The 67,926-nt window shown below is 48.6% G+C and overlaps 5 protein-coding genes and 1 non-coding gene across 9 annotated transcripts; 4 read left to right on the top strand and 2 right to left on the bottom strand.

Annotated features, from left to right (window-relative positions):
- Positions 1-747: 747 nt before the first annotated feature.
- Vpreb3 (V-set pre-B cell surrogate light chain 3) lies at positions 748-2,311 on the bottom strand. Its single transcript, XM_048343596.1, has 2 exons — positions 2,211-2,311; positions 748-1,167 (listed from the first exon to the last, which is right to left on the bottom strand). The coding sequence occupies exons 1-2, from the start codon at positions 2,260-2,262 to the stop codon at positions 845-847; spliced, it is 375 nt and encodes a 124-aa protein (XP_048199553.1). The 5' UTR covers positions 2,263-2,311; the 3' UTR covers positions 748-844.
- A 7,035-nt stretch (positions 2,312-9,346) lies between these two features.
- C3H22orf15 (chromosome 3 C22orf15 homolog) lies at positions 9,347-11,288 on the top strand. 2 transcript variants are annotated; one of them, XM_048343589.1, is made up of 6 exons: positions 9,347-9,400; positions 10,039-10,125; positions 10,198-10,350; positions 10,542-10,616; positions 10,711-10,871; positions 11,152-11,288. In XM_048343589.1, the coding sequence occupies exons 1-5, from the start codon at positions 9,376-9,378 to the stop codon at positions 10,848-10,850; spliced, it is 480 nt and encodes a 159-aa protein (XP_048199546.1). In that variant the 5' UTR covers positions 9,347-9,375; the 3' UTR covers positions 10,851-10,871; positions 11,152-11,288. The 2 variants fall into 2 exon arrangements, with proteins under 2 accessions (XP_048199546.1, XP_048199547.1); XM_048343590.1 differs by having other exon boundaries at positions 10,219-10,350; positions 10,711-11,255.
- A 535-nt stretch (positions 11,289-11,823) lies between these two features.
- On the bottom strand, positions 11,824-13,986 carry Chchd10 (coiled-coil-helix-coiled-coil-helix domain containing 10). The gene is made up of 4 exons (XM_048343592.1): positions 13,838-13,986; positions 13,352-13,571; positions 12,117-12,264; positions 11,824-12,004 (listed from the first exon to the last, which is right to left on the bottom strand). The coding sequence occupies exons 1-4, from the start codon at positions 13,876-13,878 to the stop codon at positions 11,985-11,987; spliced, it is 429 nt and encodes a 142-aa protein (XP_048199549.1). The 5' UTR covers positions 13,879-13,986; the 3' UTR covers positions 11,824-11,984.
- Positions 13,987-17,180: 3,194 nt separating this feature from the next.
- Mmp11 (matrix metallopeptidase 11) lies at positions 17,181-27,275 on the top strand. Of its 2 annotated transcripts, XM_048343570.1 has the most exons (8): positions 17,181-17,301; positions 22,626-22,840; positions 23,541-23,684; positions 23,766-23,899; positions 24,041-24,282; positions 24,371-24,587; positions 25,329-25,586; positions 26,402-27,275. In XM_048343570.1, exons 1-8 carry the CDS (start codon positions 17,191-17,193, stop codon positions 26,533-26,535), a joined length of 1,455 nt encoding a protein of 484 aa, XP_048199527.1. In that variant the 5' UTR covers positions 17,181-17,190; the 3' UTR covers positions 26,536-27,275. The 2 variants fall into 2 exon arrangements, with proteins under 2 accessions (XP_048199527.1, XP_048199528.1); XM_048343571.1 differs by lacking the exon at positions 23,541-23,684.
- Positions 27,276-28,336: 1,061 nt separating this feature from the next.
- Smarcb1 (SWI/SNF related, matrix associated, actin dependent regulator of chromatin, subfamily b, member 1) lies at positions 28,337-66,192 on the top strand. 2 transcript variants are annotated; one of them, XM_048343578.1, is made up of 9 exons: positions 28,337-28,620; positions 33,588-33,699; positions 35,595-35,724; positions 41,234-41,371; positions 44,572-44,699; positions 52,021-52,187; positions 58,112-58,302; positions 65,348-65,479; positions 65,820-66,192. In XM_048343578.1, the coding sequence occupies exons 1-9, from the start codon at positions 28,528-28,530 to the stop codon at positions 65,857-65,859; spliced, it is 1,131 nt and encodes a 376-aa protein (XP_048199535.1). In that variant the 5' UTR covers positions 28,337-28,527; the 3' UTR covers positions 65,860-66,192. The 2 variants fall into 2 exon arrangements, with proteins under 2 accessions (XP_048199535.1, XP_048199534.1); XM_048343577.1 differs by having other exon boundaries at positions 33,588-33,726.
- Positions 45,942-46,080, top strand: LOC125349773. Its single transcript, XR_007210585.1, has one exon. It is a non-coding gene; the product is annotated as a small nucleolar RNA SNORA70 (small nucleolar RNA).
- Positions 66,193-67,926: the final 1,734 nt, after the last annotated feature.

Here is a 67,926-nt window from a genome sequence, read left to right as displayed (position 1 = left end):
CCGCGGCCCGGGCCTTGTCCTACCCACCGACACAGCAGAGGTTAGGAGGCAGCCTCGAGCTGCGATTACACAGAGTTTATAAAGGCAAAACACAAAGTTACAGCAATCAGGTGTTCAAGTAAGCAAGATTATGGATACAAATCTGATTGACTCAGGGCTCGAGGCATTCTAGGGGTGGTTAGAGTTAAGCATTCCCAGTCATTAGAGTTCTTGACCGGCTGGGCCCTAATAAGCTTGTCCTGGGTTTGCTCACAGGGCCTGTTTATCTCAGGTTTACGAGGTAAAGTGGGGTTCGCGTGGTAAAGTGGGGCCTGACTTCAAAGTCTGGCTCTTCATTTTCCCCCTTCACCACCACCCACACACAACTGCCTCTCTTCCCCATTAAGGATCTTGTACAAAGATTCCAGAGGAGAAGCAAGGGCTGCCCCTCACCAAGCCAGCAACCTGGGCTCCTTAGGGACCAGCCACCCAGACCCATGGGCATTAAACCACAATCAGATCTGTGAGCTGAAGGTGGCTAGAGCTGCTTTCTTTTCCTACCAGTGCTTCAGGTCAGTGGAAAGACAAGCCACCAGGCTGAGCCCTTGGGGGATAGGGGCAAGGCAGGACTATTTCCCTTGGGGGTCTCAGGTGCTTCCTGTTGAACAACAAACCCCACAATTCACCCCCCTCCCACTCACAGACCAACCAATGACTTCTCAGCCAGGATTACATGGCCCCCATAATGACTGCTGCTGACATGTTGAATGTGATTAACCGATTTTACAAAGGAAGAAAGCAAGACTGAGAAAAGAGAGGGGCCCAAAGTCAAGGGCAGAGAAGAGATTCATCCCATATCCCATCCCTAGAGATCAAGACCGTAATGAACACAGCAGAAGTAATCTGCATCATCCTCAGGCTGCACAGGGCTGATGGTCAAGACACAGGCATTGTGGACTATATCCTTGGCAGCCCAGAATCGATTGGCAATGTCAGCAGGCCGATGGTGGTCCTCCTCCGAATGGTAGTAGAGAAGAAGGCGGGGGGCACTGCCTGGCCGCTGCTGGTACCAGGACACACCATAGTCCAAAATGGTGGTATGGTGGGGGCTGAGTCTGCAGGAGAGTTGGGCCACTTGGCCTGGGAAGACCATTAGTGCATCCGGCTGGGCTAGGACTGGCTGTGAGACTGAGAGAAATAGATCCACTTAGGCCTGGCCTGGTCCCCTTTTCTCCTGCCCTTGCCTAGGAATGCTTGTGATATAGCAGCCTCCCCATCCCTGTACCCCTAAATGCCTGGAGCACAGCCCAGCAGACTTCCTGCCTACCTCTCTGCTCCAACCACAAGGAGACTACCACTTCCAAAGACCACTGCCATGGATTGGCCCTGTATTGGGCATGGGAGATCTGGTAACTTGGAGTGCCCTCTCTAATGCCTTCATTTCCCTCTATGAATGAGGGCTTTGGACTTAGTAACCCCCTAAGTCACTGTTAGTTCCATGTTTTTAGAAATCCACATTCGAAGCTGGGGGCAAGTTGCTCATAATTCTAGCTACTAGGGAGCTGAGCTCTGAGGATTTGGGTTCAAAGCCAGCCCAGACAGGAACGTTTCTGAGATTCTTATCTCCAATTAACCACAAAAAAGCTGAAGTGGACCTATGGCTCAAGTGGTAGCATGCTAGCCTTCAACAAAAAAGCTCAGAAACAGCACCCAGGTCCCAAGTTCAAGCCCCAGTACTAGCACCAAAAATAAAAAATAAAAATAAATCCACATTCAGTTAGGAAATTAAGACTCAAGACTGGAATCCTTTGGGTTCCTTGGCTACCCACTCCACTCATTCTGAAAGCTATTTCAAACCCTGGCTACTGGCTAACCACCCAGCCTCAGGCCACTGGCTGCTGGGGATTTGCTGAAGATTAGGTTGCCTTGAAGGCCCTTTGGGGGCAAGGAGCTGCCCATGCCAGCTTCCCCTGTGAAAGATGATCGGTCTAGTCTCCTCAGGGGGCCCAGAGGGAATCCCAAAGGGAAAATAGTGATCTGATCATCTACCAGTGGAGAAACCAAGGTTCACACAGGAAAATGACGTCCCAGATCAGGGGCAAAGCTGCCTAAAGTTAAATCTCCTCTCTATCTCAGTGCCTCTGTTAAACACTCCCCACTGTCCCTATTGAAATTCTTCCTTGCCAGAGCCAACCACCACAACCTACCCCCAAGGCCAAGAGAGGGCTCACCTGTCAGGAAGGCTCCCATCAAAAGGAGGCACAAGTTCTGGGGGTGGGCCATGGCCAGAGCAGAGAAACAGGCAGGGAGTTTATTGAGCTGTGCTCCAGGATCTGAAGGACACTGGGCTGGAGAGGCTGCTGGGGCACAATAGAGCATGCAAATCAGCCCAGTGACTGAGTAGGGAAGTGTGTGACTGGAGCCAGGCCAGGCCCTGTCTCCCCAAATGTCAGGGTCCTGACACATGGTCCTCGGGAAATCAGAAGCCTGAAAGTCTACATGTGCAGTTTTAGCAGGAGGTTGGAATCTTCCTCTTCCTCCTCTCCCTCCTCCTTTTCTTCTGCTTCTGCTTTTTACACTGGGCATCAATTCACAGCCCCAAATAGGCTAGGCAAATGCTGACATCTCCAGCCTTAAAATCTGCTTTTATTTTGAGGTATAACTGGCATACAAGAAAGTACACAAACATTAATTATATTTCATAATATATATCATTCATATACTATATTATGTGTATGACACCCCAAAATATCACTCCTACAGCCTCTATTCAACCAAATTTTAGAACATTTTAATTTCTGAAGAGGTCATCCCTCATACGGCTGGCTGTGCAGTCATCAACACCACACCCTTCACTCCTCCAGACCTCAAGTTAAAGGATTGGTCCTCAGCTTGGCATTATGGGGAGGTGGGGTTTACTGGAAGGTGTTCAGGCCAATGGGAGTATTCCCCTGAAGGAGACAGTGGGAACCCAGCTCCTTTTCTCTTTTGTTTCTCGGCCCATTACAAAGTGGCTTTGCTCAACTTCACACATACCCAGTAGCAACAGGAACAGCCAATCAAGAAATGAAACCTCCCACACAGTGAAATGAAACACTCTTTTCTCTTTATGAATTGAGTGCCTTGCCTAGTGCTGATGTCTCACACCTGTAATCCTAGCTACTCAGGAGGCTCAGATCTGAGGATTGCAGTTCAAAGCCAGCCCAGGAAGGAAAGTTTGGGAGACCCTTGTCTCCAATTAACTACCAGAAAACCAGAAGCGGAGCTGTGGCTCCAAGTGGTAAAGTGCTAGCTAGCCTTGAGTGGAAAAAGCTCAGGGACAAGGCCCAGGTCCCATGGCTGAAGAAAAAAAAAAAAGTTAAGTGCCTTAGGTATTTGTTAGGTGGTAACAGAAAACTAACAACCTCTAAGAGAAGTTATCATTGGAACTTTGTCACTTCCCCCACTTGATCCAGGCTTCAAGACCAGCTTCTTGCTGGTTATTTTGGAAATTGAGCCTTGTACATTTTTCTTGCCTACGCTGGCTTTGAACTGTGGTCCTCCAGATCTCAACTTCTTGAGTAGCTAGGATTATAAGTGTGAACCACTGACACCACCTATCAAGTTAATTTTGCCTGCTTTAGAAACTCTACTCTAAATGCAATGGCAGTATATGTTTTGTCTGTGTGTGTGTATGTGTGTGTGCATGTGAACATGCCTACCTCCATGTTTTATCCAACAATATGAGTCATTCATGTGAGTGTGTCTGCATGGTATTCATTCTCATAACTGTATGTAACTTCTTATGTGAACACATCACAATTGGTTTAGCCATTGTCCTGCTATTAGACACTAGAGGATTTCTGGTCATTGGCCACACCCAATAAAAGTGCTACAGCCATTTCTGCCAATCAAAAGAGATACCTATTCTCTCTTCCTCCCTACCTCCCTCCCTCCCTCCCTCCCTTCCTCCCTTCCTCCCTCCCTCTCCTTTCTTCTTTCTCTGTCTCTCTTTCTGGAGAGACATCCAAGACTGGTAGTGTAAGGCCTAGACAAAATATTAATACAATCTAAATAATTTAGGTAGCCAGAAGTCAGTGGAGTCATTATTCAAAATGCACTTATGGCCCTGCCTAAATAATTGAGCTTGAATAAAACTGCTGTTTACTTCCCCACACCTAAGGAGTTAAAATCAGTCCTTCTCAGCCATAGCCAACTATTAACAATGTTATTCCTTGTTAGCTATTCTAAGAAAATGCCAAGGATTTAGACTCTGGGAAACATGTCTCAAACCTCCTTTTGTGTGGTAACCTCCCCAGCTTCAGCCGCAGGTGGCGGATAAGGCCTCAAGGTCTAGCTACTCCTTCAGGCAAGATAACAGCTAGACAGCCGTGAAGGATGGCACGTATGTCATGGGGCCCAGACCATCAAGCTTAGGTCACCACCCCCATGAGCTGACCAACCACCTATTCCAGACCTGTACCCCCTACTGGTCGCACCAACAGCTTTTAGAATTGTTTTATTATTTTCCTGCGGCATGTTATAATTTGCTGCATGATACTAAGATGCATAAAATGCCCCTGACAACCCTATAAAAAACCCGGCTAGATAGAAGGGCGGGGCTCTCAATCCAGATCCACTGTGTCGGTGAAGGTTGTGAGTCCAGGCTCGAGCTTGCAATAAAGACTCTCGTGTACTTGCATCAGAATCGGCTCCTTGGTGGTCTTTGGGGGCCCCTGAACCCTGGTCATAACAGTGGGAAATGTGTACTTTTCACTTTAGCACTTTCAGGGTTCACTCTCACTAGCTTCACTTTCACCAGCTGGGTAAAAGTTCTAGAGGCTTCATATCCTCGGCATCCTTAACGTTGTTCACCTCTTTCACTTGCCACAAAGAGGACAGCTGTGGTGCTTTACAACCTTGGGATTTAAACCCAAGGTTTCAGACATGTTACTTGCTGCATGGTTTCAAACAAGTTATTTCTTCTCCATGTGCCTCTATTTTCCCATCTGGGAACACGTTGGAAGCTAGAAGGTAGTAGAGATAGTAGCTCTGTTGGCTCAGTGCTGAACACACTGACTGCATTTACTAAGTGCTCTAGCTTAGCTCTAGCATGTCCCTTTAAGACTGATATATTAACAGCTCTCTTTAACTGAAGCCTTCTGAGCTGAGCAATCTTGGTGGAGGTTACAAAGCCCTCTTGGGTATCTCACTCCATTCCTGACACCTCATGAAGGATTTCCATGACACTCAGAATTAAAGGTTCCTTTCTCTATGGTAGCACTGAAGATGAGCCCCTGACTTAGTAGTCACTAACAGAGCTGTAAAAGGCCTGGAATGACCTTTTCTTTGTGTGTCTGGCTCTGGACTCTGGCATTGAACTCTCCATCCTTAGTGCTTCCTGAGCTGTGATCTGCAAAATAAAGGCCTGTTTCCTCCGTGCTGTTTCATCACTACAACCTCTGGCACTATTGGGGTTTGAACATGCTAGGCAGGTACCTACTCTGCCACTTAAGAACCTCGAGTCCTAAAGATGATTTTTTTAACACTAGTATATTTCTGTTAGACATGACACTACTAATTCCAGCATTCAGAAGTCTGAAGCTAGAGAATCGTGAGTTTGAGGCCATACTGAGCTACACAGTGAAATATTGTCTCAACACAACAGTAACAACAAAAAAAGTGTTAGGACTTTTAACCCTTACAACAACCTTGCTAGATCATAGTGTGCAGTCCCTTTTACAGGTGAGAACAGAGGCCATTCAAGAAAAAGAAAAGTGCTGATTCAGTGAAAGAATGAACCAATGGTGAGTTGCCTGGAAGATCCACCCATCCTATCTTGCCATCCAGAAATCTTCCCAGAGGACAAGACAGTCAAATTACAGAGATAATCCTCTTAGCACTCAAGAAGGGTTTGGTAAGGGGGGGTGGGCAGGGCAGGACACAGAAGAAGATAGAGGGAAGGCAGTAGGGAAAAATGCAAAGAGAAAGAATGAAGAAGACAGAAATAGAAAAAAAAATCCAATTAAAGGAATAATACAGGAAGACCATAGAGCCAGAAACAAAGGAGATCCAGCTAGGTGCCAGGGTTCATGCCTATCATCCTACGCTATTTGAAAGGCTGAGAATGAGAAGATTGAGATTGGAGACCAACTCGGCCAGAAAAGCCCAAGAGATCCATCTCCACAGAAGGGAAGCAGAACAGAGTGCTAACACCTGTGATCTCAGAAACAATGCAGGAAGCTTAAAAGCAGGTGGCTCAAGCATGTACCAGGGTAGGAAGGAAGACCTTGTCCTAAAAATATAAAAGAGAAGGTTAGAGATGTGGCTAAGCGGAAGAGCTCCACCTTGAGTAAGTTTCACTTCAAATCCCAGTACAACCAAAAAGAGAAAGAGGAGGAGGGGAGGGGGAAGGAAAAGAAGGGAACAGAGAAAAGGAAGAGAGACAGAAAAATATAAGAAACCGGTTGGTGGCAAGAGCTAGGCTGGGGATGTAGCTGAGTGTGCCACCCTTCACCCAACTTTTCATGCCTCTGAGTATGGCCACACACACACTTACCTCCCTACTTAGTGCACATCATGTCCTGGGTTTGATACCCAGCAGATGACAAAAACAAAAAGAAGGAAGAAAATAGAGAAAAATAGAAGCAGAAGAGCTGTTAATCCACAAATGTTTGTGGATTCCTAGATTGTTGTGGGTCTGGAAAGCCCTGAGATAAGACAAAAGTAGAACAATGCAAAGTAGCTGGGCCTCACTGGAAAACACATTCGCTTTGTCTTCTGAAGTTAAACCCTACATTCAGCCGATGACCCAGCAGTCCCTCTGGTGGTATTTACTAGGCCATAGAAATGAAAATCTCTGTTTACCCAAGAACCTGCAGGAAAATGTTTATACTAGTTTTGTTCATAATTTCCCCAAACTAGAAATAAGCCAAAAAGACAATAAGTGAGTAGATCAACCAACTGTAGGACATCCAGACAATGGAACTGAGAGGAAGAAAGAAAGGATGACTTTGGCTGCATCACACTGAATGAAAGATGCAGCAGGTTCCAAACTGTGTCATTCCATTTACATGATATTATGGAAAAAGCAGGAACAAAAGAACAAATAACAGGGCTGGGAATATGGCCTAGTGGCAAGAGTGCTTGCCTCGCATACATGAAGCCCTGGGTTCAATTTCCCAGCACCACATATATACAAAATGGCCAGAAGTGGCGCTGTGGCTCAAGTGGCAGAGTGCTAGCCTTGAGCAAAAAGAAGCCAGGGACAGTGCTCAGGCCCTGAGTCCAAGCCCAGGACTGGCCAAAAAAAAAAAAAAAAAAAAAAAAAAAAAAACAAGCCCCAGGACTGGCAAAAAAAAAAAAAAAACAAATAACAAATAACAAGAACAAACAGAACAGTGGATGACAGGGGTAGGGGTGGACTAAATAACAATTACAGATGTCTAAAGATTAAGTTTACTTAGGAAGACAATTATATTGAAATAGGAATGTCTGTTCTATAATAAATTGTAAGTTATTCAAGAAGATTAAGGAAGATGGTGTTTTGTTTTTCAAAAACAAATGGTGTTTAGTCCTGGAATTTGAACTGAGAGCCTGGGCACTGTCCCTAAGCTTTTTTGCTCAAGGCTACTATTCTACCATTTGAGCCACTGTTCCACTTATAGCTTCTGTTGGTAGGTAATTGAAATAAGAATCTCATAGACTTTCTGCCCAAGCTGGCTTCGAACCTGGGGCTTTTACTCAAGGCCTGGGTGCTGCCCCTGAGCTGTTTTGCTCAAGGCTATGCTCTACCACCTTGAGCCACAGCTCCATTTCTGGCTTTTTGCTTATTGATTGGAGGTAAGTCTCACAGACTTTCCTTCCCAGGCTGGCTTCAAACCTCAGTCTTCAGATCTCAGCCTCCTGAGTAGCTAGGATTACAGATGTGAGCCACCAGTGCCCAGCATCGAAGAGAAAGTTTTTTGGTATTGATACTTGGTATTGAACTCAAGGTCTTATACTTGTTGTACCACTTAAGCCCCTTCCCTAGCTTTTTTTGCTTTAGTTACTTTTGGATAGGTCTTTTTTGCCCAGTCAGCTATGGAAGGCAGCCTTCCTACCTATGCCTCCCATGTAGCTGGAATTACAGACACAAACCACCATGCTAAACCAGATGTTGATTGAATTAGTCTCATTAACTTTCTGTCCAGCTGGCCTTAAATGGTGAGGCTATCTTTGATGCCCCCCCCCTCGCCCCTCCAAATAGTTGGGATTGTAGTCCTGTGCCACAGTACCTGGCCAAGAGGAAGTTTTTAAAGGTGAAATGAACTACATACAGTAGTTTGAAACAATAATCCTTGGCTACTGAGATCAGTAACAAGAGTGGCCTCTGTCTAAGATTAAACACACAGTTGTTGGGCAGACACCCTTGTAAAAGGATTTCTGTGTAAGGTTTCAGTGGCCTTTGTGCAATGTTGTGGTTCTGGCAGATCCTTTTGTGAATAACTGTTGTTATCAGATGTACAGGAGATTTCCTCCTCTCATTTCCCAGCTCTAGTTTAGTTATTAGAGGAAGGGGAAGAGGCTAAGGTGTAACAAAAGGGATTCCATTTTTATGCTGGCAACTTTTCCAACCTCAGAGTAGTACAAAGGAATCTGCTTTGGAGCTATAATGGTTTTATGAGATTGGCTAAAATTAGGAAACACTGACTATGGTGGTGCATTCCTGTCATCCAAGCTACTTGCTTGGTTTGGGAAACCAAGGCAGAAGGACCTTGACTTTGAAATTAATTTGGGCAGAGTTAGCACGACCCTATCTTGGAAACAAACAAAACAAAACAAAATTAGTCAGGTGCTGGTGGCTCACGCCTGTAATCCTAGCAGATTCATTCACCCGGGTTCCTCAGACAAGTACCCTCATCTCTGGAGGTTGAGATCTGAGGATCGCCGTTCAAAGCCATCCGGGGCAAGAAAGTCGGTGAGTCTTGGTTCCAGTTAATCATCAGAAAACCGGAGTGGTGCTGAGTTCAAGCCCCATGGCCAAAAAGAAAGAAACAAGGACAGAAGAAAAAAGCTAGAATTGCGGGAGACAGGAAAAAGACCCCTGAAGAGAGCTCCCCCTCCCCTGGAAGGCATCCCGCATCTCCCGGCGCCGGCTGGAGCGCCCGCCCCGTCGGGCCGTCTCCTGGATACTCGGGGTCAGGCGTTTCCCGTCTAGACTGGCGGCCTGCGCTGCCGTGGAGACCCGCTGGGGAGCGGACCCAGCAAGAGGCAGAAGGAAGACGGGGTCCAGAGGCGCTGGTCGGAGCAGGGGGTTGAGCCGGAGTCTGAGCCACCCTCTCAAGCACCCGTCTCCGCAGGGTCCCACCCGGGAGCCGAGCTCAAATCTGTGGCGGGATTCGGGGTTCGGGTCTGCCTACATCCCCGCTGTAGGCCATGTTCATCACCGTGAAGTATGGAGGTAAGTGGGGAGGGGAGCCATGGAAACCGGGAAGCACACCCAGAGGCCAGGCTCCGGGAGGTAGAGGAAGGAGCTGTACAGACGAGGGGAACAGAGGCTTGGGGAAGGGGGCCGCATTGAGGAGGCAAAGAGAACGCCTAAGCCTGTCCCATCCGGACGAGCCCGCCACAGTGCCGCCCAGCCTTGCGTGATCCGCTTCACTCCAGGCCGGGCTTCCGGAGCACAGACGGCCGCTGAAGTTTGAAGCAGTTCTTGCAATCCCGTCCCTCCTTCCATCCACCCTCCCCACCCCACCCCACCCTCCTGGAAGGGGGTGGGTTTGCAGTGCCCGGAGGAGGACCTGAGAAGCGTGGTTAGCGCCAGGGGGCTGTCCTAATGCAGGGATGGGGCCGGGGGTGGGGATGGGGGGGGGGTGGCGCTAACGGGGGCTTAGCCAATTCTAGGGATCCCGTCTGGTGGGTCCAATCCCATCTCTAGGCAGAAGTGGATAGGTCTCCAGAGCAGGTAGGCCGCAGTTGTCTGGGCTATTGTGCCCATTACCCAGACCTAGCTGCTAGTCTCACTTGCCGCACTGGAGAGGGGATAGAGAGGACAGCAGGGTATCCTGCCAGCTCACTTCTGCTCTCTCCTCCTCACAGCCGGCTGTTGGGAGCTGGTGAATCCCTGGTGCAGCCTAGTGACCCTCACTGCCCACCTGAAGCAGAGGGGGCAGATCCCCCCAGATGGTGAGGAGTCAGGAAAAGGTCTGGGGAAGAGTAGCTGTGGGACCCCCAGGCAGGAGTGCCAGCTCTGCTCAGCCCCTCTCCATGTCCTCCCAGTGACCATCGCCCTCTTGGCTGAGGATGGGCATCTAGTGAGCCTGGATAAGGGCCTGGAGACCTCCTCCACCCCTTCTATGGGTAGTTCCCTGCTGCAGGAGCGAAGGACCTATATCCTGGTGCGCATCATCAGTAAGTGGGACCAACACTCTCCTTAATAGCTATGGTGGAATGTAAGAGTCACAGCAGGTCACAGACCATTCAAGGCCCTGCCCCACCCCCCTACCTTAGTGGGGTCCCAATACCCTTCCCAGCCTCCCCAATCCCCCCAGCATTCAGTCAGAGTGACAGGGAGTCATTTGTCCTTTCTCAATACTCCACAGAGGGAGAGGATGGAGCCCCCAACTGCTATGAGTCCCTGTTGGAAAACCTGGATGACCAGAGTCCAGAGTTGGCAGGTGAGTGTTAGGGTTGAATTAGAAAAGGGTACATGCCAGCAGAACTTCCTGGGTCTTCCCAGCTCTCACCAGCAGGGCATCCTGGGTCTTCCAGAGGAGCTGCGCTGGCTGTCAGGTCTCCCTGCCATGGGCAACAGCCCAAGGAGACGCCTGGGCACTAGGAATGGCCTCCAGGAGCAAGACCCCCCTTCAAGGTCCCGAAGAGTAGGCTCCATACCATCCAAGACCCGCTAGCTGGAGCCAGGTACAGAGAAGGTATGAGCAAAAAGAAAGATACACTCCAAAATGGGATCACTTCCTGGGGCCAGACACAAGGCATGCTGAGAGGCAAACCCTCAATACCAAACCCACACAACATCTGTATCCAGATGTTCTACTGCTTGGCTGGACTAAGAGCAGGAGTGCTTTCAGTGCTTAGGAATAGAGTGTGAAATATAGAAAGTGCTCAGTGCACAACTGCTGAATGAACTCAGTGAGTGTATGTGATAGAACAGCCCGTACTGAGTATGAAGGGCTTATTCCTCTGTCCCAACAGGCCCTGTGACCTGACACACTATAGCCAAGTGGCCAAGCTGGACTTAGATCTAAGGGAACTGGCTGTAACCTCTGCCTCATGTGATCAGCTACAAACTGACAGCAGCCCAAGAGAACTCCTCTTTCAGAATCTGGAATTACTGAGAAGTTGCATCAGCTAGAGGGGCAAGGTCACAGACAGAATATGAGACTCTTGGGGAGACCCTTAAAATGTAGATACAGAGAAAGGGGCCCAGGCAGAAACAAGGGTGAAGGGGGCAGTGTCCGTGTGGGCAAAGACAACAATCTCCTGAGATTACAACCAGCCAGTCTGATGCCCTTGGGGATCATCTGCTAATGCCTCTGAGCTTTTTTGCTCAAGGCTAGCATTCTACCACTTTAAGACACAGTCCACTTCCAATTTTCTGGTTGTTAATTAGAGGTAAGCATCTCATTGACTTTCCTGCCCAGACTGGCTTCCAACTGTGATCTTCAGTAGCTAGGATTACAGGCATGAGCCACAAGGTCTGGCTAATCATCATTCTACTTTGGACTGCCCAAAGTATCATTGGCTAGAGTACAGATGAAAACAAGGCTCTTCTCTTGACTTCCAGCATACCTATATCTATTTCCATTGACCGCTGAACAGGCAGGGTATTCCAGGCAGACAGGCCAGCAAGAGGGCATATACCAGTTTGTGATTTAAAATAAACTTTTTAATTGCATGTCTTTGTTTTGTGTTATCCGTGGAGTGAGAAACTTCTTCCTTACTCCCAATGCCAGCTACAATCTATTGTCATGGTCCGGCTGTCGGTGAGGGGATGGGGTGAATGTAGGCCTATGTCCCAGGACTCTTCAAGGAAGTGAGCTCAGACCTGTGGGGGACAACAGGAAGAGGAGAGAACATACATTGGTGATCCCCCTGCATATGCAAGAAGAAGGTTCACCCCTCCCAACTCCTATCAGGATTGGGATCCAATTGCTCACCATGGTTGTACTTGCACTGCTTCAAGGCCTCACTGAAGCCCTCACACAGGGACAAGTCACTCTGAGTGGTCGAACAGTCCAGGAACTGTCTGATCTCATAGGAGCATGGCCCCATTTGTAGGGGCTGAGGGGCAGCACGAGCAGGAGCCTAGGATAGACAATACAGCAGGGTCAGCTCAGGATTGCTACCCAGAGGTGAGTTTCAAAGCAGGAGGCTTCCTGCCCCTCTCCATATCCCCAGCCCAGTTCCCCTAGGGTACCAGGCAGGTTGGGTGATGCAGTGTCAGCTTGTGCCACAGCTTCTATAGCCATGAAACATGATGAGCCCAGTAGCAACAGCCTTCTAAAATCTGCTGCTTCAAAACTATTTTTGTTGCTGGGTACTTAGTGGCCTGTGCCTGTAATCCTAGCTACTTAGGAGGCTGAGATATGAAGATCTAGGTTCAAAGCCTGTCCAGGCAGTCCATGAGACTCTTATCTCCAATTTACCACCAAAAAGCCAGAAATAGAGCTTAGGTTTAAGTGATAAGAGTGCTACACTATGTTTAACAAACTAAGGGACAGCACCCAGGCCTTAAATTCAAGCAAAAGAAAGAAAAGGAAGGAAGAGAAGAGAGGAAGACACTTGTGCAGAAGGAAAAGCCCTGTACCATGCTCTGAGTACAACCCCCACCCCCAGCATTCTAGGACTGTCCTGGCTCAGCCACATTGATCTTCATGACCCTTTACCCAGATGCTAAGCTGAATTTGGATTTGGCTCAAGACAAATAGAGCCTCAGTGGGAGATAGGTCATCAGGGAACAGGAGCTGTGTTATGAACTGGCCTTCAGCCTTGGGGTCCAGCAGTCACAATATTGGGTCTGGGTGAGGAAAATAAGCGCTTGGGAAATTCTGCATCCTGCTTCCACTAGGGTTAAGTGTCCTTGGGCAAGTTTTCAAGCCCATCTGAGCTGAACTGTACCCTATCTTTAAAGGGCTGGTTGGTGTTAAGTCACTGGGAGCCCAGAGAGCTTGCCTTTAAGGGAGGAACAAGGGCAGCCTGCCAGGGACAGAAGGACAAGGACACACACACACACACACACACACACACACACACACACACACACACACCAGCCTAAGAGCAGAGAGGAATAGGACCCTCCTTGGTCACAGCCCTGAACCTGGTGCTTCAGCAGTCCCCTGTGTGACCTTGAGTGAATTTTGTTTCTCCTGGGCTGGGCCCTGCTCCAGCTCACCTGCTGGGCGGCAGGCTGGGCAGGTTCTGAGCTTCCTCCACTGAAGGCTCCAGTCAGAGCGCTGCCCACGACGTGTCCCACCGCCGACCCCACGGCCACCCCAGCGGCTGTGGATGCCATCTGCGCCATGAGGCCCGGCTGCCCCGATGGAACCGGAGCGGGAGCGGCAGCCGAGGGTGGTGGGTGCGCGGGGGGATGGGCAGACGTTGCGGCCGGACGGCTGCAGGAGGAGGGAATGGCGAAGCAAGATTAATTCTGGCCAGATCCCAAGCCAGGGCCCTGAAGGGTCTGCGGGTCCTGGGAACAACCCCCCGCGACTCCCCGGGAAGGGGGAGAGCTCGGTCTTGAGCTCGTGGTGGCTGCGCTCGGCGCTCCTTCCCCCGCCAAGATGGCGAGGTAGCACCCAAGGTCACTCCGCGGATGCCCTTGTGGGATGCCCACGCTTCTCCCTCCCCCTTCCTCACGGGACTCGGGGGCCCCTCACACCTGGCTGGCCGAGCAGCCGCGCTGCGGCTTCCCCGAGGCATGGTGGTGGCGGTGGAGCCCAAGTCAGCCGCAGACAGCGAGGGTCGCCAGCGGCGCTTCGGTCACCGGGACTGGAAGCCCCCGCACGTGTCGCTTGGGGGCGGGGCCTGGGCGGGGCCTCTTGGGCACGCCCCCTACGCGAGCCGAGCGCACCCCGGCGCCCTCCCTGCTCGGGCTCGGGGTGGGACTGTCCTGGGGACACCGGCCAAAGTCACAAACCAGCAATGTCAGGTCTTCTCTTGGGACCATAGTGAGGCTGTGGGAGTGGCGTCAGTGGTTCGTGCGGATCCTCCAGTGAGGGGCGACCGGCTGAGGTCATCTGGGGAGGGGACGTCAGACTAGGTCTGTGCTCTGCTCGGTGTTCCGTCTCACCAGACCGAGGTTGACGGCGAGCATGCGCGTCCTCCGGGTCGAGAAAGGATTCCGCCAGGGAAGACACGCAGCGACCCAGAATGCCCACGAGGGGGCGTCTGAACCCCGCTTTGACTTTCTCCTCGCTGACTACCTCCAGCAGTGCCAACCAGCCCTGAGACCTCCTTACGCGTGACCTCGACTCCATTGTACTTCCCGAGCTGGTTCTGGCCCACTTCCCTTCGCCCCTGGTCCCACAGATGCAATACTGGACCCTGACAGTGTCTTGTTATGCGACATTCAAGCAATGCGTTCACTGCATCAGCTGTACCACCCGAGTGTCTAGAGCGGTTTGCTCGAACTAAATTCAAACCACACCATAGATGTAAATCCTAAGGACTGACGATTTCAGCACCTTCCAGATTAAGGTGAGGCCAGAGGAATGAATTTAGAATGCTTCCTGTCCCTTCAGGAAGGAACTCAGTTTATATGGTATTTGCTGGGTAACTGTGACATGATCACATTATTCATTTTTGTTATTGTTCTGGTACTGGGGCTTGAACTTGGGTCTAGGGAGCTGGCCCTTAGCTTTTTTTTTTTTTTTTTTTTTTGCCAGTCCTGGGCCTTGGACTCAGGACCTGAGCACTGTCCCTGGCTTCTTCCCGCTCAAGGCTAGCACTCTGCCACTTGAGCCACAGCGCCGCTTCTGGCCGTTTTCTGTATATGTGGTGCTGGGGAATCGAACCTAGGGCCTCGTGTATCCGAGGCAGGCACTCTTGCCACTAGGCTATATCCCCAGCCCGCCCTTAGCTTTTTTGATCAAGGCTAGCACTCTGTCTCTTGAGCCACCGCTCCACTTCCAGCTTTTTTGGTAGTTAATTGTAGATAAGAGTCTCACAGACTCTCCTGCCCAGCTGGCTTTGAATTGTGATCCTCATGTCTCAGCCTCCCGTGTAGCAAGGCTTACAGGTGTGAGCCACCAAAACCTGGCTTTGATGTGATCATATTATGACCCTTAGGTAAGAACTGGGAGGGATCTTGACTTGTTTCCCCTACCCTAGGAAGTTGGCTACGTAGCGACTGGAAAATCATCAAAGCAAGAGACTCCAAGACTGGGGCTTCGATCACAAAGTCGAAAACAGAAGTCAGTCCCTCTGTGAGTGAATAAGAGAAGGGGGGCAGGATGCCTGCCAGGACCCAATACACTGCACAGCTATTTTGTACTACTATACATGAAGGTCATGCCCACTCTTGTGCTCTTACATTTATTCTTTTCAGCTACTCTGCAGAATAAGCCATTCCCTCTTCCAAGATGTGCCCAGTTTACACCAGCCTTCTCATGCCCATGAAGTCCCTGATCACCTGGTTCCCATTGGCCAAATGCAACCACCCTACAAGGTTTACCCAGGTATTCCTCCTGTAAGAATCTGGCTGTGACCAGCCATCCTGCTAAGTGCACTGTTGGCCATTAGTGATGGGACCCTCTCCCTCTCCATACTGGAGGTGGTGACTTGTGGCTTGTAGGTTCCCCCCAAAGGATTTTTATGCACCCCTGGGTACACTCAAGACCATGTTAAGGTACTTATACAAATGCTTCCTTTTTTCTTAATGCTGTTTTCATCTGTATCAGAATTCATCTGTATGAATTTCTCACCAAACTCTTGTTTCAATATTGCTTAGAGGAGGCTGAGGCAGGCACTGCCTCATTTTATCTGAGCTACTCAGGAGGCTGAGATCTGATCATTGAGGTTCAAAGCCAGCTGGAGTAGGAAAGTTTGTGAGACTCTGATCTCCAAGTAAACACTAAAAGGCCGGAAGGAGCTGTGGCTCAAGTGATAGAACACCAACCTTCAGCGAAAAAGTTAAGGGACAAGCACCCTGAGTTGAAGCCCCAGTTTGGGAGGGAAGTGGGAGGGAAGACATTTTAAAGAAAAGAATTGATAGTTTAGGTATAAAACTCACTGCTGTCTTGCTCCTCCTCACCCTGCAGGGGTCTCTGTGGAGTCTTTTTGGAGAAGCTGAGAAGTACACACACACACACACACACACACACACACGTCTCAGCTTCTCTTTCTTTGCCCAGGCTGCTGGCAGCCTTACTTTGCAGCTGCTTGGAGCCCTATCTGCCAGGATGGGAGGAAGCCACCATCTAAATCTTCACTCTTGAGGGTACTGGAGAAGGGGCAGATTGTCCAGGAGATGAGAAGGGAGAATCTCTTCCATTATATGGACACCTCTCCCTCCCTTGATTCTCTCCACCTCTTGCCCCTGCCCGATGTAGCTGGCCCTGGAAGTCAGGAGGGGTCATTGTGCCCTGATCAGGGAACAGCCAGGACCTCCAGTCCCCTAGGGACACCCTTCTACGACCCCTCCCTGCGCCCTGCTGGACCAGCTTGGGGGGGGGGGGGGTCTTCTAACACTTCCTCCTGTGCGTTGGTAAGGAAAAGTCTAGCCCATCTCTGATCCTCAGTTTCTCCATCTATAAATTGTGTCAGGTCTGTTGCAAGGTGAGAGGCTGGTTAACCTGTCCCATGCCTCAGTTTCCCCCGGGACACACTTTCCCCACAGGAGCTATTATGGCATCTTCCATCCGGCTGGGCTAGGGGGGAGTCCAGAGAGAGGCCGGGGAACTTGTTCCTGGGTTTCAGAACCACCTGTCACTGGAGGTCGGAGGTCAGGCCCCCACGGAGACTCTGTGGGACAATGAGGCTTCCCAAGGTGGGGGGTCGGAATCGACCGGAGTGAAACCCGACTCCGCTCCCCCGATTCTCACCCAAACTCTGGGAGCCCAACCCCTCCCGGGCCACCTCCCCCACCCCGGCCGGGGCGCCGGCCGCCGGCGGGGAGAGCTTAGAACAAAAGGCGGCGGGGGGGCGGGCCCGGGGTGGGCCGGTGGGGCGGGGCAGAGGCTATAAGGGGCGGTGGCCCAGCGCGGCCCAGCAGGCCCAGCAGCCCCCGGGCGGATGGCTAGGGCCGCCGGGCTCCGCGGCGCGGCCCCGCGCGCCCTCCTCCTGCTGCTGCTGCTACTGCTGCTGCTCCCGCGGCCGCCGCTGCTGGCCCGAGCCCGGCCGCCGGTGAGTGCTCGCCGCCGGCTTTCCGCTCCTCCCCGAGGGGACGGCCGGGCACACAGGTTGGGGCCCGCTGGCCACACGGAACCCCCGGGGGCGCCCCCTGGTATCCGGGCGCAGCGGGGGATGCTGAAGGCCTCTTGGATCCCCGGCGGGTGTCCTAGTGAGCTTCCCGTCCCTGGCGGGGCGCAAGCAGAGCCTGCGCAGCCTCGGCCGCCTGGCCGGTGACTCGCACACCGGCTCCTCGCGCCGCAGCCCCAGGTGCTCGTGCTGGGGGAGGTAGCGGGAACAAAGCGGGGCCCTTCCTAGGCAAGTGTCAGCCTAGCCCCGCCAGGTGTGCCGTGAGACGGGGAGTGAGTTGGACGGGAGGGGTTAAGGGGATGTGAACCTGGAGGAGCTGCCGCCCCCGGGCACTCGAGGAAGGCAAACGTGGGAGAGCTGACCCCCGGGAGAACGAGAGTTAGATAGTGACATTGTGTGTGATCATCAGGTGGGGAGAGGGTATGGTGGGGGGGAGGCCTGGGGTACTGAAAGTGGGTGGCTGAGAACCCCCCCCCCCCCCAGGGCAAGGAGGTAGGGAGAGAGGAAGGAGAGAATGTAGACTTCGGAGGTGGTGAGAAAGTTCAGGTAAGAGAGAAGAACAGATTGAGGAGAGGAGGAACTGTAATAAGGGTGTGTGTGTGTGTGTGTGTGTGTGTGTGTGTGTCTGTGTGTGTGTGTCTGTGTGCCCTTTGTGTCCAGTACCTGCCCTGTCCCTCAAAGCTGGATTTAGAGGCACCAGTCATAGGATGGTTGGGGAGGGAGAGAGAGGCTGGACCACAACAGATCTGCAGGGACCCTCCAAGACCTGGTCCCGCCCCCCCCCCCCCCCCAGCCTCACAACCTAACGATCTAAACAATTCAGTGATTGGGGACAGAGAGTGTGACCAGTCCCAGGACGGGTCCCTCTGTCCAGGCACACTGGCTCTATGCAAGCCAGCTTTGTCCAGCAATGGGAATGTTGAAAGGGATGGGAAAGGTGGGGTAGAGTGGAAGAGGATGCCTCAACCCGTAGGATCAGGAATCCAAGAGAGCTGAGTCTGACACCAAGCTTTCCCCCTCCCCAGAACCTCACCCAGTTGCCACACATTGAGGGGATAGGATGGGCTGTGGCAACAGTGCCTACTCCTGGGCAGTGGAGGAATTAGATGAGGTGATCCTAGACACACTGGAGACAGGCATCACCCGTAGCTGCCTCTCTACCTAGAGCTAAATGCTCAGACTGGAGGCAGTCCAGAGTGGGTATGAGCTGTGCTGTCTGTCACTCTGCAGACACACAAGGAGCCATTTGGAGTTTCCTCCAATGTGTTTATCCCCTAAATTGCTGTCAGCAGGACCAGAAGAACTCTGTAAATATTTACCCATCCCAGTTCCCAGCTTTCAGGGGTTGATAAAAGCCCAATGGGACAAAGCTGGCTTCCCGCTCTCCTCCCCCCAGCCAGGGTGTGGAGAGGGAAAGATAGGACAGACCCTGTACCTACTGGTTGTGTGGCTTGGGCAGTAGATCTGCGCTCTCTGAGCCCCACAGGAGGACAATCTGGGTGTAGAATAGAGTAGTGATGCCCTGGTTTCTTACTCACAGCCTAACAAAGGATCTTGCTCTCAAGATGGCTCCCTACTGACAGCAGAAAGCATAATTGGGATTCATTATTTCCATTGCACCAAAAACAAATGGAAACCCAAGAATTGCACTCAACCAGCCTGGCCTTCCTCTGTGTTTTGCTAGCCTGGGTCCTCCCTTATTTTCGCTTTACCTGGTACATCTCATTATCTGAACTGGAAGATGATAGGCCTCTGAGCTGTGCCAGGAAACTGGGTTAGCCAAGACATTTTTTGAGTGGTCTGAGGCTGGGGACAGTGGCTGCTGGTCCAGAAGAGGGTGGGGTAGAGTGAGACAGGCCCCTCCCCTGGGTAGGCCAACAGAGGCTACTGGCCCAGGGGAGGGAATGCACTAGAAACAGAAATGCTTCTCAGGAATGTGAGTTTTGGAGACAATCCAAGAGCAGGAGGGTAGGCATGAAGGAGAGCTTTGGAGAGGGAGGCATGAGCCCCAAATCCAGGTCCAGCTCTTTGCCTGACTTGCTGTGTGACCCTGGGTAAAGTCTGTGACCTCTCTGAGTTGGTTCATCCTCTGAGATAGAGGGTGATGGTAAACCCCAAGCTCTTCAGGGCTATAGGTGAGGTTAGGGGTGCTCTGTGCCACCACTCCACCTCATTGGATCTTAATAGTCCTAAGAGGACCAAGAATTTGGGGAGAAGAGATTCCCAAGTGTGTGAGAGGAGGACCTACAGGAGGAGCGGAGGCAGGTAAGAGCCCTTCTTTGTGCCAGGTGCTATAGGAGCCATTGCAGAGCAATGACACTTAGCTCTTTGTTCTGACACAGTCCTCATTTGATAGGTGGAGAAAGTTAGGCTGTAAGAAGACAGTGGCTTACCCAGGCTCGCCATGACATAGAAATAGGCTTTCAGACCCTAAGCTTTTCAGCTCAGCTAGCCAGGCGCTGGTGGCACATGCCTGTAATCCTTCCTACTCAGGAGGCTGAGATCTGAGGATCACAGTTCAAAGCCAGCCCAGGCAGGTAACTCCAGGGGACTTATCTTCAATTAATCATCACACAAAAAATGAAAACCCAGGAAATGGAATTGTTGCTCAAATGCTAAGTGTGCCAGCTTTGAGTGAACAAGCTAAGGAACAGTGCCCAAGCCCCAAGTTCAAGCCTCAGTGCTAGCAAAAGAGAAAGGAAGGGGCTGGAAATGTGGCTCAGTGGTAGAGTGCTCACCTATCATGCATAAAGCCCCAGGTTCAATTCCTCAGCACCACATAAGCAGAAAAAGCCAGAAGTAGCGTTGTGGCTCAAGTGGTAGAGTGCTAGCCTTGAACAAAAAGAAGTCAGGGACAGTGCTCAGGCCCTGAGTTCAAGCCCCAGGACTGGCATAAAAAAAAAGGAAGTAGAAGGAAGGAAGGAGAGAGAAAAACCACATATTTTGGTTCTGATCCAGAGATCTAGCCATGGACTTGATGCCTCATGAAGGAAGGGGAAGAAGTGGGTCTAAGACATGTAGATCCATTATCTTCCCCTTATTTGTTTCCAAGCCTCATTGGGCAGCAGAGGAAATAAGAAATTTCTGGCATAATCAGAGCAGGCTGATGGGCCTCTGGGATGTTTGGGGCTCTCCAGGGATGACACAGCTCTGTACTTTCCTGAGAAGGTCCAAGGGTTAGAAAGAAGAAATCAGTTTCTCCTTTGGGAGGTGGTGTGGCAAGCACCTGTGGCAAGTCACACAGTACTAGGATCCACATTCTAAATGTGACCCTTAGCGTAGATATTATCCTCTCACTTTATTGAGGAATGATGGAGTTTCACTGGGCCTTAGTTCAAAGTGCCTTGGAAGTCGCAGCTACTTAATAACTTCCCCTTCCTTCTCTTCTGCAATCAAAATGAGGCCAGCCTGAGCCCTCCAGGGACAGATGACTCTGAGCAGAATAGATACAGTATCAAGGGGGTGCTTTGCTCCTTGACAGCTGTTACCTAAGCGAAGTGCTCCATTTCCTCATGTGAGGGATGATGACTGTGGAACTGGCTGGAGGTTTCCTCAGGCACTAAGCCCACGTGGGAGGAGATGCAAACAGGGTTCCAGTGTGCCACAGAGATAAGGATGTATTAACAGTAAGCCCAGTGAGGTTCAGAGTTGGTGTCAAGCTCAGAAACCAGGAGGAAACTGGTCCAGGACACCACACTCGTCCTTTCAAGTCCCCTTAGTGGTTTAGATGGCCCCTTCACAGTGGAGTGTCCTTAGATCTGAAATCAACAGCTTGGAGGACTGGGAACCTGATCACAGCTCTGGGGTGCTTGGAGGCTGGGAGGGGTGCCAGAGGCTGAAGCTGAGTGTGGAGCCAGAATGGCTGGGCTCCTGCCCCAAATATAGCTGTGGGGAGACTGTAGCCACCCAGATCAGACAGGCCGGGCTCAAGTACCTTAGCCTCAAGTACCTTAGCAAACAGCATGGCTTTGGGGCAGTTCTGGGGCTTGAACTCAGGGCCTGGATGCTATCCCTGAGCTTCTTTTGCTCAAGGCTAGTGCTCTACCACTTGAGCCACAGTGCCACTTTCTGGCTTTTTCTGAGTAGTTTATTGAAGACTTTTCTGCCTGGCCTGGCTTGGAACTATGATCCTCAGATCTCAGCCTCCTGACTAGCTAGGATTATAAGCATGAGCCACCATCACCCAGCTGGCTCCAGCTCTTTCCTCCTTCCCAGGCTTTAGTGCAGTGTCCTGAGCCAGGCCCTTGCCTTTGATCTGGGATACCAGGATCCTCTCCTGGCCCCACCATACTCTTGCTGGGTAATCTAACTGGGCTTTCAAACTTCTCTGAGCTTCTGCTTTTCTCCTGCACAAGAACTGTAAGTTCTACTCTGAGGACTTACAGAAAGGTGGGAGCATGAAGCTCAGGCAAGAACTGCCATCTATAGGTCCTTGAGCTGTGGCAGAGTCTGGTAAGGCTGCCTTGACACTTGCTGTAAGAAAGATCACAGATCTGGCTTTGGCAGTGTGTGAACAAAACCATCTTTGCTAGAAGTCAGACATCAGATGGATGGAGGTGTAGATTAGTGGAAGGGTGCTTGGACCTATGGGAAGTACACATTTTTATGTACCATTTCATCTCACCATCAGATCAACACTACTGTAGGGGAGTATCACCCTCATTTATCAGGTGAGCAAGCCAAGGCCATGCTGTAGTTTCTCCAGGCTGAGGGAGGGGCATGGAAGCATCTGAGAAAATGAGAAAGAGCCAAGCCTGTTCATATACATAGGGACTAGGTGTGTCTGAGTTCAGTAGACATCAGATGAAATAAAGATGGAAATGACTTTGCTACAGGAAGTACATTTGGAGGGGGCAGAAGGAGCTTGCTTGGCTTTTCCTTGGAAGCTTTGGGGATTTTATACCTCTGTGGGTTCGAAGAGTATAGTTAGGGGCTCATGGACTCATGTTCCCCTACTCTGTGCATCTCCATTCAAACCTTGTTGATCAGCTGGGTGGGGATAGGTTCAAGACAGACAGCCCACAGAGGAGGAGGAGAAAAGGAAGAAGCTTGGTGCCTTAGAACAAGATGTCAAGAAACCAGAATTAGCCCAGGATCAAAGGGTCCTGCTGTGTGCCCTTACCCTTTAAGCCCCTCACATTTTCCAGTGACACGGTGGGTCTGGGTTGCACATTTCTATGCTGAAGTGTCACAGCTCTGACTGTGGGCCATCAGGACCTGAGGGCTCATGTGAATACTCTTTCAACCAGGATATCCACCACCACCAATCTGCGAGGAGGGGAACACAGCCTCAACAGGCAGCTCTGCCTGCCTCTGCTGCCCAAAAGGTTCCCCATTCTGCTGGTAGACTCAGACCTCCACGATGTGGTGTACCAGACCCACCTGATGGGCTGAATGCCCGCAACAGACAAAAGCGCTTTGTGCTGTCTGGAGGACGTTGGGAAAAGACGGATCTCACCTACAGGTAGGAGCCAGAGGCCAGGGGACCAGGACTATGGGTCTGTATGAGAGCCTGTTTTCATCCTCATACCTGCTTCCTGAGACACACTTGGGCTACACATCCATGAACCAATACCCCAAAACTCTAGCTTAGAATGCAGAGAAATTGAAACCCTGTTGTAGAGCAGGGGCAGGACCTCAGTCATCACTAGAAGAAACCTGGGCCTGCTTAACTGGGGACACAACCCTGTCCTTTCAAGGTGGCTTGTTCAAATCTACCATCATAACATGGGCCTCAAGCAGGTAGAGACCATGGCGAGTAGGGATAGATGATGGTGGGCTCCTCACTGGGTATTCTGGAAGGTTCCTGGGTGGGTAACAAGGAAACTGAGATGTAGCTTCAGAGAGAACAGTCTGGTGTGACATGCACAGCATTGGAATTAGGAATTTTCTAGATGAGGAACAAGGCTCAAGGGGCCATGGTCTCCCCTTAATGAGCGGTATGGTCACTGTGTTCTTTCTACCAGATGCAGACACCTGTGGGCATCTAAATATATGCAAAGACACAATCTTGTGTCTTTGGAGACTAGCTCATTGCAGTCAAGACCCAGAGCGTGTGTGGTTTTCACATACATACAGTCATTAGGCATCTAGGGGCAACTCTTGCCTCCTCAGTTGCCAGGGGCTTCCCTGCCCCAGGTCCAGGCTCCTCCAACTCCCCCCAGGATCCTCCGGTTCCCATGGCAGCTGGTACAAGAGCAGGTGCGACAGACGGTGGCAGAGGCCTTACAAGTGTGGAGCGAGGTGACACCACTCACCTTCACAGAGGTGCATGAGGGTCGTGCTGACATCATGATCGACTTCACCAGGTGAACCTGTGGCCTAGGACCCCCTTCAGGAACAAACTCTACTGCCAGCAGCCCTGACTCCATACCCCCATCCATCCACAGGTACTGGCATGGAGACAACCTTCCATTTGATGGCCCCGGGGGTATCCTCGCCCATGCCTTCTTCCCCAAGACCCACCGAGAAGGGGATGTCCACTTTGACTACGATGAGACCTGGACTATTGGAGACAATCAAGGTACGGACTCAAGACACCTTTTCCAGATGGGGCAACTGGAGATCAGAGAGTGACTGAGGACTTGCCAAGGACCTGAGCTTAAGTTCTGGAGCTAATGGCAGAAGATAGAGGATGGCTGACCTACTTACTTCCCTTTTCCAGGCACAGACCTGCTACAGGTGGCAGCTCATGAATTTGGCCATGTGCTAGGGCTTCAGCACACGACAGCTGCTAAGGCCCTTATGTCTCCTTTTTACACTTTCCGTTACCCACTGAGCCTCAGCCCAGATGACCGCAGAGGCATCCAGCACCTATATGGCCGGCGCCACCAGACCCCCACCTCCCAGGCCACAGCTCTGGGTCCCCAGAATGGAGTAGACACCAATGAGATTGCACCATTGGAGGTGAGACTGGGGAGGATAGGAAGACAGGAGGTGTCATACCTCTGCTAGCCTTGGTGGCTCCAGTGTGAACCCCTCTCTCCCACTCTAGCCAGAGAATCCACCAGATGCCTGTGAGGTATCCTTTGATGCTGTCTCCACCATCCGAGGTGAGCTCTTCTTCTTCAAGGCGGGCTTTGTGTGGAGACTCCGTGGTGGCCGGCTACAGCCTGGATATCCTGCCCTGGCCTCCCGTCACTGGCAAGGACTGCCCAGCCCTGTGGATGCGGCCTTCGAAGATGCCCAAGGCCACATCTGGTTCTTCCAAGGTAAGTAGGAGTTGGAGGTCAGCTCAGGACTTCCTGGAGCCGAGACTATCACAGTGAAGGGTAGTGACAGACAAGCTGCTCTGGAGCGACACCAAGGGCAGTAAGAGGTTGGCTTCCTCCCTAGGCCCAGCTGGGAATCTCCCAGAGGAGGCAGTTCTTGAGATCAGAGCACTGAAGATATTGCACAGCAGGGCTGTATGTTAGTGCACTTAACCCCAGAGCCACCCCATCGGGTGGAGTTTCAGAAGTTTTAGAGCTGAGGCCTTAGGCTCAGAGGTGATGAAAGGACTCACTTGAGATGAATCTTGGAAAGGGGAGAGTAGGGATTTGATTCGGGTCTGATGACCCTGGAGATTAGAGTTTCAATTCTCAACTGCCAAAGCAGCATTTCAGATGCCAAGACTTCGTAAACAAAGGTGGACCATGGGAAACTTGTACATGGGCTCCAGAATAGCCAGGGACCTGCTGTGGCAGGGCACAGGCCCTGAGGAGTGGGCAGCAGGTATTTGTGATGCCCAGATTGGGAGCCCAGGTGGTCTTCTGTTAATTAGAATAATCTTGCTATGTATTACTTTATAGAGCCTTCCTTGTAGCTTATCCCAGGTGACTGAAACAGATTTAGTGTTTGTGGATAAGCAAACTGAGGCTGGAAAGAGTCCCTGGAAGTGGTGGAGCAGGTCCATCATGATCGAGTGTGGCAGTGGTGGTTTGGCAGTGTTTGCAATTTCCTCTCTTCCACAGGTTCTCACTACTGGGTATATGACGGTGAGAAGCCAGTCCTGGGCCCTGCACCCCTCTCTGAGCTGGGCCTGGCGGGGTTCCCAGTCCACGCTGCCTTAGTCTGGGGTGCTGAGAAGAACAAGATCTACTTTTTCCGAGGTGGGGACTATTGGCGTTTCCATCCCAGCACTCGACGTGTGGATAGTCCTGTGCCTCGCCGGGCTACTGACTGGCGAGGGGTGCCCTCTGAGATCGATGCCGCCTTCCAGGATGCTGATGGTGCGTGGGGCTGAGCAGTGGCTGGCACAGGGTAGTGTTGTGATTGGATTCCTTCATATGTACTTCAGGAGGCCCAGCTCTTCCCCACAGGAGTGAGATGGCTAGTCCTATGCTCCATGCTGCAGATGAGAAGATTGGGTGCCAGAGAAATACAGGGCTTGTCCAGGTCCCTCAGCCACACCCAGTGAGATAACCACCACATAACAAGGGTTGCCAATGCTTCAGCCACAACACCAATCTCCTCATACTTCATGCCTTCTGACATAACATCTCTTATAAACTCAGTTTCCAGAGAGACAAACAGAGGCTCAGGCCATGAGATCCCTGACTAGGGCAGCACAGGTAAACAGTGATGGGGCCCAGATTCCCATTAGACAGTTCCAGTTCTAACCAATGAGCAACCAGCCAGGCTGGAACTTGAAGCCCAGTTACTGTCTTGCCTGCCAGGATCCTTTTTGTGTCCTTTCATGGGGTTACCCACTGGGAGTGCAGTCTTGAAGTGGCCTTGAGCTCTGACACTGCGATGTCTCTCTGTGGTGTGGTTGGTAGTAGGGTGATGAGGAAACAGGTGAGGGGACAGGACATGCTTTCCTGAGAGGTAGGAATTGAGCTGCGGCTCTAGGCATCTGCTAGACTAGACCTGGAAGGGCTCCTCGGAAGGAAAGGAGGTCTTGGAAGGTCAACTTTGGAGCCTCAGCAGCGGGAATTCAAGGCTTTCCCATTCAACCCTCCTCCCATGTCTGTCCCTGGCCACAGCCAGGCAGGTGCAGGACCCAGTGTCCACTTTCCCAGGTCTTATCTTCTTCTCTTTTCAGGCTATGCCTACTTCCTGCGTGGCCGCCTGTACTGGAAGTTTGATCCTGTGAAGGTGAAGGCTCTGGAGGGCTTCCCTCGCCTTGTGGGCCCTGACTTCTTTGGCTGTGCTGAGCCTGCCAACACGTTCCGCTGACTGTGGCTTGAATACCCTCGGGATAACTGACCCACAGCCATCTTTGTGGCTCTGGACACCAGATATGGGTCAGAGCCTGTGTTTCCTCAGGTGGGGTGGGCTGAAGGTGTAACCACCATGACAACTGCAGGAGGGCCACGCTGGTCGTGGTCTCCTGCTGGCAAGTGTCTCAGACCAGACAGGGAGGCTTTGGAGTTACTGAAGTGTGAAGGAGGTCTCAGGCTGGCTCTGCCATACCTATATAGTTCATGGTCAAACTTAGCTTCTCAAGGCCTCCAACCTCTGACCCTCAAAGATGGGAGAACTACAGCATCTGCTCTTCTCTCTATTCCTACTGTAAGGTTCCTGCAGGGTATTAGTGCTGGAGCTTGTATGTAAGGTATCTCCTGGCCTCCTTCTCTAACCAAGCAACTGGGTCTCCCAGCAGGGCCCTTTTCTGAGAAGTCAGATCTGGGTAGATGTTTAGATCTGGCTCTCTGCTAGCTGGTGATTCTAGAGATCCATTCCCAGGATGCATGCCAAAGGGCCTACAACCAGCTAGGGAGGGCTCTGTTTCTACATGGAAACCCTAAACTTTGGAGGCCCCAACATACCTCAATCCTGTCTCGGTTCCTCCTGAAGCCCTTATCCCAGCACTGGTACCTTCCAAAGCCATGTAAATGTGTGTACAGTGTACAAAGATTTTTTTAAAAAAACAAAAAGCCCCCTGTGGACTGTCATTAAATATGATTGTTTTCTAAGTGTCTGTCTGGTGTCTCTTTGTAACTACAGCAAGGATGAGGAGGACTGGCTCCTGTCTGCCCAAGCCTATCATGGATGCCAGGGTCAAAGCTCTCTTTTCCCAATGCTTAGGCCTCCTCCTTTCCATTTTTCCACCGCATCTGGAGGAACCTCTAACAAAGTGGTGGTAGTTTCACCTGATCATGCCATGCCCTGTCCCCTATCATAACATACTTCACTTTCCACTGCTATGAAAACACAGAATGAAATTCATGGTTCTTCCCAATTATCTAGCATCTCCTGGAACTGTCTTCTAGGTCCTCATGTCTTTTTCATAATGGCACTTGTCACACACAGCTGCAGTTTTATAAAACTGAACCTTAGAAAATCAACAACAAGAAAATCATCAACAGATGGATGGTTTGGTTGGACATTTTCCTTATCATGGGATGGGATAGAGCCACAGGGCAGAATGGGGCTTGTTTGGGGGCACCAAGTGAAGAGCTAAGGAAGAAATGGAAAAAGGAGTCCCTCCTCTCCAACACTCATCTGATGCACCAGCTGCACCAAATACTACCTGGTCTTTGCATTTTACTAAATCCCAGAGTCTTTGCCCAAGCTACCCCCCATTAAGTATTATTATTCTGCCCATCCTCACAGCCTCAGATATAGCTATGGACTCGGAACTGAAATTTTTTCCCCCTAGGAGTATTCTTATCTGTTCAACTGCACTGCTCTGAGGGGTGGAGAAAGTGGAATGTCAATTTGGGGTCACAAAACATGCTCTAAGCTCTCAGGCTCCCAAATGTCGTTCTGACCCCCTCCAGGCCTTGAGGCTACACTTCCTTTCTTCAACCTTGGGCAGAAGGCCAGTTCCGGCTGTGAGGCTGAGAAAACCACCGCCGGAGCAGAGGCCTCCGTGGCTATTTCTGTCCGTGAGAAGTTTTCCTGGGCACAAGATTTAGGAAGCAGTTTCTGGCGGAATAGAAACGGGTCGTGGTTCCTTTAAGGGACTCACGGGAACGAGCGGGCCTTTTGTTTGGGCGGCGGCGGCCGCGCGCGCGTTAGCGTCAACATCCGCGCTTGCGCAGTCTGGACGGCCTGGTCGTCGTTTGCGGCGGCAGCTGAAGATCCCGGTGGTGGCGCGAGCTCCGGCCCGGCCCGCCCTTCGCCTCTTGGCCTCGGTTCCCTCACTCCGGCGCGCCTCAGCCCCGCCCCAGCCTTCTGAATCCCTCAGCAGTTCGGCTCCGGCCGCCCGCCTCCGCCGCCACAATGATGATGATGGCACTGAGCAAGACCTTCGGGCAGAAGCCCGTGAAGTTCCAGCTGGAGGACGACGGCGAATTCTACATGATCGGCTCCGAGGTAGCCCGCGGCGCGTTCTCGCCCTCCCGGGCCCGGCCCCGCGGGAGCCCCGGGGCGGGCCTGTGCGCCGGGAGCGCGCGTTCCCATTCATCGCCGGGGCGGCTGCGGCGGGCGGGCGCGTGCTCGGGGCCGGGGGCGTGGCCAGATGGGCGTGGCCGAGCTGGACCCTACCTGAAAGGTCTGGGTTTACGGAGACGCTTTTCCCAGTGATTTGGGATACCAGGGCGAAGGGTGCCTCTGGACTCTCACTGAGTTGGTCTTAGCTCCACCCATATGCAAGGATGGGGTGTTCGGTTAGCCCTTGTGGCGGTGCTTGGGGGTGGAGGTGCACTCCTTCTGCCCTCGAACTTGTAGAGATGGTGGAAATCTCCTGTGCACCCGTTACCCAATGGCTCCATTCAGGGTCCTGAAATCTTGGTTATAAGCCTTCAGCTTAGGAAGGTCTCCTCCTCTTTGTATTCCTTGTTGCTGAGATGGGTAGTAGAAGTAGTGTTTTGAACTTTGTTTATTAGAAGTTATTGAATCTGTTCTGGATGGCTGACTTTTGGAAAACCCTAAAAGCCGGCCCCTTAATGAGGCACTGGTACTGAGTGCATTGAGTTTTTACAGATTTGCTCAAACTAGCTCTTTTCTAGTCTAACAGTAGCCCTCTACTAGTTAATATTTTTAACACACACACACACAAACACACACAAACGATGGGTATGAGCTTGGATGCTGATGGTTCATGCCTGTAATCCTAGCTAGTCAAGAGTCTCAGATCTCACAGTCACAGTTCGAAGACAGTGCGGCTGCAAATTCTGTGAGACTCTTATTTTCAGTTAACCATCAAAAAGCTGAAAATGGAGCTGTGACCCAAATGGTAGAGCACTAACCTTAAGCAAAAAAAGCTCAGGATCAGCGTGTGCGCGCACACACAGACTCTCTCCCTCTCTCTCTCTCCTTCCTCCTCCTCCTCCTCCTCCTCCTCCTCCTCCTCCTCCTCCTCCTCCTCCTCCTCCTCCTCCTCCTCCTCCTCTTCCTCCTCCTCCTTCTTTTCTCTCTCTTGCTCTTTCTCTTTCTCTCTTTATCTCTCTCTGTGGTGGCTGGTGCCTTAATCCTAACTCCTCAGGAAGCAGAGATCCTAGGATCATAATTTGAAGCCAGCCTGAGCAAGAAAGTCCATGAGTCTTCAATTTGCCACCAAAATGTTAGAAGTGGAGTTATGACTCAATTGGTACTATGCCAGCCTTAAGTGAAAAAGCTGAGAGACAGAACCCAGGCTCCGAATCCAAGTCGCACTTCCAACACACACACAAAACTATGGATATAAAATTCAGATATGTCAGCCAATAGAATCAGGTGAAATGAAATGCCAACTCTGTAGGGCTAAAGCCATTTCAGAACGCCAAAGATTACTTCTCCTCTCAACAATACTTATGCTGCAACATTTCATTCAACTATTATTATTTTGGCAGTATTAGATTCAGGTACTCAAGGCCCCCTGCTTGCTTGGCTGGTTCTCTACCACTTGAGCTACACCACAAGCTCTGCTTTTTGCTGGCTATTTTGGAGATGAAGTCTAGTGAACTTGTCCCCCTAGAATGGCGTCAAATCTTCATCCTCCAGATTTCAGTCACCTGAGTAGTTAGGATTACAGGTGTGAGCTGTTGGCACTTGTCTAATTATTTTTAACAATTAAATATAGTGTGATGAATGAAGCCTCCTGTTATGAGACCAACATCGTAACTTAAGAACTTTGTTTTTTTTTTCTTTCCTCTTTCATCAGCTGTCTTTCTGTCTATCTAGTTTTGTGCCAGTACTGGCATTTAATCTCAGAGCCTCATGCTATAACTTAGTTGTTTGTTTTTTGTTTGTTTTTGTCAGCCCCAAGGACTTAACTCAGAGCCTGGGCACTATCCCTGAACCTCTTTGTGCTCAAAAGCTAGTGCCTTACCACTTGAGTCACAGTGCCACTTCTGCTTTTTTTGAGTTGTTTATTGAAGGCAAGGGTCTCACGGAGACTTTTCTGCCCGTGCTGGCTTCAAACCTCAGTCCTCAGATCTCAGCCTCCTGAGTAGCTAAGATTACAGGAGTGAGCCACTAGTGCCCAGCTTAACTTAGCTTTTTTGATCAAGGTTGGAGCCGTATCACTTGAGCTACATCTCCCCTTCTGGCTTTTTGCTGTTTTATTGGAGATAAGAATCTTGCAGTTTCTTGCCCAGGCTGACTTCAAGCCAAAATCCTCAGATCTAAGCTCCCTGAGTAGCTAAGATTACAAGTCTGAGCCACTGGCACCCTGCTATATCAAAACTTTAGTGTTTACTTTAAGCCAAAAGGACAAGATGCAGTAAGTGGATCAGATTGTCACTTAAACGCTGTTGTTGTAATATTGCTGTGCTGAATGCAGTCATTTCCTGTACCTGCAGTCCTTGTTAGGCCAGTAGGCATCTGCTTAAAAGCAGGATGCAAAAGACAGTTGAGTTTCAGAATGTGTACTTGGCTAGTTGTACATTAAAAAAATCTTTACTTGATCTGCTGAGTGAAAAAGTAATCTGTTTGGCCTTGGCTCTGACTGAGTGGTATTTTTTTTTTTTTTTTTTTTTTTTTTTTGGCCAGTCCTGGGCCTTGGACTCAGGGCCTGAGCACTGTCCCTGGCTTCTTCCCGCTCAAGGCTAGCACTCTGCCACTTAAGCCACAGCGCCACTTCTGGCCGTTTTCTGTATATGTGGTGCTGGGGAATCGAACCTAGGGCCTCGTGTATCCGAGGCAGGCACTCTTGCCACTAGGCTATATCCCCAGCCCTGAGTGGTATTTTTTTTTAGAGAAAACTTTCCTTTATTTGGTGGAGTAATTGAGCTCTTGGTCAGGTGGGAAGAACCTCAGGAGGCTTAGTTACTACCCTACTCTGTTTCCATGTCATCCCCCCTCCCCCATTGTTTTTTTTTTTTTTTTTTTCTGTTTAGTGCTAGAATTCAGCCTAGGGCCTTGCATATGCTGGGCACATGCTCTACCCCTGAGACATCCCAGTTTGTTTCATTTTCCCCACGTGTGAAGTGAGATGCTTAGCCTCTAGGGTACCATAAGATCTTCCCCCAAACACATTTTAGGTTTTAGAAAGTGAACTACAGTCTTTTCTTTCAGCCCTTTCGCTTTTGACCCTCCTATTGAATCATAATAACCATCCCCAGACTTAAGTGCAGAAGTTTAGGGAAGGGCTCGACATCTTTGCATTATTTCTATCCAGTGGTTCCTGTGGCAATATTGGATGTGGATAGATGGCCCTTGGCCTCCTTCCCCTTGGAAAACAGACACTGTGTTCAGACAGGTGAGCCCACTTTAGCAACAGACAGTATAGCATCCGTGAAGCTGCCTTGGGAGGGCATATGCTGTTCCTATGAGTATACATCACTGTTCTCCTACCATCTGCAAGCCAGAGTCAGAGGTGAGAGTACCTAAGAAATGCCCAAGTCCAGCATCTTCATGTTACATTCAGGAAACCTAGAGGGGAGAGGGGAAAGGCTGGTTCAGGAAAAGCCAGGTAGATAAGCCTCAGTGTCTTCAGTTCAGAAGTGTCCCTGGGAAGAGTCAAGGTAGTCATGGAGATCAGGAATGTCAATTTCTTTAAAAACAAAACCAAACCTATCTAGGTGCTAGGTGGCTTACATCTGTAATCTTAGCTACTCACAAGGCTGAGATCTGAGGATCTCTATTTAAAGCCAGCCAGGGCAAGAAAGTCTGTGAGACTCATCCCCAATTAACTAGCAAAAAGCTAATAAATAAATAAATAAATAATTTTAAAAAGTAAAGATGTGGTTCAAGTGGCACAGTACTAGCTTTGAGCAAAAAAAAAACCCCAAAACCTCATGGACAGTGCCCAGGCCTTATTCCAGCCCCAGTACTGGCACAATCAATCAATCAATGACAAGAAAACTAAAGAAAATTACTTTTACATTGGATGTTAATGACGCACAAAGACACATAGCAGTGAGGGATTTTGGCAGTCTGTATGGCAGATGATTCTTCTCTCCTGGTATTCAGCAGCTGTGGTTGTTGATCATGGAAATTGCTCCTCAATGAAAAATGGAGAAACACACTTGTATGTAACCAATATGTTGTGCTATGTACAATAGAAAAAAAAAACAAAACAGAACTGATCCTTTGAATGGTGAAGTTTAGAGTTGCTGAACATTTGACCCAGAAAAAGGAAGTGATTCCAGGTCACAGATAGAGCCAGCACCTGGCACCCCATCTGCTGGCTGTCCCCCACAGTGTGACTCTGAAGTGTTCAGTTCTGAAAAGTCAATGAAATCATGGGGTATCTTTATAAAAAGCTTAGTACTAACTTCATTTTCATGAAGAAAATTAGTCATACTCTTAGTATTTGGTTCAAATCAACTGAAACTATTGTTTGGGAAGTAATGATTTGTAAGGCAGTCTGCTGATTGCCAATAAGTGCTTTTTAGACTCTTTGGAAAATTCCTTTGGTATCCCCAGTTTGAGTTTTGTTACTAAACAAAGCAACATGGGACATGGGGGGAATTATCTTCCATCTGTCTAAAATTAGAAGACCTTTTTGGTGTTTATTACATCGTAAAAATATCAAAGTCTGCTTCTTAAGATAAAAGAAGGTCAAAGAAGCCTCGCATTTCTGGAAAGTGCCAAAGATCCTTAATCCAAAAATCAAAATCATCATGAGCTTCTTGCTCAGCTCTGGGGCATCTTGCTAAGCTCTTCAGACATCTGGCCAGGCCTTTTGGAACTTGATTCTTTTGTCAGGGTGCACAGATGCAGTCCAGATGTGCACTGTTGTTGAACCCTTGATGTCAGCAAGAATGTGTTTTATTGCTGCTGAAAGCCTGGCGCCAGGGGGCCACCCGAAGGCCTGTTTATCAGACACTGATCCAGCAGATCTTCTGCTCACCAGGACCCTCCCCTTGCACGTGCAGATGTGACTCTCATAATGAGCCTTCTTGCTTTACTCATAGGTGGGAAACTACCTCCGTATGTTCCGAGGTTCTCTGTACAAGAGATACCCTTCTCTGTGGAGGCGACTAGCCACTGTGGAAGAGAGGAAGAAAATAGTTGCATCGTCACATGGTAAAAAAACAAAACCTAACACTAAGGGTGCGTCTTCACGAGGGTTTGTAAACCTGTTTCAAAACCACTCGCTTCTGTCATGAAGATAAAACGTTTTCACTCCAGTGTCTTCACTGCAGCCTTGGCCTTAGTTGGGCAGGGAGCATCCCGGGGGCAGGGCCGCCCTGCCAGTGCACGCGAGGCTCAGGTGAGAGTGTGGCTCAGGGAGCCATCAGTGGTCCCCTGCCCGATACTCCTGGTGGGGCCAGTAGGTATGTGAGGAGGGGTCAGGGCTGGGGCTAGCAGGTGCCGTGAAGACATGTTGGTCTCAAAACGTTTTAGGAATGCTGTGATGCTCTGCCATCTGCTGTGGGTGTGTCACCATAGTCATTCTCCATGCAGCCCTTGGGGTGGGTGGTGGCCCCAGCCCCCACCACTCCCCTCTGGGACTTTCACTGCTTGTCTCCCAGAGCCCATCCATCCATAGAACTTCATCCTGGCATCCAGTGTGCTAAGCTCCTGTGCATGTCCCGCCCAACATGGCCTGCCATGTGCCTGGGGCTTGCTAGGTAAGCTGTCTAACACGAGTGAAGCTAGCGTGCTTTGGGCCATGGCAGCTCTGTGCAGAGCAAAGATGCTCTTTCAGACATTCTGGAGGATCCACCAGGACATTTGAGTTTAGATGCGTGCCATTTGGCAAGTGGCAAAACTGCTTCCCACTTGGCAATGGTGTCTCGGAGAAAGCTGCCCTGGGCCTGCGTGGGTGGGTGTGTGCATGTATATGTGTAGTGCTTTGTAGTCTGTCCTGTTGGGTTGTGTCTGTAGGTGCTACTGTGGTTTTGTCCACCGTGGGCAAAGTAGGGTTCTTTTAATGCAGGAGCCAGAGCTGTTTTTTAATCTATCTCTACTACATTTCCATTCAGTGGCCTACAACAGTGTCCTTTGTGCTCTCCCTCACCTCCCATAGAGCATCAGTCACTAGTGCAGTGGCTCCCTAGCTTTGCTTGCCCCCTACGCAAGTCCCTGTGGAGTCTTGGTGGTGCTGCCTTATGCTGAATGATTCCTCTGGGGAGGAAAAAAAGACAGGCTTGGCCTGTAGACAAGTCACAGCTCTTGATCAAGGTTTCCTAGAAGTGCTAGGAGTTGGGTTGCTTGGAATCTGTCCTGCTTTCCAGACAACATCTCCAGACTGGCTTGGGGACAGAAAGTTCTGTTTGCTGTGAAGCTCTCTAGGCTCTTGTTTTAAAAGAAAAGCATTCTTCATCTTTCATTCCATTTCCCATTCCATTTCCCCACCTCCTCTTTGTGTTGTGTTTGTGTTGTGGTGATATCAGACCTCTTCCCACTGGGGTGTTATTCTGGAGCCTTCCTGACTTCTGGTGCTGCAGCTGTGGTTAGCACTTCATCTGCTCCCCTGAGCCAGAGCTTACAGGCCAATTAGACCACATCAATCCAAAGGGATAAATGTTACCTGGTACAGATAGAGCCCTTGATCAAGATTGCCTTAATTTTGGGGGGGCCTGGCACTAGTGATCCACACAATACTAGCTACTCGAGATCTGAGGATTGTAGTTCAAAACCAGCCCAGACAGGAAAGGTTGTGAGATCTCCAATTAACCAGCAAAAAGTTGGAAGTGGAGATGTAGCTCAAGGGCAAGAGTGCTAGCTTTGAGAGAAGCTCTGGCACAGTACCCAGGCCCTAAGTTCAAGCTCCAGTACTGGCATACAAACAAACAAACAAACCCAACCTAGATTGCCCTTTTGGAAGAGGCCAGCATTCAGTGCAGTAAGTTTGACACCTTGCCTTTCTCACCTGCATGTGAGGACTTCAGTGTGCTGTATCCAATTGGTTGGCTGCTACTTGCTCCTGTCCTCAGCAGGGTGACCTGACCGCAGCAGTCTCTCTCTGCTTACAGATCATGGGTATACCACCCTCGCCACCAGCGTGACTCTATTGAAAGCCTCAGAAGTGGAAGAGATTCTGGATGGCAATGATGAGAAGTATAAGGCTGTATCCATCAGTACAGAGCCCCCTACCTACCTCAGGTAATGAATTCCTGGACCTGGGGTTCTTTGGGGACACTCATGGGGATTTTTCTCATATTCAAAAACCGGTTGAGGTGAAGTTGAACTGAAATACCTTCCAACACTTTACTCACTGTGCTTAACAATTGTTTAGCCATGTTTCTAAGTTCCTTCTGTATCTTTGGAATCCCTAAGAAACAAACAGAGGCCAAGTGTTGAATTGGATCTGGAGAACAGTTAGGAATGCTTTGAAAGTGTCCTTTGTCAGAAAAATGAGTGACCTCAGATAAACTGGAAAAAGAAATAAGCAGTAGATTTAAATATAGAAAAAAACCTCATACCTTTAAAAGAGTACTTATAGCATCAAAAAGGCAAATCAATAGAAATTTGCTGTGTTGTAATCTGGAATCTAGTCATCCAGATGTGTGTGTGCACGTGTCGGTGCATGTGCACACATGCATGTGCATGCTAGTACTGGGGCTTGAATTTAAGGCCTTGGTCCTGCCCCTTAGCCTTTTCACTGTAGGCTGGCAATGTAAAGGTCTCATCTTAGTCCATTTAAGTGTCTGCATCTTCCAACACCAGACCTTTCCTTAAAAGTAGACACTCGGGGCTGGGAATATGGCCTAGTGGCAAGAGTGCTTGCCTCGTATACATGAGGCTCTGGGTTCGATTCCTCAGCACCACATATACAGATAATGGCCAGAAGTGGCGCTGTGGCTCAAGTGGCAGAGTGCTAGCCTTGAGCAAAAAAGAAGCCAGGGACAGTGCTCAGGCCTTGAGTCCACATCCTAGGACTGGCCAAAAAAAAAAAAGTAGACACTCAATAGCTCCATATTCTCTTTTGTTATTATTCAGAACCCTTCAAAGAACATCTCTGTAAATATCATGGTTTTTACTTACTTTGTGTTTGTACTGTTATACATTCAGATTTATTAAAAAAAAAACAAACTTGGATTTTTTTTTTCTCATTCATGGAGTTTGAACTCAGGACCTAAGTGCTGTCTCTGAGCTTTTTCACTCAAGGCTAGCTCTCTACCACTTTGAGCCACAGCACCACCTCTAGTTTTCTGGTTGTTAATTGGAGATAAGAATCTTACAGACTTTCCTGCTTGGGCTGGCTTTGAAGCATGATTCTCAGGTCTCAGCCTTCTGAATAGCTAGGATTAAAGGCATGAGCCACTGGTACCCAGCAAAAAAAACTTGGATATTTCACCAGATTTTTTTCATTCCCTTTGTTTTAAGTGGAGCTGGGAATCGAACCCAGGGCTTTATGAGCACATGCTGCTTTTTCCCAATGTGTAAATAAATAGATGATCCACACCTAGAAATACATTACAGGAATAATATTTTTTAGGCATAATCTTACTTTATTTTGTTTTGCTTTTGGGATACTGAAGGTTGAGCTCAGGGTTTCATGTTATTATGTTATTATGTTATTATGGTATATCACTAAGCTACACCCCAGTTCCTTGTATAATTTTAAAAATTCATACAGGAACTGGTGGCTTATACCTGTCTGTAATCCCAGCTACTCAGGAGGCTGAGACCTGAGGATTGCAATTTGAAGACAGCTGAGGCAGGGAAGCCTTTGGGACTCTTATCTCCAGTTAACTACCCAAAAAGTGGAGTTGTGGCTCCAGTGGTAGAGCACAAAAGCCCAGAGATGGGAGAAAAAAAAAAAAATCAAAGTTAAAGGAAGAAAACCAAAAATCTAGCCACATAAGGAATCAAGGATGCTATAGTAAAACTGGCACACTTGCCTGCTAGAGATGACTCTATATGTGGAAATGATCTTTTTGTAAAGTATTCAAATACCAACATTTGCTGACCTATTTCACCTTTGGAATTTTTCCCAAAGAAATAATTTGAAAACACAAAATAAGTAAAACCATTATATATACACAGATGTTCTTTACAGGGTTGTAAATAATACTGAAAGAGAATATGGAACCGTTGAGTGTCTACTTTTAAGGAAAAGTCAGGTGTTAGAAGATGCAGACCTAAGATGTGACTGTTACATGTCAACATCAGGTAGACTGCAGCAATCTGAGACACAGCTCATGTGAATGAGTCATGCAGAATACAAGACATGCCTATCTACCTTACACTTTGAGCCCTCAAGGAAAAACACATTTCTAAAACCAAGCTTGGAACCTGTTACTTGTGATCCTAAGCTACTCAGGAGGTGGAGATCTGAGATTGTGATTCCAAGCCAGCTGGGGCTTATCTCTAATTAAACAGCAAAAAGCTGAGATATGGCTCAAGTGATAAGAATGCCAGACTTGCAAAAAAGCCAGGCAAGAGTTTGAGGCCTGAGTTCAGACCCCAGGACTGCATAAATAAATCAATAAATAAAACCAGGCATTGGTTACATTTCTGTAATCCCAGCACTTGGCAGTTTGTGGATAGTGTGGGATAAATAATGAGACCTTGTGTCAAAAAACAGAAAAAAATACATTCCCACAAACATAAGCTAGGGAACGCTAAGAGGTGAGGATTATTATTGTCCAGAGCGATGTTTCTCAGGTTTTCTCTCTACTTTGCTGTCAGATTGTTTTCCTAATTCCTCATCAGGCAAGGTGGCATGCTTCCAGCCTAGCCAGTGTTGTAGACGTGTGCTCGGCAGATTGTTATTCTCCCAAAGGATGTGGTGAGAACATGAAAATGGCTAGACTTGCCCAGGAAGTCCCAGAAGGAAATGGTGTACATATGGACAGCACTTTTAAGTTTGCATATGTCAGCTGAGAGCCTTTTATGGGATAGTAAACAATTTTTTAATGATCATGTCATATGAAGACCAGCTGAGAGAGTACCGTCTTGTTACCCTAGAGGTCAGGACAACAGGGTTTGGAGTGGCAGAGGTTCGAGGGGAGCATCTATGGCTGGCTCAGTCAGTGGGCCTGGCAGCCTCCTCACCCAATCAGTGGATCATTTGAACACGGGCTGGATATGCTTTTTTTGATTCTTGGGAAGATCTTGTAGTGTGAGCTAGATTTGATTTTGTGACTTAGATGTTTGTGTTCTGTATATGTCTCAGGTATTTATATTTACTGTCTGTGACCTGTGACAACTAGCATGGTCTTCTTGAGCTGGCTACCAGATGAGGGGCTGGAAATAGAAATGATAGCGATAGGGTTGGATTGAGGGTAGGAGGTAGGGGCTCAGCTCAGGAGCTAGGAAGATACCTATCTAGAAAAATAAAAGTGATCAAGATATGCAGCCTGGCTACACTGGAATTTTTCACGGAAGAGCCAGAAATAAAATCCATATTCCTGGTCCCTCCGTTAGAGATGGGAATGGGATTGGGGCTCAGGAATTTGCTACTTAATTTATTATTTTGGTGTCAGTATTGGGGCTTGAACTCAAGGCTTGGGTGCTGTCTCTTAGCTTTTTTGCTCAAGGCTGATGCTCTACCACTTGAGCTGTAGCTCCATTCCTGAATATTGTTTCCTGGTTAATTAGAGATAAGCATCTCATGTACTTCACTGCTCTGCTGACTTTGAACCAAGAAATTATCGGTATGGGCCACTGGTGCCTTTACTTTGCTTTGAAAGCTGGGGCACTTGTACCTACAATGTTTAGGTCTGGAACTACCACCTGAATATGGGTAAGGATAGAGAGGGACTTGTGGCACCCAGTTTGGCCAGGACTATGGCAAGTCTTCTGTACTGCTGTGTTGCTCTGATCTTCTGTTGGCCTTCATCTTGCACTTGAGTTCTGAAACATAAGGGGAAGGTAGGACTAATTTTCACAGGACCTTAAAAGCTGGAACAGCATGACCAGGGGCACTCCTTTCTTAGCCCATCTCCCCCCATAAAAAGGGGTAAAGGGCCCAGGGCCCAGGGCCCAGAAAGCCTTTGGACACCACCTCTCCCTCCCCCACTCACGGAAAGGAGTAAGGCCTGCCTTCCCAAGTCCCTTTGTAAAGGGTACTGTCAAAACAATTGTCGTCATCACTTGTTCTAACCATACAGACAGTTATTGTAGGAGCTGTTTGTGCAGACAGTGGGGAGTCTGTGTGTGTGTGTGTGTGTGTGTGTGTGTGTGTGTGTGTGTGTGTTTACCAGGACTAGGGCTTGAACTCAGGGCCTGGGCACACTGTTCCTTAGCTTTTTCACTCATGGCAAGTTCTCTACCACTTGAACCATGGCTCTGCTTCCATCTTATCGCTGGTCAATTGGAGATGAGTCTCCCAGACTTCTTACCCAGGCTAGCTTTGAATCATGCTCCTCAGATCTCATCCTCCTGAGTAACTAGGATTACAAGTGTGAGCCAGTGCCTGGCTTGTGGTGGGGATTTAAAGATGTGCTAGGTGCTAGGGCTCATGCTATATAAATTTACCTACTCAGGAGACTGAGATCTGAAAGTCAAGGTTCAAAACCATCAGAGGCAAACAAAGTCTAGACTCTTTTCTCTAATTAGGAGCAAAAAGCCAGAAGCAGAGGTGTGGCTTATGTGTTACAACATCAACTTTGAGCAAAAAAGCTAAGGGAGAGCATGAGGCCTAGAATTCAAACCCCGTAGTGAGCACAAAAGATAAATAAAAATAAAGATGAGCAATACACAATTACCTCTCTCTTAGTAGCTTACAGTTAAAGCAAAATAACAAAGCACTTGGGAACCTGAGTGGTCTCATCTGTCTAACTCAGCAGTCAAGCCTCAGTGTAAAGTAGCTTTGAGAAAAGCAGCCTGAAATTTGGGGGAAAGATCAGGCTCTTTATGGGACATGGGTTATTTAAATTACTTGGGGTGACATTTTCTGGAAGGTATTTACCAGCCCATTTTCTTACCTCTGTACCTCTGGGTGGTCAGATGCCAGAAACCTTGCCTAGTCCTTCTTAGGATGGTTGACACACTTAAAAATCACAGTCTTTTGGGTGTTGTGGTTCATACTTGTTGTCCCAGCTACTTTGGATGCTGAGATGGGAAAATCACTTGAGTTCTTGAGTTCGGGGCCAGCCAGGGCAACATAATGAGACCCTGTCTCAAACAAAAATCTTCAGTCTAATCACATCTCTTTTTTTTTTAGAAGCTCCCAGCCACCTGCTGGATAAAGTCAGATTTTCACAGAGCCTGGGAGACTCTGTGATCTCGGTCTTCACCACTCCTTGGAGTGCTCATGGCACTCTTCTCCCTACTATTCCTGTGCCTTGCCTATATACCTAGTGAACCTGACTCTGTATAAGGCTCCTTGCTAGTTTCCACACCTCTAGGAAGCCTCTGTTGTGTCCCTTCCTTTCATTAAGGATGCACTTCTATGTGAGCCATGCCTAGCAGTGTACCATGGTTACAGATTAGTGGCCAACTCATGGTCTGGGGCTTCCCTGGCACGCTCTTCACCCTTCCCATTGCCCACGTACTAGGTGCTGTGAGGCATGGGGAACAGAGCTCTGCAGACTTAGGCATGCACAGATATCTTCCACAGGAGGTTGGAGCTCAGCAGGGTTGCAGTGCAGACATCCACAAAGCTTGCTGGATGGAATTGAATTCCTTAATCTGATGGGGTATGTTTCCGATTTCTCCCCAGGGAACAGAAAGCCAAAAGGAACAGCCAGTGGGTGCCTACCCTGCCTAACAGCTCCCACCATCTGGATGCTGTGCCGTGTTCCACCACCATCAACAGGAACCGGATGGGCCGGGACAAGAAGAGAACCTTCCCCCTGTGGTGAGTGAGCGTTGCCCCACTTGGCTTCTGTGTAGATTCTGACTCCATTCCGCCTCGGTTCTGCCTTTTGTTCCCTTCCCAAAGGAACACTCAGGATAGCCTTGCACTGCTCTGTCTGTTACATTGATGGCTCTGCCTGCTTTGGTTTCTCACATTCTCCTCACTTCTCTGGTACCCCAGTGAAGTTCCTGGGGACCCAGTCCTGGGAGGCCTTTTCTCAACCCTCTATTGCCTCAGCCATAGCCAATCTGGGATGTTTCAAGTCCTTTATAGGACTTCTCCTGGGTCACTTCTTAGTGGCTAATACAAGTCACTACAAACTGGTGGAGTGGTGGGAATTTAAAAGATGAGTAGCACACCATTACTGCCTCTTACAGAAGCACAGATTTATTCTTTCACAGCTGTGGGTGCTGAGAGTCTGAAAGCTGCTTAACTGATCCCGAATATAGGTGTGGACAGAGCTCTATTCCTCTCAAAGCCCCAGAGGAAAAGCTTGGTCCTGACCTCTTACAGTCATGGTGGCTTCCTCACTCATTGGCTTGTGGCCACATCTCTCCAGATACTGCCTCTCTGAGACATGGCTACTACTATGTATATGAAGGCTCCCTGTGTCTCTTTCTTTGGAAGACACTGATAATTCAGGGCCAGCTGTGTAAGCTCTTCCAGGATCATTCACTTAGTCACATCTGCACAGTGTGCTTTTTGAGCCACATGAGGAAATGGTCACATTTTGGGAATGAGGACATTGTTGTCTTTCAGGCCACATTTTTCAAGCTCTTATCCTACATTTTTCTTTGAGACCCACACTTTCCCCAAAGACACACACACCCCCTTCCCCAAACTTCAGCTGTGTACCACCTGCAGATTTCTCTTATCTCCAGCCTTTGTATCCATCCCTCCTCTTACCCAGGCCTAAAACCTGGAACTCTTTTCAACTCCTTCCTTTTCCCTTGTACTATGACTAGTCCCAGCAGATCCCTACTTGCCCCGCCCTCCAAGTCTCTGGAATTAGGGCCATTAGGTCAGTGGTGGTCAGGTCTCACTGAATGTTTGCAGCCAATCTGGGCCCCTTTGCTTAGGCAGACCTTGTCATTTCTCTAAGAGTGTTCTAGACTTCCTGGAGCTGAGGCTGGGGCTCTCTTGGGGCTTCTTCACCGAACACTTTTAATGAATATCACGTCCTTGCTGCTGGCTCGCCCAAAGGTCTGCCTTCCCTCTGCTTAAATTCACTTCAAGGATCATTTGCAAAGCTCACTCCCCATTTCCCTCTCCCTCCCTCCACCTTTCCCTTCTCCCCTCTCTTCCTCTTTCCTTCTGTCTCCTTTCTCACTCCATCCCTTTTTCTCCTTTTCCCCCTCCCTCTCTTTTCCCTCCATCCTTCTTCCCTTGCTTGTTTGTCTCTCTTCTCCCTTCCTCTCTTTTCCTCTCATCTATTTGAGTGTCACTATCACCTCCTCCCTTAGAGTGGCCACTTCAGTCTCTAGCATTCCTTCTGCTTTCCCATCTTTGAGTCCCAGAACACTCCAGTGCACCTCTCACTTGCCAGTCATCTTTTCCATGCTCTCTGAGGGGAGTTCTCAGCCTTCTCCACATTCCACAGATGCCCTTGCTTCCCCCCTCCCCCCCCCCCAACTTCCCCTCACAGACCCAGCCTGCCTATCCCATCTCTTTGCTCTTAGTCCTCGTTTCCTCAGAATCATGGGGTTGCCTCAGAGAAGAGTCATTCTAGCCTGAGATGAAGAACTATTGACTCTTGGATATATCTACTACCTTTTTGGAGGCTTCAGGACCCCAGGGTGATCTGCTTTCTGCCTCCAGGGGTTGTTGCTTCTCCATAGTTCCATTCTGCATCTCAGCCCATTTGTTTTTTGTTTTTTTTGTTTTTTTGCCAGTCCTGGGGGCTTGGGACTCAGGGCCTGAGCACTGTCCCTCTTTCTTTTGCTCTCCTTTTGCACTCTATTTCTTGAGACACAATGCCATTTTCGGTTTTTTCTGTGTATGTGATGCTGAGAATCGAACCCAGGACTTCATGCATGCTAAGCAAACACTGTACTGCTAAGCCACATTCCCAGCCCTGCATCTCAGCCTTTTTGCTTGAGTATTTCTCTTCTGGAAGTGCTCTTCTTGCCCACAGCTTCCTGAGAAAATCCTTCTTTGGGCTTTAAATGTCTCATTGGAGCCTAAGTTTTCTTCCACTGTCCAATTCAGCAGTTTTCTGACCCTTCTTCTTGTGCCCCTGAAACTGGAAGTCTTGCTCTGTTGCACCATTTGCTGCAGATAGGCTGGCACTTGTTATCTGTGCCCTATTTATCTGTATTAGACTGTGGCCTTGGGACTTCTGCTGGCCCTTTCTGTGCTGCCTAACTATTCGGTGATTGGTGTTGCTAAGAAAGGTCCTTACCCAGGCACTGGTACCTCATGTATGTAATCCTAACTTCTCAAGGGGGCTGAGATCTGAGGATCACTGTTCAAAACCAGCCAGGTTAGGAACATTCCTGAGACTCATTTCCAGTTAACCACCAGAAACCCAAAGTGGAGCTATGGCTCAAAGTGGTAGAGTACTGGCCTTGAGCACCCAGGTCCTGAGTTCAAAATCCATGACTGACCAAAAAAAGTATCATTTTAGCTCAGTACCGGTATCTCTCACCAGTACTGAAATCAGGAGGATCACAGGTTAAGACCATCCTGAGCATACATGAGACCTTTTCTTAATCAACATCTGGGCATGGTAGCATATGCTTGTCACCCTAGCTGTGTGGGAGGTGAAGATTGTGGAAGGATTGTGGTTCCAGGACATCTTGGATAAAAAAAGTGTGAGATTTCATCTCAAGAGAAAGCAATTGGGTATGGTGTTGCATGCCCCAAATTTGATGGGAAGCCTAAAATAGGAAGAGCATGGTCCAAAATCATGTACCTAGGCAGGAAGCAAGACTATCTCAAAAAAAAAAAAAAAGAAAGAAAGAAAGAAGAAAAGCAGTGCAAAAAGGGCTGGTGGTATGGCTCAGTGATTGAATGCCAACCTAGAAAACCTAAGTCCTGAGTTTAAAAACAGGTACCCCATTTAGCCCCTCAGAAGAAGTAACCTTTTCTCCTCAGACACATTTACAATGGACCCACAGTGCAGCCAGAAGCTGAAAACTCACATCCTTAGGGTCGTAGGCACAGCACACAGGCTGACAGATGCTACCATTTTATTTCAGCTTTGATGACCATGACCCAGCTGTGATCCATGAGAATGCATCCCAGCCTGAGGTGCTAGTGCCCATCCGACTAGACATGGAAATCGATGGGCAGAAGCTGAGGGATGCCTTCACCTGGAACATGAACGGTATGTGAACAATGGGTATTCACTGGGTCTTGTGGCCACCAGCTGGCCATCAGGCATCCTGGACTTGACATAAAGAACATTATGGCATGTAGACTCTGGGTTCATTCTGGTTCTGCCACTGTTCCCTGTTCCTTTCATGATGGGCATGTGTCTTAGTCCTTCTTCTGTTGCTATAATAGAATACCTGAGACAAAGTAATGAATTTAAAAAAAAAAAAAGAGGTTTATTGTGGCTCATGATTCCAAAGGCTGGAAAGTCCAAGACCAGGTGACAGCATCCATTTAATTGGTGAGGGCTTTCTATTGCTTCAACTACTGTGAGAAACCAAAGGAGGGAGTGAATTTGCCTTATGACAACCTTCTCTTATGATCACCCACAAGAGTAAGAGAATTCATTCACCAAAGCAAAGCATTTTTCTACCCTCAAGGACACTATCCCCATGACTCAATCACCTCTACCAACTCCACCTCCCAACGCTACTTATTAGGGACTAAGCCTCAATATGGATTTTGGCAGCACAAATTACATCTGAGCTGTAGCAGCAGTTGGGCACGGTCGAACATGTGTCATCCCCAGCACACAGGAGGCTGAAGCAGCAGGACTGAAAGTTCAAGGCTAGTCTGGGTTAAACATTGAGACTGTATCTCAAAAAAAAAAAAAAAAAAAGGCAAAGCCAAAAAAACCTGAAGTGCTTTAGGCTCTGTCTTCTATTGGAGAGTCTAGGTGGGTCCAGGCGTCTGACATGGCAAGTCCATGAAGCTCCCTCAACAACAATGACAAGGATGCTGCTTAGACCCTGTCCCCAGGATTCCCTTCCAGCCCCGGCTGCCACCATGTGTTCTCATGAGCTGTATGTGTGCTGTCATTTCTTTGTCTGCTCATCTCTTCTTTGTCAGACATCCTTACTCTTTTAACTCCTAGGCAGATGCCAGCTCTTTTGGGGCGTCTGTGATCTCAGTGTAAATCTCTTAGTGTAAATGTACAAGAAAGGTTAGAAAGTTCTTTTGGATTTTATTTGGATGTTTGGGTTTTGGCTTATTTGTTTGGTGTTGGTACTAGGTCTTCAATTTGAGATATTGTCCTTTAGCTTTTTCACTCAAGGCTGACACTCTTAACATTGAAGCCACAATTCTACTTCCAGCTTTTTTTCTGGTTAATTGAAAATAAGAGTCTCACAGACTTCCCTGCCCAGCCCAGCATCAAACTGTGATTCTCAGATCTCAGCCTCTTGAATAGCTATGGTTATAGGTGGCCCAGCTTAAGAAAGTTCTTTACTCATGATGACTCAGTGTACACTGACTGTGTGCTAACCAGCAGCCTCTTCAGTAGTGTTCACAGCCTGTGCTTGTATGGGTAGCCCAAAGGGACCTTGGAGACAGTTTTCCAGTGAGTATTCATGTCTCTGATCTCTATCTAGGCTCCATACATGTATGCAGGTGCCTTTGGGCAACCCTAGGGCAGAGTGGCTAGGGTATGTATTGGTCAGGTAATCATATCCATCCACACTAAGCTGCAGAATAAGAAGCAAGTGACTGATAGCATGCACAGGGCTAACGTTAAGTTCTCTGGCCACCAGATCTACATCTCAAGCAAGTGGGGCTTTCCCAAGTTCAATGCAGATGAGTTGGACAACTTAGTTGATTAATGGCTCAACCCTGATTTCTGTGGATTCAGATATATCCCTAATCATAGTCTCCTGTTTAAATGGCAAGCCCTGTAACTATTGGAATTTTTTTTCCTTGCAAGACTGGAAATAGAACCCAGGGCCTTATGCATGTTATACAATACATCCCCAACCCTCTATCTGACTTGATGATCATACTTAGATGCAGACAAAAAGAAGTGGGCATTTTTAAGGGGTAGTTCACTTTGCTTTGCTTTTTGGGTTTTTGTTGTTGGTTTTTGTTTCCTTTCTTGTTACTGCAGCTAGGTTGCCTAGGTTGGTCATAAACTTGAAATCTTTCAGCCTCAGCCACTGGAGTGCTGGGATTCTAGTTATGTGCCATCATGCTCACTGAATATCACTTTAAAATGGAAAGAAGTTGAAGGGAGGGCTGGGGATATGGCCTAGTGTCAAGAGTGCTTGCCTCGTATACATAAAGCCCTGGGTTCAATTCCCCAGCAACAGAAGCGCCAGAAGTGGCGCTGTGGCTCAAGTGGCAGAGTGCTAGCCTTGAGCAAAAGGAAGCCAGGGACAGTGCTCAGGCCCTGAGTCCAAGGCCCAGGACTGGCCAAAAAAAAAAAAGTTCAGGGGAAAACTGGGAGAGAGCGAGGGAAGTGGTGACACTATCCAAAAAGAAATAGACTCATTATCTGACTTATGTAACTGAAATTCCCCTGTACATCATCTTTATAATAATAATAAAAAATAAAATACAATAGGACTGGGAATATGGCCTAGTGATAGAGTGCTTGTCTCATGTACATGAAGCCCTGGGTTCAATTCCTCAGCCTCACATATAGAAAAAGCCAGAAGGGGCACTGTGGCTCAAGTGGCAGAGTGCTGGCCTTGAGCAAAAAGAAGCCACGGACGGTGCTCAGGCCCTGAGTTCAAACCCCAGGACTGCTAAAATAAATAAAAATACAGTACAGTGGATAGAAGTTTAAAACTGCCAGAACCTCACTATGAATGATTTCAGTTTTACCTTTTCTAGTCACTTCATACGAGATATTCGCATAATTATAATGCTAGTAATTTGAGAGGTTTTTCTTAATGGTAAGTATCTTCTTTCATAATTGGTGCAGAATTTTCTGTTATGTGAGGTGCCTTACTTTGTTGAAACCCTCCCTGCAGTTGACAGCTACTTGTCAGCCAACATACTTGCCTATGGCATTTTTCTTCCATGGGGGATTTCTTAAGGAGAATGAGTGGTTATTGATGTGTGGCTGCCTTGAGCTTTCCAGAAGGATTAGGCTGCTTTCTTTGGTTATCTCCAGACACCAGGTGTGTCAGGCCCAAGTCCAGGTGCCCCTGTTCAGCTCGAAGAGCCAAGTGCCTGTTCGCCGGGGTTCATGAGAGGTACATGGGTGAAAGAGGACATTGGCAAGATGTGCTGGTATGCTGCACTGAGGGTGGGTGTGGTGGGTCCAATTCACTGGTGACACCTGGTACCGGGAGAAGGAAGCTGTGACTACCAGGCTATCTCTGGAGCTGCACATCACCTGTTATCTTTGTGGATTTGGTCTATGTTATAGCTATTTGGTAATTCATCTCTCCATCTCTCAGTTTTAGCCCTTTGCAATGAGAGACTCTGGTTTGGTTTATTTTATTGCCTTGCTATTGTGGTAGCTGATAACTTGGTTATAAAGATCCGTGTGTATTTTTCAGCACTAAATGTATACAAATTTTAGAGCTGTTATTAATCAGTGTAATAAATTTCAATAAAACATGATTTTGTTGGGCACCCATAACTCATACCTGTGATCCTAGCTACTCTGAAAGCTCAGATAGGAGGATTGTGGTTTGAAGCCAGAGTCTCTTATCTTCAATTAATAACCAGATAAACTGGAAGTGGAGCTATGGTTCAAGTGGTAGAGCAATAGCCTTGAGCAAGAAAAGCTCAGGGATAGTGCCCAGTCTCCTAATTCAAGCCCTAGGGCCAGCACAAAAAAATAAAGAAATAAGTATATACATGCATAGGAAACCCTGAACTATTCCATACCAACATATCAATACTATTCTGTCCAGAGATAAAATATTCTTCCCTTTGCTTGTTTGTATTTTTTGAAGCAATTATTTTTAAAATAAATAGTTCTGAGGAGGAACCATTACTAAATGCTTAGAGTTAGAAATCCAAGAAGCCATGCCCAGCAGTCAGGATCTGAAATCCATGAGGTCTGGCCAGGTGACCATGGCCAAATCTAGAAGTGAAACATGGTTCTTTTATTTTCCCTCTGGAATGCCTTTCATCCACCTGTTTCCTGTGTAATTATATTTAATGGTTTCTATAATTACCTGCACAATAGCAAAATGCTGCTAGCAATTTTGATGCCAAATTGCTATACAATTATTTTGTAGTTATATACTATTCAAGATAGACTAGGAATCAAGAGCTTCTACAGGAAACAAAAACAAAACCTCTAAGTCACTACCCATACTGATGTGTGTGTATGTGTGTGTGTGCATATTAGTGCCAGGGCTTGAGCTCAAGGCCTTGACTCCAGCTCAGCTTGCTGGAGCCATGCCTCCAGTCCAGCTTTTTGCTGGTTAAATGAGGATAGAGTCTTACAGACTTTTCTTCCAGGACTAATTTCAAATCATGACCTCCAGGTCTCAGTCTCAGCTTCAGCTGGGATTCTAGGTGTGAGGATGGTACAGGTAGGAGCCAAATGCAATTCAGTGGAAGAAAGCCTTCATTTTGTCTTTGTTGTTCTGTTTGTATCTAGACAGGGTCATTGTGTAGCTCAGGCCTCTACCTAGCAATCCTCCTGCCTGAGCTTCTCAAGAGATTGCATGTTCCTCCAGGCCCAAGAAAGATAATCCTTTGAACAAAGTGATGCTGGAGCAATTGAATATCCATAGGTAAACAAGTAAATGAACTTTGATCTAAGCCTCACATGTTCTATAAGAATTAAGTCAAAATGAATTAAATATAAGCCTGGTACCAGTGGCTCACGTCTATAATCCTGGCTACTCAAGAGGCCAGGATTTGAACTGAGATCTGAGGATCTCAGTACAAGAGAGTACAAGAGAGCCAGGGCAGAGTGTGTGTGCGTGCGTGCATGTGTGTGTGTGTGTGTGTGTGTGTGTGTGTGTGTGTGTGAGTGGGGCTTGAACTCTGAGCCTGGGCACTGTCCCTGAGCTTCTTTTTGCTCAAGGCTCGCACGTAGCCATTTGAGCCACCATGCCACTTCTGCCTTTTTCTGAGTAGTTTATTGGAGCTAGGAGTTTCACAGACTGTCCTGTCTGGACTGGCTTTAGAATTACAGGTGTGAGCCACCATTAGTTTGTAAGACTCTTACCTCCAATTGACTAATAATAAAAGTTGAAAGTGGGATTGTGGCTCAAGTAGTAGAGCTCTATCCTTGAGCAAAAAAACTTAGGAACAGCGCCCAGGGCCCTGAGTTCAAGCCCCAGAAAAACCATCACCTCCACCCTCAAAAAGGAAGAAATGTAAGACATATATGCAAAACTCAAAACTATTTGTGGGGGGAAAAAGCATAGGAACTTTTGGGTATTGAGCACTGGAGAAAAATTATTTTATGCACTAATAGCACTGTTCATAATAGGAAATACATTGGAATTCATCAAAGCTTTGCCTTCAGAAGTTTTTTTTTTCTTAAATAATTGTTATTTTAAAAGTGATGTCCAGAGGGATTACGGTTATGTAAGTCAGGTAAAGAGTACATTTCTTTTTGGACAATGTCACTCCTTCCTTCCAGATGTTCCTTTTTAAAAGACAAGCTGCAGAGTAAGCAAAAATAAATTGAGAACCATATACCTAATAAAGGATTACAGTCTAGGCATAAGGAACTTTTAAAACTCAGCATTAAAAAAGGGAATTTAATTAGAACAAAGATAAAAGACAAGATGACACCCTGAAATAGATATACAGATGGCAAATAAAAATGGAAAAGATGTTCAACATTGTTAGCCATTAAAGAAATGCAAATTCAGCCTACAATAAAAAGTACGCCAATAAAAAGTAGTGGCATGTGATCCCAGTGCTGGTGAGATTGTGTCAGGAGGATTACGAGATTTTGGCCAGCCTGGGTTACATAGTTGAGACCCTATCTCCAACACAAAACAAAAAGTAGAAGAAATGCTTGTGAGAATGTAGAGGAACTGGGTCACTCACACACACACACTGCTAATGGAATGTAAATGTCTCAGCTGCTCTGGAACACACTGTCAGTTTCTTTGAAAAACTAAGCATGCAACTACCATATGACCTAGCTGTTGCATTCTTGGGCATGTGGCTCAGAGAAATAAAGACTCTAGCTACTTAGGAGGCGGGGATAGGAGAATCCTAACTTGAGGTCAGTCAGGGCAAAGACACTGAAAAATAAATATAAGTGATTTATAGTGACTCAAATATTTGAGTACCTGCCTGCCTGCAAGTGTGAGGCCCTGAGTTTTCACTAAACCTAAGTACAAATGTTCATAGCAGTTTTATTCATAATCAGAAACTGGGAAAAACCTAGATACCCTTCACTGGGTGAATAGTTGAACAGAATGTGATTTCTCCATACTGTGAAATTCTGTGTGTAATAAAAAGGCAGTGACAACCTGGATAGCTAGAGAATTTTTATTAAGTGAAGAAAGGAAATCTCCAGATGTCATATACTATATAGTCTATTTATATAACATTGTGGGGGTGTTTTGTTTCTTGTGCTGGTCCTGGGGCTTGAACTCAGAGTCTGGACGCTGTCCCTGAGCTTTTTTTGTCCAAGACTGGTACTCTACCACTTGAGCCACAGCTCCACTTCTGTTTTTCTCATGGTGAAGAGTTTCTTCTTTTGTATTGTTAGGTTTAGGATAGGGTTTGGGCCTGAATCCTGGGGCCTGAACTGTGTGATGCTCTCATTTGTGCTCCCTACATTTCTAGGATAACAGGCATGTTCCACTCTGCTCAGACATTGATAGAGGTAGGGTTTCACCAACTTCCTTTGCATATGTGTGTGTGCCAGTACTGGGCTTGAACTCAGGGCCTGGGCATTGTACATTAGTTTCTTTGGTCAAGTCTGGTATTTTACCACTTGAGCCACAGCTCCACTTCAGACTTTTTTGTGGTTAATTGGAGATAAGCATCTCACAGACTTTCCTGCTTGGGCTGGCTTTGAACTTCAGTCCTTAGATGTCAGCCTCCTGAGTAGCTAGGATTACAGGTGTGAGCCATTGGCATCCAGCTCACAAACTTTTTGTCCAGGTTGCTAGCAAACTGCTATCCTCCATCTCTATCTTCCATGAAAGCTAGGATTGCAGGCTTGAACCACATCAAGGAACTATATAACTTTCTTGAAATGATAACATTATAGAAATGGAGACCTGATTAATGAGGTGAGAGTAGAAAAGAAGTGTGTGGCTAGAAAAGGGCAAGGTGAGAGATTCTGTCCTGGTGGAAATGCCCTAGACCCTGTTAGGAGATTGTAAGAGGCTCCCCGCACGCAAGGAAGTACTGGGGATGAGCACTAGAAGAGAAGGATGCTTGTCATGTACTTTCTCTTCTATCCCCAGTGTCTGAGAGGGCCATGCCTAGGTCTTTAAGTGGTCCATGTATGCCTGTAGGGGCGGTTTGCCAGTGGTGGAAGGGTCTAGAGGCCAGGCCAGACCTGAGCCTAATGAAGGAGGCTCTGCAATGTGGTTCTTTCTTGATTTCAGAGAAGCTCATGACCCCTGAGATGTTTTCAGAAATCCTCTGTGATGACCTGGATTTGAACCCATTGACATTTGTGCCTGCCATTGCCTCTGCCATCAGACAGCAGATTGAGTCCTACCCTACAGACAGCATCCTGGAAGACCAGTCTGACCAGCGTGTCATCATCAAGGTAGGTGGCTCTCCTCCCCGGGCTAGAGAGAAGTACATTATTGTGGGGTGCTCAGGGACAGGGAGGCCTTAGCAAAGCCTACCTTTAGGTCCATGTGTAGGACAGAATTCATTGGAAAATGCATTGGAATTTTGATAGGAATCTGTGAACTGCTTTGGGTATACTGACATTTTAACACTGTCATGTCCATGCGTGGACTTCTGGTTCATGGATGTGAGCTCTCTTCCTATCCATTTCTTTCAGCAATGTTGAAGAAGTAGATTTTAGGGTATAGCTTTTTCATCTGTATATTTTATTCCTCTCTTTTCCTTTTTATACTGATACTGAGACTTGAACTCAGGGCCTTCTTTCTTCCTTGTTTACTGCTCTGCCACTTGTACTTTTTGCTGATTTATTGGAGATAGGAGTCTCATAGACTTTTCTGCCCAGGCTGAGCTTCAGACTCTAATCCTCAGATCTCAGCCTTCTGAGGAACTAGGATTTTAAGTGTGAACTGCCAGCACCAGCTATTTTATTCTTTTTGCTAATGTTTTTAATTAAATTGTTTTAATTTCCTTTTTAGATTGTTTATTGCTACTGTATAGAAATGCAACTGTTTTGTTGAATTCATTTATTAATCTGTTGTAGAGGGATTTTTTTGGTGTGGAACTTGTAAGGTTTTCCATATATAGTATCATATCTAAACAGATAACATCTTCATTCCAGTTGAATGCCTTTTACTTATTTTTCTTGCATAATTGCTTTGGCTGCAACTTCAACTTCTGTGCTAAACAGAAATGATATGAGAGTGGCTCTCTTGGTTACAGAATAGAAATTTCCAGTCTTTTACCACTATACCATTGGCTGTGGGGTTTTTATATAGGCTTTTATTATATTTAGTTTACTTCTGTTTCCCTTTTATCCAGTTTTTTATCATCAGAGGTGTTGAATTTTGTCAGGTGCTTATTGTGGATCAGTTGAAATGGGCCATGTTTTCTTTCTTTATTCTCTTAACTTGGTGTATTATATCACTCAAGTTGTATGTTGAAGTATCTTTGAATTGTAGGAATAAATTCCACTTGGTTGTGGTATGTAATCCTTAAAATGCTGTTGAATGTACTCACTAGTATTTTGTTTAGAATTTTTTGTGTGTGTGTCCGTACTAGGGCTTCAACTCAGAAGATGTCCCTTAGCTTTTTTGCCCAAGGCTGGTGCTCCACCATTTGAATAACAGCTTCTTTCACCTCTACCTTTTTGGTGGTTAATTGTAGATGAGAGTCTCAAAGCCCAGGTTGACATTGAACTCCAATCTCAGTCTCCAGAGTAGTCAGGGTTACAGGCATGAGTTGCCCAGCTTTGTTTAGAATTTGTTTAGGATTTTTGAGTTGGCGTCCATAAAGGATTTTGGTGTATGATTTTACTTTCCTGAAGTTTTGGGCTGATTTGGGGATGGGATAATGAGATGCAAATTTTCTTTCCTCTTCTGCTTTTTTGGAATAACTTGTGAAGGATTGGTGCTAGAATTCATCCATAAAATCACCAGATCTAAGGCTTTTATTTCTCTGGAGATTTGAGGTGCCTGATTCTGTTCTCTTGCTAATTAACACTTATGAAACAAATATGGATTGTGTTCTTTAATGTGAATCTTTCAGATTCGCATCACGGCCAGCTAACAGGGAAAGGGTGTGACTAAGAAGGAAGGGGATACATGAGAGAGAAATGGGAAGAGGAGCTGTGGCATCTGTTGCTTTGTACCCTCAAACACAGCCTGTGGGCTCTATAGAGGACAGCCGTGTGGGCTCTGTGATGTTTGCTTTATGGTCTTTTGTAATTGTGGTTAGGACATAAAGTTTGCTCCTTATAACTATGAGATTGGGCAGAGCTACATGTCATGTGTACTGGCTTTGTCATTCTAACAGTACATATCCAGCCAGCTTCCTAACATTTTCTCAGAATTGAGTACCAGGTTTTTTGTTTGTTTGTTTGTGGTGGTACTAGGGCTTGAAGTCAGGCCTGGGCATTGTCCCTTAACTTCTTCTTCATTCAAGGCAAAGCTAGTGCTCTACCACGTGAGTCATATTTTCACTTCAGGCTTTTTGGTGGTTAGTTAGAAAAGTCTCAGAGTCTTTTACTGTCCCAGCTGCCTTTCAATCACAATCCTCAGATCCTAGCCTCCTGAGTAGAGTTTGTTTGTTTTTTGAGGTTTGTTTGTGTTTTATCTAAGCTGGGCTCATGAGTTAGCCACACAGGAAATTATCTTTCATGGGCCACTACCTGCTCCTTCCCTAACTAGAGAGTTTCCCAGTGAGTCTTGTGTATCTGTAATACTCTCTGGTGGGGAAACTGGGCACAGGGCAGATACAGCTGGCCCAGGGCAATCTGTGCTGCATGGGACCCATCTTGTAGCTGAGGAACTGAAGGTCATACTTAGGTTTTCCCACATGTGGTACTTGGCAGAGTTGGGTGTTTCTCTGAGGATGTTCTTTGTCTTGATCCTGGGACACAGTGGACAGGGAACAGAACTCTGAAGTAGTGGCAGCGGAGGAAAGCGGTGCTGTAGGTCTGAATGACCTTGGCACATCCCATTGACATTTCTGGGACTAAAGCCCAGGCCTCGCTGCCTTTACCAGGGCAGCTGGCCCCACTGCTTGCTGGCTGTTTGCTTGGGGCATCTTGGCCCACCCTCTGTGAGCTTCCCTGCACCCAGCCTTACCTCATTAGGTCTTTACATTGCTGTGTCTGTCACATGCCCATGATCCTCTCCCTTAGAGAGCCATATGCCTGCAGTCTGGGTGATTGACTTCTTCCTAAAAAGCTACCTCCCTTGGAAGCCTTCTGTACTACTTTGTTTCACTCTGAAGTACTTAACACTGTTTCACACCATGTGCGTACTTGTTAATATCTGTCTTCCTACTAGGTCACAGTACCACTGTATCGCCCTGGCTGTCCTCAAACTCATAATCTGCCTACCTCAACATTCCAAGAACGGGATTACAAGTATATGCTGCCACGTATGGCAGCTGGCCCAGGCAATTCAGTTTTGTTTTGTTTTGAGGTTTGGGAATAGACCCTAATGCATGCTAGGCAGGTGCTGTACTACTGATTAACTTTCTCAGACCTTGGTTGTTTTTGAGATAGTGTTTCACTATTTAGATCGATTTTTGTTTTTGGGTTTTTTTTTTGTTTTGTTTTGTTTTGTTTTGCCAGTCCTGGGCCTTGGACTCAGGGCCTGAGCACTGTCCCTGGCTTCTTCCCGCTCAAGGCTAGCACTCTGCCACTTGAGCCACAGCGCCGCTTCTGGCCGTTTTCTGTATATGTGGTGCTGGGGAATCGAACCTAGGGCCTCGGGTATACCGAGGCAGGCACTCTTGCCACTAGGCTATATCCCCAGCCCTGTTTTTGTTTTTTTGCTGCTACTAGGGTTTGAACTTGTGGCCTTGTGCTTGCTAGGCAGGGGCTCTGCAATGCCTTTAGCCCTGTTTTTTGCTAGTTATTTTTGAGATAGGGCCTTGCTTCCCATGCAGCCTGCCCACTTTAGGCTTCCTGCCATTGCTGGAGTCATAGGTATATATATGCCTCTGTGTCCAGCTTCTCTCCATGAGAGATGGAATCTCATGGGCTCTGCTGCCAGGTTAAGTCTGGAACCATTATGCTCCCAGTCTCAGCCCCCAATGTACCTTAGAAGACGAGGGTACACCACTGTGCCCAGCAATGGATTGAGAAAGGGTCTGAAACTTTGTAGTCAGATTGGCTTGAACTGCTCTCTCTCATTCTCAACTTCCCAAGTAGCTAGCTAGGCCTGAGCCATCAGTGCTCAGCTTTAGATTGGCATTTCCAGTGTTAGTCTCCCCTGTATCTTCTGGGTTTTTTTGTTTTTTTGGGGGGAGTGAGGGTGGGTGCTTGCCAGTTCTGGGGCTTGAATTCAGCCTAGGCACTATCCCTGAGTTTCTTTTTGCTCAAGGCTAGCACTCTGTCTCTTGAACCACAGCACCACATCCAGCCTTTTCTGAGTAGTTTATTGGAGATAAGAGTTTCATGGACTTTCCTGTCCAGGCTGGTTTCTAACTGTGATCCTCAGATCTCAGCCTCCTGAGTAGCTAGAGTTATAGGCATGAACCACAGGCACCAGGGTGTATCTCCTTCTAAATAAATGAATGTATCAGTAAAGAGCCAGCATGAATGGGGAACAGAATTGGTGAGTGGGGGAGGGGCAGCATGCGGGTTGTGATCATGCACTGTGGTCCAGTTGGGTCCCGTTACTGTGTTTCTGTGTGCTGCCTGCTGCTGCATGTTCCTTCTCAGCCCAGTGCTGATGTGGTTTGTTTGGCATTGATTCCATTTAAGAGCAGGCAGATCTTACTGTTCCAGGCTGCTGTGTTGATTGCTGGGTGTGGGTGCAGTGTGGAGACAGGAAAGGCCTGGGGGAGGGGGGGGCTTGACGCAGCCCACACTCTCAGCCATATGCCATGTGTGGGATGCTGCAGGCTCTGCACCTCTGCTTCCTTCCTCTGTTTGCCAGCACTGTCACGAGGTTCTGTTGATTCCCATATAAATGCCCTGGAGCCCATTTAAGGGATTCCTGGTTCTCCAGGGATGACAGAGAGGTAGAAAACAAGACAAATGACTAACATGGTCTCAGAATTCTAAGTGCTATGAAGCAACAGGAGAGGAGGGAGCCAAAAGGGGCTGGTGGATTGGGGAGATCTCAGGAACTAGCTCTTCACCTGAGGCCAGAATATGAAGAAAAGGCCCATGTGTGAAGGGGAAAATCTCTCTAGTCAGTAGAAAGTGATGTGACAAGACACTGTCTGGAGTTGAGACTCTCGAATCTCTGAAGGGAGGTAGACATCTCTGGATGGCTGGGCCAGGGCTGGTCCCCCAGATCTGCTCACTTCTCTGAGAGCAGTGGCCACTTTCCTGTATCACTTTTCCTGCGCACCTCTGGTCCTTATAAAACCAAGGGACTGAAGTATCACCATGCATATGCACTGGAGTCTGTTTACCCACCAGGCCCAGCTTTTGACAATTGTGAAGGAAGGGCCCAGCCCACACTGCAGAGGGAATCTTCAGACATGCTGAGGAAACAGAGATGGGCACAGCAGGGGATTGTTCATTGTTGGTCCATGATAACCAGTTTCAGAGCAGGCCTGATTAGTTTGGAGGCAGACGTACTTGCAGGTGCTCAGTGAGCTGTCTGCTGAGATTGCTGAGAAATGCCAGTTCTATAAAACTGAAGCAAGGAGCTAGACACTGGTAGCTCATGCCTGTAATCCTATTTATTCAGGAAGTTGAAATCTGAGGATTCCAGTTCAAAGCCAGCCTGGATAGGAAAGTCCATAAGATTCTTTATCTTCTGTTAACTAGCAAAAAAAAACCCCAAACACAGAAGTAGAGAAGTAGCTAAAGTGGTAGGCTGCCGTGCTTGAATGAAAAACCTAAAGGACAGTACCTGGGCTGAGTTCAAGCCTCAGTACCAGTGCACGTATGTATGCAAATGCATGTATGCACATGCACGCACACACGCGCGTGTGCGCACACACACATACAAGGGCATGGGTGATGGCTTAAGAAAGGCTCAGGGAAAGTCTCTGATAAGGAATACTTGAACTGAATCCTGTCTGGTCAACACAGTAGCATTAAGGCTAATTGCTTCTTAATCAAATGAAAGAATCACTGGTCTGTATGGGGAACAAGGAAGATGGGAATCGAGGTAAGATGGACTCAGGTGTCCCTGGAGCCCCTTGAGGCAACCCTAGGAGGTTTACAGGGCCAGTCGTGTTTTGAGGCTGGCATCTAGAAGGACAAGGGCAGCCATCCCAATTCTGACTCCTGAATAGTACCTAGCACTCACAGCTGTGGACTGGCTTGTCCCCACCTCCTTGCAGCCTGGCTGTGCTGGGGTGGCCTTGTCCCTTCTCACCTGAGTGCCTTGATTGTTACCGCAGCTGAATATCCATGTGGGAAACATCTCCCTGGTGGACCAGTTTGAGTGGGACATGTCGGAGAAGGAGAACTCACCGGAGAAGTTTGCCCTGAAGTTGTGCTCAGAACTGGGACTGGGCGGGGAGTTTGTCACCACCATTGCATACAGCATCCGGGGACAGCTGAGCTGGCATCAGAAGACCTATGCTTTCAGGTAGGATGGCACACATTCTACATCTTTCCCTGTTCCTTTGCCGGCCTCCTGGGAGGAGCTATGATACTTGTGCAAGTCTTGAGCTTCATGGCAGCCTGGCCATGGCCTCTTCATTGGCTCTGTGCTCTTGTCAGCAGGGCTCCCCTGTCACAGGCAGCATTGCAGCTAAAGTGGTACATGAAGAACACTGAGTAGGGTTCCTGGCACAGACTCAGTGCTCTGACAGTGAGCACCTGAAGTCTTTCCTCCATTGTCCCCAAGTCCTCAGTCTTCCCACCCAGGTCTTCCCACCCTTCCTCCACATAGCAGCCCTTCCCAAGCCCACATATATTCTGTCCTTTCTCTGTACTCTTGGCCCAGTCTGTTCCTCCTTCGGGGGTCACCTCAACCCTCCACACCTAGGTTCTTCCTCTGTTTTATTTTATTTTTTGCCTGCTTGTTGCAGTAGGTAGTGGGGCTTGAACTCAGGGCTTGGATGCTGTCTCTTAGCTCTTTCACTCAAGGCTGATTGATACACTTGTAGCTCCACTTCCAGCTTTTTGATGGATAACTAAGACATCAGAGTCTCATAAACTTTTTTGCTCAGGCTGGCTTTGAACCATAATCTTCAGATCTCAGCCTCCTGAGTAGCTAGCTAGGATTACAGGTATGAGCCCCCCCCTCCCCCCTCATGCTTGGCTCTTTTATCTCTTTTAAACAAGAGCCCATACTGAGTACTGAGAAAAATGTCAGATCATACTGACCTACCTGCAGCTTTTCTCAAAAAGAAAACACAAACAAAATAACTTTCTGCATTGTGGGGCTCTGAGATGAATTCTGAACGTACCCCCCTCATCAAGCCTGCAAGAATAGGAAGCCCTGTGGTTTCTGATGTTTCCTCTGCCTGTCCTTTCTGGTGGGGATGGCTTGCAGAGAGGGAGTGCCCAAAGTATTCCCATATCAAGACCAGGAAATTGGGATTGATTGTGCCCCCAAACTGTCATCATTTACATTGTGCTCAGGAGGAGCAAAGACAAAGGTCTTTGTGACTGCTCAAAGAGCTTGTTAGTAGGTTTGTGGCTCCACTGGCTTTCCCAGACATCCCAAGAGACAGTTTTCTTGGCGCTTCCTGTAAATCTGAGCAAGAGAGAAAGAATGAAGCACAGCCACAGGGTGCGAGGCCCCTAGCCTGGGAAACAGCTGCACCCCTGGGCCCCAGCACGTGCTGTGTGGAGTCTGCTCATGAGTCACCTGCTGTGACCCCTCTGGCAGTCCTGCTGGCTGATGGTTCTGCTTCCAAGTCTGCCATCTCTTGTCTGGATCTCTGGGACCCCTCTTCCCACTTCTCCAGGGGAGATGCCTGAATTCTAAACTATGAAAGACACTCAGCCCTACCCCTCCCACCGGCAGGAGTAAGGCATATCTTGGTGGACTTTGCTGAGTTGAGGAGAAATGCCAAAATCCCCTTCCCCGTCAGCCCCCCCTCATGTGTCCGAAGCAGGAAGAAAATTCCAGGGAGACAGCCTGATGGTTGAATGGGTCTCGCTTGCCGAGGGGGCGGGCAGAAGAATTTATTACAGTGACAAAGGCGGAAGGGGAGGGACTTGGGGTGACTAGCTAATTGGCTGAATGGGCTGCCCATCAGGTGATGTCATGAAACTTCCTCTGTGGGCGGGGACCACAATCCCCCAAGGGTGGGGCCTCTGCCATTAGACGCGTGGCCAAGCTGGGAGGCGGGACCACTTGCTTCTCTTCCGGTTGAAGCCAGAAGGTGGGAGGGGCTCCCTCCCACACTGCCCAAGGGCTGGTTGAAGGGCAGCGTGAATCCCCAACAATCTCTAAAGGGAACCTGCCCGTGGGCACAGCCTGTGCCCGTGTACTCCCATATGGAGCCAAGGCCAACAGGCCTAAGAGACAGTCTAGGTTGACCTCGGTCCCCAGAAGCAGAAGCGTCATGCAGGCTTTGCCAGTGGCCTTGATACTGAGCACCCCTCTCCTAGATGTCAGTCCAACAGGAACCCATTTTTCAGACTTACAGGCAGCAGGTGGTAGCTTGTTGCTCCCATTAACTAGACACTGAGCTGTTGACCTTCATGTGACAGCTGCTTCCCCTTGGCCACTGGCACTCTGAGCAGTATTCCCCATTTAGTGACCAATTAATGAGTTCCAAGTGTAGACTAGAAGTGGCACAGACCTTGGCCACTGTCTCTACTGCCAGCATGCAGCTTTCAAGTCCTTGGGGATAAAGGCTGGGCCTGCCAAAGACGTGAACAAACACACGTGCCCTTCACAGTGGTTGGCTGGGGGCCTGATAGGGTCCCAAAAACTTTCTTTGTCATCAGGAAGGGCAAATTTATGTCTGCCCAACCTACTATGGAGGCCATGTCCACTTAGTCAGCTGGGATACTCTCCACACAGGAGATCCAACAATGACAGCTCAGGGACTTTAAGCTAGAGGCAGGCTCTTCCTGGACTTTACAGTTTAGGGGGCAGGGCAGAACTACGTCCCACTGTGGCAAGGTAAGGGGCCAGATCTTGTGTTCCCTGACCCTAGACCTCAGTCTTCCCACTGTTCCACCCCACCCCTTACAGACTAGAATGAGAGGGATTTTGTGTTTTGTTTTGTTTTGTTTTTGGTGAGTCATGGGGTTTGAGCTCAAGGCCTGGGCACTATCCCTGAGCTTTTTCGCTTAAGGCTAGCTCTCTATCACTTTGAACCACAGCGCCACTTCCATGAGATTTCTTAACTCTTCTTTCAAGGAAACCACAATTTGTCTTGCAGGCCTTGTAGTTCCTCCCTAGGAGAAGAGCTAGATTCAGAGCATGACAATGGCCCAACCAGGTGATTCCTCAAAAAGAGTTTTAACAGGGCAAGGTGGCTTACACTTGCAATCCTAGCTGCATGGGTGGTGGAGATCAAAAGCATGATAGTTTGAGGGCAGGAGGAAAAGTTGGCAAGACCCCATCTCAACCAATAAAAGGTTGAGCATAATAGCATACATCTCAGCCCTGCTACATGGGAAATGTAAGTAGAAGGACCAGAGGATCATGGTCTAGGCTAGCCAGTGCAAAAATCAGGACCTTAGCTGGGCATTAGTGGTGCACATCTGTAGTCCTTGCTACTCAGGAGACTAAGAATCATGATTTGAAGCAGGAGAGTCAAGGAGACTCTTAGCTCCAATTAAATGCCAAAAGCCAGAGGTGGAGGTATGACTGAAGTGTTAGAGCGCTAGTGCCTTGAGCACAAAAGCTCAAGGACAGCACCCAGGCCCTGAGTTCAGACACACCAGAGGAGAGGTGGCCCTTAGGGTAAAGCTGGCTATGGTAGGAGCTGGCTAGGATCTGAAGGGCTGTGGCAGGGCAGGCCCTGGCTGAGGCTGGGCAATGCTGTCTTCCCTGGGGAGCTCCTCCTGTCCCTGCCAGGATCATGACTGGGTGGATAGGTGAAGGTGGAGTCAGGGAGAGACAGAGACAATGTCCCTCTGCTGGTGCTGGTGGGGAAAGGGGTCTCTTTAGACTGGTTGGGTTGCAGACAGTACACATAAAGTCTGACTTGGTATCAGGCTTCTTTTGATAACAGCCTTACTGAAGAATAATTCACAGACCATACTATGCACTTGTTTATTTCATTTTGTAGTACTGGGAATCCAACCTGGGCCCTTCGTGTGTGCTAGGCAAATACTCTGCAGTTGAGCTTTATCACGAGTCATCCCCGCTTCATTTAAAGTGCCCAAGTCACTAGTATTTAGTACATTCGCAGACCTCTGCAGCCATTGCTGTAGTCAAATTTAGGATGCTCCAGAAGAAAATTCCGCACCCCTAAAGCTGTCACTCCCCTTTCCCACAAGTCTCCCAACCCTGGTCTACTTTCCGCCAGTAAAATTGCCAGTTCTGAACACATAATGTAAATGAAATCATACACTCAGCGGCCTTTATGACTAACTTCCTAACATGTTTTCAAGGGTCACCCATGTTGTAGCAGAGATCAGAGCTGCATTCTTTAGAGCTGAATAGCAATCTGTTGCTTGGATAAAACACTTTTATTTATTCATCAGTAAATTGACTTTAGGACTGTTTCCACTTTTTGGCTGTTGTGAATAAACCTAAGAGCATTTGTGTCTTAAGTTTTTGCTGGAATACCTGTTTTCAGTACTCTTGGATTTTTTTTTTCTTTTTCAGTTGTAGCCTAGAATCCTAGTGAAGTAACTGTTGTTTAGAGTTCTGCTTTCCTGATGACTAGTGATAGATAACTGAGCAACTTTTTCTACCTTTGGAGAAATGGGTTAAATCCCATGCATGTTTAACTGAATTGTCTTATTATTAAGTTGAAAGAGTTCTCTAAAAAAAAAAAAGAAGAAGAAGAAGAAAGAAAGAAGGGAAGGAAGGAATCCTTGGAGTTTGAGTTGTGCTTCAGGTTGTGCTAGCCAGTGAGCAAAAGCATCAGGTACCAAGTTCAAGTCCCAGTCTCAGACCTAAAGAAAAAAAAGTTCTTTACATATTCTAGATACAACCCCCTAATAGGTTTGATTTATAAATATGTTTTGCTGTTCTGTGGGTTGCCTTTTCCCTTTGAGTGTCCTTTGCAGCACAAAAGTTTTTTTGATCTAGTCCATCTGTTTTTTAACTTGTTGCTAGTACTTTGGGTGTCTTCTCTAAGGAACTGTTGCCTAATCCAGAATCATGTTGTGCTGGCACCACATTGAAAGATTGTTGCCCTTCTTCATGGAATGATTTGACTCCTGTTGAAAACCAGTTCCTCCTGGGAGCTGCTGCAGACACAGGCTATGGAACTTGGTTGCCTCTTCCTGATGGAGTGTCATGGGATGGGTGTTCAGCCACCAGGTCCCTGTTCTGTCATTTATACAATGGGATAATGGTGCTTCCCAACTTGCCTGTTAGGTCACCTGAGATAATGACGTAAATAAACCTGAAGATGCTCCAGCCATCACCTGAGACACCCCTCCTGCCCGAGTGCCCATCTCCCCCTTGTGGTGGTGGCAGTGTCTGAGGTCCCTGCCTCAAAGCCTGCCAATCAGAACCTCCTTGGGGGAGTGGGAGTAGACTGGCCTTCAGACTTACTGGAACTCAGGGCAGCATGTCTGCCTGCGTGTTGTTGTATCCAACCCCCCCCCCCCCCAACCTCTAAGGCAGGCTAGTACTGGCTCCAGGCCCATCCTTACATGGTCGGCTTAAGCAGTTCTTATTTTAGAACAAGCCAACTGGAGTGGAATCTTCCCAGAGTTGAGGGGAGGTAAACAAAGGAGCCTCAGGGCCTGCTCGCCAGCTCTTGTTTAAATTCAGAGGAAAACATGTTTTGCTTCCCTTGGCGTGGGCTTGGCGCCTTTAACATCTGCCCTCCCGAGGAAGGCAGCCTGGAAGTGAAGAATGATGTCTGGGAGTTGTGGCCGGGCTGTTCCTGGATTGCCAAAGCATGCTGCTGAGGAGGGCTCGGCCCCCAGGGACCGTGGCGGGAGAGGGGGCTGCCCGGTCCCTGACTGTTGGTCCCTGACCAACATATGCTTGGGCTTCCAGGCCTCAATGACCTGCGGGAGTAAATGCCATGAGCTAAGCTTCATCAGATGGGTCAAGCCTGCTTGTGCCAGGGAACACAGAGCAGGTCTGATCTTCAGACCAGCATCCTGCTCTTCATCTAGACTGAAGGTCCCAGGACCCAGGACAAGCCAGAGCTGCTCCCAGCCTAACCCTCTTGGGCCAGGACAGATCCGCAGCTGTGTAGAGGTGGGGAGTCTGGGGTCAGACCTGGGGGCATGCTTGTCCGCAGCTCAGCAGTTTGGTCTTGAGGGAAGCAGTGGGAGAAGGTGTCTGCCCCCAATGAAGCCTCATCAGTGTACAAGTGCTGGCTGTGCTAATCCTAATAACCCTCCAGCAGTAAGTATTGTCCACATATTCCAGACAAAAACCACAAGCAGTCCAGTCAAGGCCCTGTGTCTTTTATCCAGTATTCACCACCCAGCACCTTCCCTGGATTCTGCCCCCACTCTTCTCTGGAGTGGGTAGACACTTACAGTAGAGCAGGGTAACCTCCTAGGGGACTGAGCCTCAAGAGACAAAGGGAGGCCACCCAGCTAGAGGACCATGGGAGGGCCAAAGTGGTGACAATTAGGAGAGTTTGATCATTAGGACTTTGCTCGGAGACTTTCTGCCAGTGATTTGGTCTAACGTACAAGGCGCCTCCTTGTTACAAATGTGTACGCCAAGGTCCAGAGGGTATGGCTCAGCCATACCCTTCACCAACAACACTCCTTCATGCCCATCCCCATGCCCTGTGGCCTTCACCCATGCTGACCGGGGCAGGGTACACATGGTCCCTCAGGGCAGATTCACACTCTGAGTGGCCACGGGTGGAATATGGTCTGGGGATATAGTTTCCAGGTCCATCTGGTTTCATAGCCAGCCAGCTGTCTGTCTCTGAGCAAACAGACTAGCTTCTGGGAGTTTTGGAATGAGCACCATGACACAGACTGTAGGGCAGGTACATGGAACATTCTGGAGCAAACCAGTCTAAGGCCCTCAGTAAGCAGCATTGAGGCCTTAGGGGCAGATTCTCCTCCATTTCCCCTTGTCCCAGGCTAGCCTCTTCCTCAGTGGATTCAGGCTCTGGACAGGGAGACAGACAGGCTTCTGCCTGCCAGCCACTCTCCAAGGACAGCCATGGTTCTCTCAAGGGAACCGTCACTGCCATAGCTTCTCCCCAGTCTCCCAGATAGACCTAGCCATGGCAGACTAGAAGGAGGAAGGAAGGCCGTCGGGGTCACAGGGCAGCCCTGTCACTGCTGGGCCAGCTCCCTGGAGGCCCAGTGACAGTAGCATTCCCCGGCTGCTTGTCTGCAGAGCTGCTGTGAGGAGCTAGAGCATGGGAATTGGCCGTGGCCATGTTGGGCCCCGTGGAATGGAGGCAAGGAAGAAGTGAGGAAAGGCCTGAACTCTCACTGTGCCTCAGCCACCTGCTGGGGAACAGTAGGGGAGCTGTGGTTTCTGGGGACCTGGCACCTGCTGCTCTGTGAACTGCCCTGTTCCTCTAACTGCCTCTCCTCCCTTCCCCCAGTGAGAACCCGCTGCCCACAGTGGAGATTGCCATCCGGAACACAGGCGATGCAGACCAGTGGTGCCCACTGCTGGAGACCCTGACAGATGCCGAGATGGAGAAGAAGATCCGAGACCAGGACAGGAACACCAGGTACCCTATCCCTGTGCCCTGGCTCTGCCCACGGGCACCCATTTTCCCCAAATAGGACCAGCTCCACTTCCTGTCCCCAAGGACCTGTTGTCTCTGGAAAGAGCCTGTGCTGGCAGAGGCTCCATCTGGTCCCCTCTGACACAACCAAGGCAAGATTGAAAGTTTCTGGAGAGATGGGCAGGACCTGCAGAGCAGGCTATCAAGGTCAAGAAATAGCTAGGGTCTGTCCCTTCTCGTGTCAGGGGTGCCTGAGACCTGGCTGCTTCAGAGAGCCCTATTGGAGGGGGGCTGCCCTGTGCTGGGACTGGCCCCAGCTGACGGTTCTGCTCCCATCTTGCAGGCGGATGAGGCGTCTCGCCAACACTGCCCCAGCGTGGTGACCAGCTCATCTAAGCTCAGCTCCCACGGAGCATCTCAGAAGACTGGGCCAGCTTTCCTTCAACTTCTGGCAAGGAGAAAACAAAGGGGCAGCCTGGTGCCATCCTGAGGAGCAGGGTGGGCTTGGGGGCATTGGTGGGGGCCTCCAGATTGCCCTTCCCCTCCACACATTCCATTTGCTGAGCCCCTGTCCTGTCCCCACCAACCCAAACACTCTCTCCCACTGTCTCAAGTCAAAAAAGACGCCTCTTTTTTTGGGTTGTTTTGTTTTTGTATAGGAGCCCCAGGCAGGGCTAGCTACACTTTTTAAATAAAAGGCAACGGGTTATGTTTAATTTCTTCAATGTGGTGGCATAAAAATGACACTGGGCACTGGTGGTTCAGATCTCTAATCCTTGCTACTCAGGAAGCTGAGCTGAGAATCACAGTTCAAAGCCAGTCTATGAAGGAAAGTTCCTGAGACTCTTTTCTCCAATTAACCACCAAAAAAACCCCAAAAGTGGAGCCCCATTGGTAGAGCACTAGCCTTGAGCAAAAATGCTAAAGGACAGTGCTCAAGCCCTGAGTTCAAGCCCTAGTACTGGTACATACAAAAAGAGCCAGGAGCAGGGCCTGAGCTAGATCTAGTGGGGGCAGTGTCATGCCAGGCATCACCCCTCCGCCTCACATTCCCAGTGAGTGGATAGAAGCTAAGACGTCCCCCTTCTCAGCTACCCCGGACCTTGCATAGCCCATGGGGCAGAGCCCAATCATTGCCCTTCCTGGGCCTCTGGCTTCCCAATGGCCACCTGTGCTCAGCAAGTCCTTGCAGAGAGGAAGAAAGTATGGCTGAGGCTCAGGGCAGGCAGCTACCTACCTTTCAGTGACAGCCCAGCCCTTGTCCCTTTGCTTGGTCTTAGGGAGGTGCTGTAGGCTCTTTTCTGTCCCTTCATGGCCCTGCTGTGCTATACCCAGATGGGCTACCATCAACTAGGGCCCTTGCTACTCTGGAGTCCCTTGCAGAGGGCCTGATCCTATGTAGGTACGCCTGTATGTCACTCGCCTGGATGCTGAGTAAAGACGTGTGTGTCCTTGCTCCAGCTGCACACAAAACCAGAACCATGAGGAATCCAGGAATGCCACACCCAGTCCAATGCTGGCTTGTAGGTGTTGGCAGTGAGGACAGAGGAAGCGGTCTCCTACCCCTTCCAGGCTGTGCTTCTGATGAGCTTGTCCTCTCTGCCCTGATCTATAATGTGTGTGCCCAGTCTAAAGAATGGATTTGGGGGCTGGGGATATGGCCTAGTGGCAAGAGTGCTTGCCTCGTATACATGAAGCCCTGGGTTCTATTCCCCAGCACCACATATATAGAAAACCGTCAGAAGTGGCGCTGTGGCTCAAGTGGCAAAGTGCTAGCCTTGAGCAAAAGGAAGCCAGGGACAGTGCTCAGACCCTGAGTTCAAGACCCAGGACTGGCAAAAAAAAAAAAAAAAAAAAAGAATGGATTTGGGCTCTGAGGGTGGCATGCGCGGGTCTCTTCATCGAGCCAAGTGCTGTTTGGTCAACTAGGTGTGTATCTGTACACTGACTGAGGACAGTGGTCTGGGACCAAGGCAGAGCCGACAGTCACAGGATGCTCTCCACCCCCCTCCCAGAGGGATGTGGCCAGATGCCCTGTAAAACCCAACTTCCAGTCTGACCCTCATGGCAGAGGTGGATCTCTGGGGTCCTGGGTGGACAGGATGTAGACAGCTTGACCCTCAGGCTGGGAACCACAGCAAGTGAGTGCAGTCGCCCTCCACCTATCAGTGGCCCTCACCAGAGGCCCACAGCAAGCAGACAGCCAGGCTTTCCTGGTAGATCTTAAAGAGGAGGATTCGAGGGGGTTCCACCGCTGAGGTGTTGCTTGGTCTGTGAGGCACATGGCAGTGAGGCTATGGCTGTTGGTGGGATGGAAGAAATCCTGCCCACCCTCACCCCTCCTTGACAGGTAGGCTCACCTGCCTGGGAGGGACAACACACTGGGACCTTTCCTTCCCAGATCCTGCTCGCTTCTAGCCCTTTAAGTATCACCAGCCCACACAATAGCA

Source organism: Perognathus longimembris, chromosome 3 (genome assembly GCF_023159225.1).
Source record: "Perognathus longimembris pacificus isolate PPM17 chromosome 3, ASM2315922v1, whole genome shotgun sequence".
In the NCBI taxonomy this organism is placed as follows: Eukaryota; Metazoa; Chordata; class Mammalia; order Rodentia; family Heteromyidae; genus Perognathus; species Perognathus longimembris.
Note: the sequence above shows the minus strand (reverse complement) of the source record. Positions and strands in the feature narration are given on the sequence as shown.

Coding starts and splice junctions, on each gene's coding strand:
- Vpreb3 (XM_048343596.1), bottom strand. CDS start 2,262: ATGGCCCACCCCCAGAACTTGTGCCTCCTTTTGATGGGAGCCTTCCTG. Junction 1,168..2,210: donor GATGGGAGCCTTCCTGACAG/GTGAGCCCTCTC, acceptor TATTTCTCTCAG/TCTCACAGCCAGTCCTAGCC.
- C3H22orf15 (XM_048343589.1), top strand. CDS start 9,376: ATGTTCATCACCGTGAAGTATGGAG. Junction 9,401..10,038: donor CATCACCGTGAAGTATGGAG/GTAAGTGGGGAG, acceptor TCCTCCTCACAG/CCGGCTGTTGGGAGCTGGTG. Junction 10,351..10,541: donor TATCCTGGTGCGCATCATCA/GTAAGTGGGACC, acceptor AATACTCCACAG/AGGGAGAGGATGGAGCCCCC.
- Chchd10 (XM_048343592.1), bottom strand. CDS start 13,878: ATGCCTCGGGGAAGCCGCAGCGCGGCTGCTCGGCCAGCCAG. Junction 12,265..13,351: donor CCCAGCCTGCCGCCCAGCAG/GTGAGCTGGAGC, acceptor TGTCTATCCTAG/GCTCCTGCTCGTGCTGCCCC. Junction 12,005..12,116: donor GCAGTGCAAGTACAACCATG/GTGAGCAATTGG, acceptor TGTCCCCCACAG/GTCTGAGCTCACTTCCTTGA.
- Mmp11 (XM_048343570.1), top strand. CDS start 17,191: ATGGCTAGGGCCGCCGGGCTCCGCGGCGCGGCCCCGCGCGCCCTCCTC. Junction 17,302..22,625: donor TGGCCCGAGCCCGGCCGCCG/GTGAGTGCTCGC, acceptor TCTTTCAACCAG/GATATCCACCACCACCAATC. Junction 23,685..23,765: donor ATCATGATCGACTTCACCAG/GTGAACCTGTGG, acceptor ATCCATCCACAG/GTACTGGCATGGAGACAACC.
- Smarcb1 (XM_048343577.1), top strand. CDS start 28,528: ATGATGATGATGGCACTGAGCAAGACCTTCGGGCAGAAGCCCGTGAAG. Junction 41,372..44,571: donor AAGAGAACCTTCCCCCTGTG/GTGAGTGAGCGT, acceptor ATTTTATTTCAG/CTTTGATGACCATGACCCAG. Junction 58,303..65,347: donor CAGAAGACCTATGCTTTCAG/GTAGGATGGCAC, acceptor CCCTTCCCCCAG/TGAGAACCCGCTGCCCACAG.